This window comes from Schistocerca cancellata, chromosome 3 (assembly GCF_023864275.1).
Source record: "Schistocerca cancellata isolate TAMUIC-IGC-003103 chromosome 3, iqSchCanc2.1, whole genome shotgun sequence".
In the NCBI taxonomy this organism is placed as follows: Eukaryota; Metazoa; Arthropoda; class Insecta; order Orthoptera; family Acrididae; genus Schistocerca; species Schistocerca cancellata.
Genome location: NC_064628.1, coordinates 816218896 through 816290984, shown reverse-complemented (window position 1 = coordinate 816290984; position 72089 = coordinate 816218896). Strand labels below are relative to the sequence as shown.

Sequence of the window (72089 nt, the reverse complement as noted above, 5' to 3'; positions counted from 1 at the left end):
TGGACTCGACTAACGTCTGAAGTAGTGCCGGAAGGAACTGACACCATGAATACTGCAGAGTTGTCCATAAATCCGTAAGGGTACGAAGGGGTGGAGATCTCTTCGGAACAGCGCGTTGGAAGGCATCTCAAATGGTTCTGAGCAATGTGGGACTTAACTGCTGAGGTCATCAGTCCCCTAGAACTTAGAACTACTTAAACCTAACTAACCTAATGACATCACACACATCCATGCCCGAGGCAGGATGCGAACCTGCGACCGTAGCGGTCGCACGGTTACAGACTGTAGCGCCTAGAACCGCTCGGCCACTCCGGCCGGCGGAAGGCATCTCAGATTTGCTCAATAATGTTCATATGTTTTTTATTCCAGTCTTTGATCACAATATCAATTTTTTAGACGATGACCGGTTTCAGGGAAATGTACAGATAAAATAGGCAAAACGTACCTTTTTTACACCATGTCCTAAAGTTATAAGGCCATAATGGCATCATAAAAACATATAAATATAATCAGCACAGCATCGTCACATGATCTAAAATAAGGTGTAGAATTATTGACTGTTAATATGTTATTTATACGTTTTCTGTGGGAGATATATCACGATGTATGTAAAGCCCTCTAGTGTTTAAGTTCTTACGATCGGTGCGCGCCTACATAACATCCTGGCGGCCGACCCAACAGAGGGCGCTGATCATTGATCCGACTTTTTTCAGCTGTCATATAGACATTTTATCTTTCATAGGCAATTTATAGGTTGCTACAGGCAACGTATTACGTATATTAATTGTTGACCGTAAATTCACCATATAAAGGGTCGAACCTATTCTCTTCACATATTTTCATTTAATAATTTAATATGGGTAGCTGTATTCGTCTTTTAATGTATCACAATTGGTTTCTATGATAGTTATCAATTTTAAAAGTCTGCTATATGTATTTTACCTAATGTGTTTTTATCAGATTATGTTTTTTGCGTAAATGATGATTACATCTAAGCCCACAGTAGTGACATCTAGGCTTAGTAGCCAGCGGAAGTGTTTAAAATCAGAAGAGTGTTCCTGGAACCACTCTCTAGCAATTCTGGACGTGTGGGGTGTCGTATTGTCCTACTGCAATTGCCCAACTCCGTCGGAATGCACAATGGATACGAATGGATGCAGGTGACCAGCCAGGATGCTAACGTACGTGTCACCTGTCAGAGTCGTATCTAGAAGTATCACTCCAACTGCACACGCCCCACACCATCAGAGAGCCTCTACCAGCTTGAACAGTCCCCTGATGACATACGGGGTCCATGGAGTCATGAGATTGTCTCCATACCAGTACGCGTCCATCTGCTCGATGGAATTTGAAACGAGACTCGTCCGACCAGGCAACATGTCTCTCGCCATCGACAGTCCAATGCCGGTGTTGTCGGGCCCAGGCCAGGCGTAAAGCTTTGTGTCGAGCGGTCACATACTAGTACGGTTCCCGAGTGGGCCTTCGGCTACGAAATCGAATGTCGATGACATTTCGTTGATTGGTTCGCAACCCGACACTTTTTGATGGCCCAGCATTGAAATCTGCAGCGCTGTTCGAAAGAGTTGCACTTCTATCGCGTTGAACGATTCTCTTCAGTCATCGTCGGTCCTGTTCTTGCAGGATCTTTTTCCGGCCGCAGCGATGTCAGAGATTTGATGTTTTGCCGGATTCCTGATATTCACAGTACAATCGAGAAATGATCGTACGGTAACATCCCCACTTCATCGCTAACTCGGAGATGTTCTGTCCTATCGCTCGTGCACCGGATTCAACACCACGTTCAGACTCACTTAAATCTTGATAACTTGCCGTTGTAGCAGCAGTAACCGATCTAACAACTGTGCCAGACACTTCTTGTCTTATACAGGCGTTGCCGACCGCAGCGCCGTATTCCACCTGTTTACATATCTCTGTACTTGAATACGCATGCCTATACCAGTTTCTTTGGCGCTTCAGTGTAAATGGAATTGCTACGGTATAGTAGAGTACAGTACAATTACAGAAGGTACCTGAAAAAAATACGCAATGAGACAAACAGAAGTGTCGCTTCTTTTGGAAGACAATAATTACACTGAAATCACAGAGATTAATGATGATTACCATGGACGTCGATGCATACTGTTTGACGTGCTCCCGTTCTGGCCACAAGGTTGCTAAGGAATTCTTCTGGCAGGTCGTTCCATTTCTCCACCAGCATGGTTGACAGCTGCTGGTGATCGAGGATGCTGTAGTACACCTCACCAATGTATACCACAGGTGCCCCATAGGATTTAAGTCGGAGAAAAGAAAAGCCCACTCCATTGGCCTAATGACATCTCGTTCCGAGATCTCCTCCACTTGCATTGTTCCATGGGGTCCCACACTGTCGTCCATAAAAATGAAGTCAAGGACGAATGCACCCCAGAAAACGCGCATATGGGAAAGGAGTACTATGCCAAAATAACTTTGACTGGCGAGTACACCTCGTTCAATGATTTTGAGGTCAGTACATCCCTGCAATATTGTGCCTGCCCACATCATTACACCTGGATCATCATCTTATTCGTCAACGTTCGAAATTCACTCATAAGCTCCCAGGAAAATTGTTGTTGTTGTTGTTGTGGTCTTCAGTCCTGAGACTGGTTTGATACAGCTCTCCATGCTTCTCTATCCTGTGCAAGCTTCTTCATCTCCCTGTACATATTGCAACCTACATCCTTCTGAATCTCCTTAGTGATCTCTTGGTCTCCCTTAACGATTTTTACTCTCCACGCTTACCTCCAATACTAAATTGGTGACCCCTTGATGCCTCAGAATATGTCCTACTAAACGATCCCTTCTTCTAGTCAAGTTGTGCCACAAATTTCTCTTCTCCCCAATTCTATTCAAAACCTCCTCATTAGTTACGTGATATACCCATCTAATCTTCAGCATTCTTCTATAGCACCAAATTTCGAAAGCTTCTATTCTCTTCTTGTCTAAACTATTTATCGTCCACGTTCCACTTCCATACATGGCTACACTCCACATAAATACTTTCAGAAACGACTTCGTGACACTTAAATCTATACTTGATGTTAACAAATTTCTCTTCTGCAGAAACGCTTTCCTTGCCATTGCCAGTCTGCTTTTTATATCCTCTCTACTTCGACCATCATCAGTTATTTTGCTCCCCAAATAGCAAAACTCATTTACTGCTTTAAGCGTCTGATTTCCTAATCTAATTCCCTCAGCATCACCCGATCTAATTCGACTACATTCCATTATCCTTGTTTTCCTTTTTTTGATGTTCATCTTATATCCTCCTTTCAAGACACTGTCCATTCCGTTCAGCTGCTCTTCCAGGTTCTTTGCTGTCTCTGACAGAATTACAATGCCATCGGCGAACCTCAAAGTTTTTTATTTCTTCTCCATGGATTTTAATACCTACTCCGAATTTTTCTTTTGTTTCCTTTACTGCTTGCTCAATATACAGATTTAACAACATCGGGGAGATGCTACAACCCTGTCTCACTCCCTTCCCAACCACTGCTTCCCTTTCATGTCCCTCGACTCTTATAACTGCCATCTGGCTTCTGTACAAATTGTAAATAGCCTTTCGCTCCCTGTATTTTACCCCTGCCACCTTTAGAATGTGAAAGAGATTATTCCAGTCAACATTGTCAAAAGCTAAGTCTACAAATGCTATAAACGTAGGTTTGCATTTCCTTAATCTATTTTCTAAGATAAGTCGTAGGGTCAGTATTGCCTCGCGTGTTCCAACATTTCTACGGAATCCAAACTGATCTTCCCCGAGGTCGGCGTCCATCAGTTTTTCCATTCGTCTGTAAAGAATATATATCCTGATAACAACGTCCTCCTGAGTAGTCCCCGCCCGGAGATCCGAATGATGGACTACTTTACCTCCGGAATATTTTACCCAAGAGGACGCCATCATCATTTAACAGTACAGTAAAGCTGCAAGCGCTCGGGAAAAATTACGGCTGTAGTTTCCCCTTGCTTTCAGCCGTTTGCAGTACCAGCACAGCAAGGCCGTTTTGGTTAATGTTACAAGGCCAGATCAGTCAATCATCCAGACTGTTGCCCCCGCAACTATTGAAAAGGCCGCTGCCCATCTTCAGGAACCACACGTTTGTCTGGCCTCTCAACAGATACCCCTCCGTTTTGGTTGCACCTACCGTATGGCTATCTGTATCGCTGAGGCACACAAGCCTCCCCACCAACGGCAAGGTCCATGGTTCATGGGGGGAGGGGGGGGGCAGGAAAATTAGAACATAATCGTTTTGGTGGGGGCAGGCATAACGTTGCAGGCATAAGGTTGCATTGGCATACTGATTTCCAAATTTTTGAATGCGGTACACTCACTGTTCGACGTTATTATGACACTGTACTCCTTCTCTATATGCGCCTTTTCTGGAGTGAATTCAGCCTTGACTTCATTCTCACGGATGAGAATGCGCGATGCCATTCAACAGCACATTCCGATGAGCGCTTGGAAAGGGAGGCCATTCGGCGAATGGACTGGTCAGCTCGTTCACCCGTCTTAAATCCCATCGAGCACGTGTGGTGTGCATTGGAAAGACATATTGCGGCACGTCCACATGCACCATCGATCAGTTTCCAACAGCGCCGGTGGAGTAATGTGGCCAGCTTTGGAGCACGCTGCAGAACACGCATTTCCATCCGTTGTGATCAGACGTCCTATTAAGAACCCTATCGCGCGTTTTATAATATCCAAGGAACTATCATCATTCGCTGTGATTTCAGTGTAACTATTGTCTTTGAATAAAAATGAGATTTCTGTTCGACTGATGGCGTTTTTCTTTCAGTTACCTTTATACTCTACTGTAGCAATACTCTCTACGTAGAGTCAAAGTTTCATCGAGCCATGTTACTTGGCAGTAACACGTCATGCGAAAGTTTAGTACAGTTGTCTATTTTGAAACTTCTTGATAGATTAAAACTTTGTGCCAGAATAGTATTCAAACAAGAACGGTCTCTTTCTCTCATTTCTTGCAGTATTTCTTGCAGTATTTGCTTGAGTAGTTTCTGTATCGAAGTGGTTCATCTCGGCCTCATTGTTTCTGACGATATGTCGGGCGAGGTGGCGCACTGGTAGGGTACAGGTCCCGTATTCTAGCGGACGGAGGTCCAGATCCGTATCCGGCCATCCAGATATCACGTGATGTCCCTAAATCGCTTAAGGCAAATGTCGGGACACTTCTTATGAAAAGAGCTTCCCCTATTTCCCGTCCTTCCCTAACCTGGGATTGTACTCCGCCTGAAACGATCTCGTTATCGACGAACCTTAATTGTTAATTCTCCTCTTCCTTCCTTCCTTCCGGTAACATGTAGCGTCGTTTCTTGAGGGTTTCGGACATAGATTCCATTCCTCAATGTATTCCTCGACTTTTCGACTTTTCCTGTACCTGGAAGTTTTTCTGGGTCGTCTGTAAATAACTTCTAGTTTTGTGACCACCTGAGCAAAAAAAGAGTAACGTATCGGAGAAAACCCACTATTTTTCTGCCAATTCACAATTTTGACTAAATCCACGAAACATACTCCAGCTTTTTAAAATGCGATTACGGTTGCCTACCTTCTGTTCATCAGTAAAGATAAGATTCCACCTTTAGAGCAGAGTGGAATTTATAGAATTTTCTCTAATCTGTGTGGCAAATCATATGTAGGTCACTCAGGTGGCGCTATAACTTTTAGACTGAGCATGAAAGAAGTTGGAGACTGAAAAAGAAAGATTCCAACTTGCAGAACGTGCTGTGAACGAATGTCATTCATATGATCTGAAATGTGATGTTCTCCATAGAGGCAGAAAATTAACATCAGTCGAAATTCTGGCCATTAATAAACACCAATCAAAGGATACTGACATGGTCCTTTATGATCAAACGCAGTTTCATTGCTCATTCTTACGAAAGTAGCAGCAGCCAGTTATTATTTTTCTCACCATTAGATAATAAGCTTCTTATCACTGTTAAACACCCATCTTCCATAGACTTCTTTTTCCCCCACCTTCTTTTTCGGTCTGTTCATCACATTCCCCAATTTGTCCATATGACATAGTAGCCTGTGCCATTACTCACTTGTACAACATATTTGGCCTATACATTCGTATGGTTTCAGTATTTCAAATGCTGTAACATAACATTTATTTGTTGAGAATCTCCTTAGATATTAAATGCTTGTGTTTTGTATCTATATGGTCGTAAAATGTCACATATCTTTGTACAACAATGGCTATGAATTGTCGCTGAGGTTGTGTGAACTATCTGTTTAGTATTATCTGACGATGGCCCAAGACGCCGAAAGCCGGTTCATAAGGAACTGTTAAATAAATATTATTGTGGAACATTAGCACTGCGTATTCAAGTCATTAATACATCTATGTTCCTCCAAGAACCGACGGAATATCCCATAACTAGTCTCATAATATTTACGAATGCTGCCGAATTCCAATTTCCTCTTGAGCCAATACTAGACCATGGCTTCTTTTCAGTGATAAGATCTTCCACCTCTCCCGGTAATAAGGCAGCAGAATAATAGTTTTATCTTTCAAAGCTCTTGACACTCTAATTTGACATTGGACGAAGGTATTTTGCGGCGCGCACTGACGGATATATTCCACTTCGATTCCTTCTGCATTCATTGAACTGGTTTATGTTTCACATAAACAAATGAAAAAAAGTTTTGCGTCACCTCAATTCCGAGAGTTCCGGAACCTGTACAGAAAATGGGAATGGAGATCAATATAAACATCAAATGGTTCAAATGGCTCTGAGCACTATGGGACTTAACTTCGGAGGTCATCAGTCCCCTAGAATTTAGAACTACTAAAACCTAACTAACTTAAGGGCATCACACAAATCCATGCCCGAGGCAGGATTCAAACCTGCGACCATAGCGATCGCGCGGTTCCAGACTGTAGCGCCTAGAACCGCTCGGCCACACTGGCCGGCAATATAAACACCATTTCCGCCCTTTTTGTTGCTCACGAAAACCAGACGTTGCATGCTGTACCACCATACAGCGAGTCCTACAGAGGTGGTTGTCTAGACTGCTGGACACACCGGTACCTCTAATACCCAGTAACACGTCCTCTTTCATTGATGCATGCCTGTATTCGTCCTGGCATGCTACCCACAAGTTCATCAAGGCACTGTTGATCCAGATTGTCCCACTCTTCAGCGTCAATTCGGCGTAGATCCCTCAAAGTGTTTGGCAGGTCACGTCGTCTAAAACAGCCCTTTTCAATCTATCCCAGGCATGTTCGACAGGGTTCATGTCTGGAGAGCATGCTGGCCAATCTAATCGAGGTCGTTATCCTGAAGGAAGTCATTCACAAGATGTGCACGATGGGGGGCGCGAATTGTCGTCCATGAAGATGAATGCCTCGCCAATATGCTGCCGATATGGTTGCTCTATCGGTCGGAGGATGGCATTCACGTATCGTGCAGCCGTTACGGCGCCTTCCATGACCACCAGCGGCGTACATTGGTCCCACATAATGCCACCCCAAAACTGCAGGGAACCTCCGAACCACCTTGCTGCGCTCGCTGGACAGGGTGTCTAAGACATTCAACCTGACCGGGCTGCCTCCAAACACGTCTCCGACGATTGTTTGGTCGAAGGCTTACGCGACACTCATCGGTGAAGAGAACGTGATGCCAATCCTGAGCGGCCAATTCGACATGTTTTTGGGCCTATCTGTACCGCGCTGCATGGTGTCGCGGTTGCAAAGATGGACCTCGTCGTGGACGTCGGGAGTGAAGTTGTGCATCATGCAGCCTATGGCGCACAATTTTAGTCGTAACACGACGTCCTGTGGCTGCACGAAAAGCATTATTTAACATGGTGGCGTTGCTGTCAGGGTTCCTCTGAACCACAGTCAGTAGGTAGAAGCCCTTGGGCGGCCTGAGCGAGGCATGTCATCGACAGTTCCTGTCTCTCTGTATCTCCTCCATATCCGAACAACATCGCTTTGGTTCACTCCGAGACGCCTGGACACTTCCCTTGTTGAGAGCCCTTCCTGGCACAAAGTAACAACGTGGACTCGATCGAACCGCGGTACTGACCGTCTAGGCATGGTTGACCTACAGACAGCACGAACCGTGTACCTCCTTCCTAGTCGAATGACTGGAACTCATCGGCTGTGCGATCCTCTCCGCCTAATAGGAGCTACTCATTCATAGTTGTTTACATCTTTGAGCGGGTTTAATGACATCTCTGCACAGTCAAAGGGACTGTGTGTGTGATACAATATCCACAGTCAACGTCTATCTTCAGGAGGTCTGGGAACTGGGGTGATGAAAAACATTTTTTGATGTGTGTATTTTGGCTCTACAGCTTCTATATACTCTTGGCATCTTTATGAGGTAATTCAAGACGGTAAAATCGTAAACAAGAATACCGGTTGTAACTATTTCTGATGATACTGCTGAAGGATCGTTAGTGCAAATGTATAATGGCATACCGTGTTTATCGTTGGAATTTTTTTAAATTTAGTTCGTGTATCTGAAGCAACATTTTTTTTTTTTTTTTTGAAGAAAACTGTCCACAATACATCGTTAAAGCCATTCATTGATAAGCCATTTATATCCCACATCTGTGATGAGTTGATGAGAGGGATTTTTTGCGAGAACATCCTCCAATGACACATCCACTATAGCTAAAATACCAGCCGTGCTTGTAACACTGTTTTATAGCTACGCTGTACTTATTCACTTGAGCATGTTGTATGAGACCATTGTCCTGGAAAACATGGTCCCGCCATTAGCGATTTCTGTCCTCAGCTTCGATAGGCGAGAAGTTAATGTCAGCGTGTTGTGCAAGAAGAATTTTTGTCGCGACAAAGGGAGTCGAAAGAAGCGCACTTGCAAACAAATTCGACAACTTTCAAGGTTACGTTAATTAGCTGTGTCGGCTTCCTCAGAGAATGCATTTTAGCGTGGGAGTATCACTCCTCTCTCTGTAGCATTAGTTCCGCAGGTGGCACGATCCTCAAATGATAGACAATGACCCTGCGATGTTTCGGTTCCGATACTAGTTTTCCAGTAACAAAATTTCGCAGGTATACTAGAAGTATGCGGAAAATAGAAAATTACAAATATGAGTCAAGAATAAGTGACGAACGTTATCTTAGACCTAATCGTATCATAGTTCTCATAAAATGGGCGAACAGGCAGTCATGTCGAACATCAAGTATTCATAGGACTGAAAATACATAGCAATTGCGACTAAAAACATCGCGCTCAAGATCTTTTAATGAAACTCAATTCTGCTATCTTCGCTGTGAGAATGAACTCCACGATCAACTGCAAAGAAAAGAGTAAAAACTGTTTTCTCATTTTCTGTCTATTCAAAAAGAGCCTGAAAAGAGTGATACAACCATCTGTACCGTGATTTTGCGAACCTCATATAGGCCTTTTTTTTTTTCAAAGCGTCTCCGAGTTCTGTCGTTTCTGTACACATATAGCAGGAGAAACCATGGCGGTAGTGACCACATTCAGTTATCTCGGTTCCCAGATCTCTGCTGATGGCGACTGCATCCATGAAATCCGGAGACGCCTGTTGCTCGGTAGATAGGCGATGTCAAACCTTGACAAGGTTATAAGGTCCAGAGATATAACACTAGCAACAAAGATCCGTATTGTGAGGGCTATGGTCTTTCCAGTTGTGATGTATGGATGTGAGACCTGGACCATTAGAAAGGCTGAACGGCGAAGAATTGACTCCTTCGAATTGTGGTGTTGGAGGAAACTTCTTAGAGTTCCATGGACTGCAAAGAGAACCAACAGATCAATATTGGAGCAAATTAAACCAGATTTTTCCCTGGAAGGTCTAATGTTAAAACAAAAGCTGACCTACTTTGGACACACAATGCGAAGGCATGCCTCGCTGGAAAAAAACATTAATGCTGGGGAAGATTGAAGGGACTAGAAGAAGAGGACGTCAGAGGATGAGATGAATCGATGGCATCACAGAAGCAATGTGTTCCAACCTGGAAGGTCTACGGGAGAAAGTGCAAGACAGGAAAAAGTGGCGTGATTTGGTTCATGGGGTCACGAAGAGTCGGAACCGACTAAACGAATAGAGAGAGAGAGAGTACGCATACTGCTGTGTCAAATAATAATATGGAATCATTCAAAATGAACTGCAGCTCTTACGCAATGAACGCTGTGCAAGGAGATAGATTACATTTCGGCTACGCTTCCGCAGTCACTGTACTCAAAGACGTACATTAACCTGGAGTTACCATTTTCAGAAGATTTCCAGTAATATTGGAAACTTTAAGCGATAAACATATTTCCAAACCAAAGTTGAGAGGCTTTCTTGCGACACATCCATTATTTTCCTTACAAGAGTATACCACAGTAGTGCAAAGAATTTCGTTGTTTTACGTCAGTTATGTGTTTATAGTATCACAAATTTGATGTTTCATGGGTTTTAAGATTAGAAATTTTCGAATTACATGTACGTTGACTTGCTCCATGATCAGACAATTTTGGCTCAGATGTTCCCACGGAACACAAAAATATATTAATTAAATATTGCCTGCATGTCCCGAAATGAATATAAAGGCATGACTGTCCATCTCCAAGATCGTTGCTATACAGAAAGGAGGAAGAATACAGCTTCATAAGCTCATGAAATCGACACCATGCATTAAGGCCTTCCTTGAGAAGCAGACGTTCCGCAATAACACATCGCGCGGTTATATCTATTGGAATTTTGCAATACGATCAGCATTTGGAGATATCCCATAAGCAGTAATCGATCCAGGGCGAAATATTTGCGTGGGTACAGTGAGGTTCAGTTTTTGTTTGTTTTTGTTTTTTCATTCCATAAATACCAAATAAAATAAATAGTTCAATCTCTGTATCTACACAACTGGTAGCAGAGTTAGTGTTTTGTGGTATAAGGACGCTTTGGCATCCTACAGATGATCATTCCTTTAGTAAATGAATTTTTCTGAGTAGCAACGATCCAGTACAGAAATGGGAGAATAAGAGCCAAATCACTCTTCGACTGCTTGTATGCTATCTTCATTCTCTTTTTCTTGACCTTATCGCATATCTTCATGGAGCCCTTCCTTCCTCTCTGGGAAGGAAACTGTGCACCCATCTGTTTGCGTCTAGTGTTATCCATGTAAGAGTGATGAGATGATGATGTTTGGTTTGTGGGGCGCTCAACTGCGTGGTTATCAGCGCCCGTACAGTTACCCAATCTTTGCTCAGTCCAATTTCGCCACTTTCCTGGATGATGATGAAATGATGGGGACAACACAAACACCCAGTCATCTCGAGGCAGGTGAAAATCCCTGACCCCGCCGGGAATCGAACCCGGGACCCCGTGCTCGGGAAGCGAGAAAGTGTAAGAGTGTGAGAAGTTTTCTAAATATTGACAGATCGTGTAACTGACGCGTGACGTGAATATCAGCCCGGTATTCACTTAGGCGGATGTGTGAAACCCCCTAAAAACTACATCTAGACTTGCCAGCACACCACCTGTTGTCATTAACCCGCCCGACGGATCTGATCGAGTGCCGGCACATTTCCCCGAGTCCCGGGATCGCTGTGCTAAAGCGCGTGAGTGAGAGCTCGTATGCTAAAAGTCTCGTTGATGCACGAAGATGTCCAGAAGTAACGAAAATAAGTCTAATTGTACAAATCTCTGGGGCAGTTAAAACAGATCACAAGAGGAAGGTACTGAAAAGAAGATGTATTGAATAAATATGATCTCTAAACATAATTGTCCCTGCCTTACATAAGCACACGCGAAATTGTCACGCGCACGTGTCGAGACTTGCTAGGTACCAACATACCATATTGATCACGTCAGGCACCAACGCAAAGTAAAACCTCTACGATAATGTACACTACTGGAAATTGAAATAAGAACACCGTGAATTCATTGCCCCAGGAAGGGGAAACTTAATTGACACATTCCTGGGGTCAGATACATCACATGATCACACTGACAGAACCACAGGCACATAGACACAGGCAACAGAGCATGCACAATGTCACCACTAGTACAGTGTATATCCACCTTTCGCAGCAATGCAGGCTGCTATTCTCCCATGGAGACGATCGTAGAGATGCTGGATGTAGTCCTGTGGAACGGCTTGCCATGCCATTTCCACCTGGCGCCTCAGTTGGACCAGCGTTCGTGCTGGACGTGCAGACCACGTGAGACGACGCTTCATCCAGTCCCAAACATGCTCAATGGGGGACAGATCCGGAGATCTTGCTGGCCAGGGTAGTTGACTTACACCTTCTAGAGCACGTTGGGTGTCACGGGATACATGCGGACGTGCATTGTCCTGTTGGAACAGCAAGTTCCCTTGCCGGTCTAGGAATGGTAGAACGATGGGTTCGATGACGATGTACCGTGCACTATTCAGTGTCCCCTCGACGATCACCAGTGGTGTACGGCCAGTGTAGGAGATCGCTCCCCACACCATGATGCCGGGTGTTGGCCCTGTGTGCCTCGGTCGTATGCAGTCCTGATTGTGGCGCTCACCTGCACGGCGCCAAACACGCATACGACCATCATTGGCACCAAGGCAGAAGCGACTCTCATCGCTGAAGACGACACGTCTCCATTCGTCCCTCCATTCACGCCTGTCGCGACACCACTGGAGGCGGGCTGCACGATGTTGGGGCGTGAGCGGAAGACGGCCTAACGGTGTGCGGGACCGTAGCCCAGCTTCATGGAGACGGTTGCGAATGGTCCTCGCCGATACCCCAGGAGCAACAGTGTCCCTAATTTGCTGGGAAGTGGCGGTGCGGTCCCCTACGGCACTGCGTAGGACCCTACGGTCTTGGCGTGCATCCGTGCGTCGCTGCGGTCCGGTCCCAGGTCGACGGGCACGTGCACCTTCCGCCGACCACTGGCGACAACATCGATGTACTGTGGAGACCTCACGCCCCACGTGTTGAGCAATTCGGCGGTACGTCCACCCGGCCTCCCGCATGCCCACTATACGCCCTCGCTCAAAGTCCGTCAACTGCACATACGGTTCACGTCCACGCTGCCGCGGCATGCTACCAGTGTTAAAGACTGCGATGGAGCTCCGTATGCCACGGCAAACTGGCTGACACTGACGGCGGCGGTGCACAAATGCTGCGTAGCTAGCGCCATTCGACGGCCAACACCGCGGTTCCTGGTGTGTCCGCTGTGCCGTGCGTGTGATCATTACTTGTACAGCCCTCTCGCAGTGTCCGGAGCAAGTATGGTGGGTCTGACACACCGGTGTCAATGTGTTCTTTTTTCCATTTCCAGGAGTGTACATAGCTCCCGCTAGAAAACAAGACAGGACGTCACACACGCAAAAGACTTACACATTAAAATGCATACCGAAGGACACTGCGGGACTCGAAGCCGCAACCCTTCTGTAGCTACAGACTCCACTCAGCGAACGCAGCCGCAGATAACGTCCAGTTCTTCAGGTTTCCTTGACAATAAATTGCAATACTTACGATCTGTCTGCGGGAGTTAACAAAACATGCACCAAATGGGACGCTAGGCTCGGCAACCTTTCTGTAGCACGAAAATGTCTCGAATAATTTGAACGTTCAATAAATTCTTGAGATTATCACAGAAAAAAATCATATTACCACGGATAAAAATTCTTGTTTTAAGCACTGTCTCGACCATATTCTACACGTCTAGATGAACACTCACGCATCCTATCGCGTCGAGAACTCACCTACAAATTTAATTCCATCCATCGTCATATATTCGTCACAGTGGTACATAAGAATACTTGCTCTTTTTTAAATATTGTCCTAAGCGTACGATCTTGAAGGGCTAGTCTTCTGGCAGAGTAAATTTTATTTCCAGGCATAGATTTTATCATGTTTATTTCTGCAAATGTAATTTGTATTGCAGGAGACATTAAAACAACACATAAATAAAATTAATTCAAATGAAACTCTTTTACAGTATTTTTCAACCTCGGGTCGCACAAATCATACCATGACTGCTTTCGAATGCTTAGCAAGTCAGGAACCATTAGATGATCTGCTTAAAACAAAGGGAAATGGAATAGCAAAACACTCTGAAACATAAATTATAAAATCGATATAACTTTTATATACAACTTCACGTTCTTGAATACGTCACGTAGTAACTTGTGAAAGTACAAATAAACTGAAGAGGCAAAGAGAGATTGCTGTGAACATACATGCGTTGTTATTGTTGGGACTATGACTGTCGGTTCATATTTACTATAGGATTGACGGCTTGACGACAAAGTGTGTGTGTGTGTGTGGGGGGGGGGGGGGGGGTAAGGCTCACGAAAGAAGCATAGCACGCACTCGGCCAATCACAGCCACCCACTGCTGACAGACTTTCACCCCCACCACTACGACACTTCCGACTTACTCTATGCTGTAGTTTCACGTTTCTTGTTAGCCTGTGGGATCGGTCAGACTTTGTTTGTTTTAATTTCCTACAGTTTCAAGGTTAATACACTGGTGTACGAATCTTGGGGCGAAAGCAACTTTCGTATGATGTGTCACTACCAACTAACATAGCTCCATGAAACTTGGACCACCCGTAGAAAGAACTGCTACAGTGAAGTACAGTGCAGAAGGTTGTTGGAATAAATTCGGAATGAGACCAAAATAAATGATACTTTTATTCACAGACAATAATTACCAGAATGAGATTTTCATTCTGCAGTGGAGTGTGCGCTGATACGAAACTTCCTACAGATTAAAACTGTGTGCCGGACTGAGACTCGAATTCGGAACCTTTGCCTTTCGCGGGCAAGCGCTGTTGATCCTTCCACTCATTTTTTTTTTTATTACAGAGGCCAATCAGCTCTCTGGCCGAACACGCCGGCGACCTTCGAAACTTCACAGAAGCTCTCCTGCGAACCTTGCAGAACTAGCACTCGTGGAAGAAAGGATATTGTAGAGACATGGCTTTGCCACAGCGTGGGGGATGTTTCCAGAATGAGATTTTCACTCTGCAGCGGAGTGTGCGCTGATATGAAACTTCCCGGCAGATTAAAACTGTGTGCCGAACCGAGACGCTGCCCTGGGGCACACCTGATGTTACGATTGGTTTTTTTTTAAGTCACCCCATTCAAGACGACGTACTGCACTCTGTGTGTTAGAAAATTTTCTATTCAACCGCATATGTCATCGGATAGACCGTAAGCGCCTACTTTTTGGAGCAAGCGACAGTGCTGAACTGAGTCGAACGCCTTTCGAAAGTAGATGGCATCAGCCTAGGAGCCGGTATCTAGTGCCTTGTGTGTATCATGCACAAAGAGGGCCAGCTGTGTCTCGCATGACCGCTGTTTCCTAAAACCGTGCTGCTTTCTAGAAAGGTCATTATGTCTGAACACAAAATATGTTCCATAATTCTACAACAAATCGGTCAGTGAAACTGGTCGGTAATTCTGTGCATCCGATTTTCTACCCTTTTCATAGATCGCTATGACCTAGCCTTCTTCCAGTCCCGTGGAACTCTCCGCTGTTCCAGTGATCTCTGATAGATGATGGATAAGAATAGTGCTATATTTGTAGCATAGTCAACATATAATCGTACGGGGATACCGTCTGGGCCAGATGCCTTCCTGGCGTCTAGGGATCATAACTGTTTTACAATGCCAGATACACTAAACACTATGTCAGCCATCCTTGCGTCTGATCGATATTTGAAAGGGGGAATGGTGCTGCAGTCCTCTACCGCAAACGAGTTTCTGAAATTTAGGTTTAGAATTTCGGCCTTCTGTTGTGGATGAGGTAGAACAGTCCAATGAAGTTTTGTGAGCTCCTCTCGAGTGCGCATACCTGTGTGAGGCCTTGCCTTGTCATGGAGATGGAAAAGTTCGTTTGCATTTTTGGGGCGATGAACACACTGAAGTCGTCTCTTCAGTTTCCTGAGCGTAGCGCAGTACGCTTGAGCTGATCGTTGTGCCATGAGGGAGGACATCAGAGTCCTAGAAGACCGTCGCCATGACTCTACCGACTGAGGTTGCGGCTTTGAACTTTTTTTCGGAGGACTACGCCGGCCACAGTGGCCGGGCGATTCTAGGCGCTTCACTCTGGAACCGCACGACCACTACTGTCGTAGGTTCGAAGCCTGCTTCGTGCATGGATGTGTGTAATGTGCTTAGGTTAGTTAGGTTTAAGTAGTACTAAGTTCTAGGGGACTGATGACCTCAGATGTTAAGTCCCATAGTGCTAAGAGCCATTTGAGTTGGGTGGGGTTGTTTGGGGAAGACCAGACAGCGAGGTCATCGGTCTCATCGGATTAGGGAAGGACGGGGAGGAACCATCTCGGCATTTGCCTGGAGCGATTTAGGAAAAACACGGAAAACCTAAATCAGGATTGCCGGACGCGGGATTGAACCGTCGTCCTCCCGAATGTCAGAGCCATTTGAACCATTTTAAATCTTCGGAGGAGAAGTGGTATGGCACCACCTCATGGACTGCCGTACTGTTTCCGGTTCGAAGTGAAGAACCCATATTTCATAGCCTGTGCCGATGTTTGAACAAAAATTTTCACGATCAGCCTCGTGTCGCACAATCAATTCCTACCTCGCTCTTTCTGATCTTGTGCTAGTCGGCGAGGAACTCAGCTGGCACACACCTTCGAGTACCCCCAACTGGTGGACGACTGTGTCAGCACTGCCAACAGTGACGTCCAGTTGAGCATCGAGGTGTCTGAATGTGATCCATCCATCACTTCGAATGAGAGTGTCCGCACATTCCAACATTGCAGGAGTCCCAGCTGTGTTAGGGCCGTCCGGCATTCGGCAGTTCGGGAAGGTTTGTGTGACCTTGTTGCGATGATGACAGACGCCTCGCCCGACGACTGGTTCAAAAAAATGGCTCTGAGCACTATGGGACTTAACTGCTGAGGTCGTCGGTCCCCTGCAACTTAGAACTACTTAAACCTAACCTAAGGACGTCACACACATCCATGCCCGAGGCAGGATTCGAACCTGCGACCGTAGCGGTCGCGTGGTTCCAGACTATAGCGCTTAGAAGCGCTCGGCCACCACGGCCGGCGCCCGATGACTCACCGCGCATTTGTTCACTGACAGGTCTCCGTAAACATTCTTCCATTACAGACGCCATTTTCAAGGCTACGTATACCGCCACCACCAATGGATCTTCATGAAACTGTGGAGGCTGTAGCGTGAATATTCCACGATGTACCTGTACAAATTCCGCATTTTTCAACGGAAACTGATCGAGAGAGAAATGTGTTGCATTGCTAACTGCAAAACGCTCGTACTTTATCTAGCATTTCATTCAGTTATGCAGAGCAGGTCGTAAGTACTCGACGGTGGGGTGATTCCTGGCTGCTGAGTGCAGTGCGGGGGCGTCGGCAGGCAGGCAGCACCTATTCCGGTCCGCAGAGCGGGCAGGGCGGCCGCTGGACAGGCGTCCCTTTGAACCGGCGCGCCGCAAGGAGCTGCTTTCCTGTTTACCCGCCGGATTCCGCCGGCAAAATATTTTGTCTGGCCCCACCTCAGCCCCGCCCGCCACTGTATCCCCGCTTCCTTTTGCAGCAGCAAAGCGCTGCCTCGTGCTTCTCCAGAGGACCTCCCGGGAGATGGGCAGACCTTTCGGTCCGGCCCGGCGGATACACGCGCCGTGGCGACGGGGAACTGGTGCAGTACTTCTATCTAACGTTGTCATCAAGGACGCCTGTAGGAGGCTACATTTCTCTCCGACATCGCTCGCACAATTTATTAGGCTCGTTTTACGGTCCAGAGCAACAGTGCACCGAACGTCAGATTATTTCCTTGGTAATTCTACAATTTGATGTTATATATTTATGTGGTGTGTGTACTGTAAGACCTTCGGTACACTTACCATCAGATTATTTGGCTTGTCGCTCTAACGAAGTAGGCGAGTGTCAGCAATATGTCTCGTGGTCTTATCGTGACTTGTTTATCTTCTGCCGTTAGGTCAGACGATAGAAATGCCACTTGCACGCTTAGAGTAGCAGCTTGACGGTGACCAACTTTAAACAGAACTTGATTAATTTTCACACACATTTATTAAAATAATAACAAGCCTAAAAATTTACTTAACTTGGTTCTGGATGCTATTTACAATTGACAGTCTGAAGTTGCTTTCGTATTGGTACGTTATTCTTATTCTCACATATATCTCTGATACTTGACAAAAGTGACTATACATTTATCTTCATGGATATGTACAGGAATATGGTAATCTTATTAGGCGCAGACTGAAACTTGACTATAGACTGGTACAGACAAATGTAGAACTCGTACAGACTGGTACAGACTAATGCAGACTGGTACAGACTGGTGCAGACAAATGCCGACTGACTAATCGGAGGTCTGTATACTCGTTATAATACCTCGCACGTTCATGTATCACTGCGCGAGTGTGATCCCCGAGGAGAAAAGGTTCTACGTAAGCAGCAATTTCATTGGCTGCGTTAAATATTAATACGCGGATCGGCGGAAGCAGAATTTGGTCCGTCTCTATGGCAGCGCCATCTCGTAGTGCAGAGACGGACGAGCACTGCGCCTGCGCTGTTGTGCTTAGTGGGGCGCGCTCTAGTGGGAAAGCTGTGTACGCACTGACTACGTGGAACTATGTACACAACAATTTATTTATTTATTTAACCTGATCAGATTAGGGCCATCAGGCCCTCTCTTACATCGGACCAGTGTTCCACACATGCAGCATTTCACACATCAGAGCTACATCATGACAGTAGTTTAAATAAGAAAATGAGACTAATCTAGTGACAATATGAATAAAGAGTAATGACTAAGACCTAGTAAAGTAAATGCTGGCAGTATTTTTACAACAGGTGCAATACATAAAATTATGATAAAAGCAATAATAATAACAGTAAAAAAAATCAAATAATAACGATAAACATGAGAAAAATTGGCAATAGTAATGAAGATTTGTGCAAATGTACATTAATATCTTGGTGTGTAAAGGAGATGTTTACTAGTATAGCGAGTTTTGGGGGAAGGGAAATTTAAGGAGGGGGAAAGAAGGAAGTAATGAGGTGAAGTGCATTCATGTACAAAGGAAGGCATTACTGTTGTTTAAGTAGATACGCCATTAACTGTTTTTTGAAGCCGAGCATGTTTTTAAGTTCTCTAACATAACGAGGGGCCGGCCGCGGTGGTCTAGCGGTTCTAGGCGCTCAGTGCGGAACCGCGCGACTGCTACGGTCGCAGGTTCGAATCCTGCCACGGGCATGGATGTGTGTGATGTCCTTAGGTTAGTTAGGTTTAAGTAGTTCTAAGTTCTAGGGGACTGATGACCACAGGTGTTAAGTCCCATAGTGCTCAGAGCCATTTGAACCATAACGAGGGAGGTTATTCCAGAGTCGGGTTCCCGCTACTGTAAAGGACTTGGAGAAGGTGACTGAGCGATGCAGTGGAACAGAGAGGATTTTATTATGATGGGAACGTGTGTTCCTGTCATGTTGTTCTGACGTAAGCGTTAAGGACGAGGAGAGATTGAAATGGTTCAAATGGCTCTAAGCACTATGGGACTTAACATTTGTGGTCATCAGTCCCCTAGAATGTAGAACTATTTAAACCTAACTAACCGAAGGACAACACACACATCCATGCCCGAGGCAGGATTCGAACCTGTGACCGTAGCGGTCACGCGGTTCCAGACTGAAGCGCCTAGAACCGCACGGCCACACCGGCCGGCACGAGGAGAGATATGAGGGACAGTGTACATTTATGAGGCAGTAGATGAGACAGAGTGTATGGAAATCTCTGCGTTTGTCTGCTCGCAGCCAGGATAGTTTTAGATATGCTGGTGAAATGTGATCAAAAAGTTGAACGTCACAGATGTATCGGACGCAGGCATTCCTGACCAGTTCCAGACGTCGCGAATTTTCCTGAGAGGCCTTGTAGGATAATATCGATGTAGTCAATGATTGGGAGTATAAGCGTTTGTACTAATTTCTTTTTCAGATCGAAAGGGAAGAGTTTTTTATATTTTTGTAGGACATGAAGGGATGCTGATGCTTTTTTGCACACTGCAGTTGTAAGTAGGCTGTTTAGGTTTTTATATTAGTAACGCCACGTAGCGCTCTGTATGAAAATCACTGCCCGTGCTGTGTGCAGTCTGTGGCTGGTTGGCATTGTTGTAATATTCACTATTGTAGTGTTGGGCAGATGGATGTGAACAGCCCGTAGCGCTGCGCAGTTGGAGGCGAGCCGCCAGCAGTGGCGGATGTGGGGAGAGAAATGGCGGAGTTCTGAGAGCGGATGATGTGGACGTGTGTCCATCAGAGACAGTAAATTTGTAAGACTGGATGTCATGAACTGATATATATATATTATGACTTTTGAACACTATTAAGGTAAATACATTGTTTGTTCCCTATCAAAATCTTTCATTTGCTAACTATGCCTATCAGTAGTTAGTGCCTTCAGTAGTTAGAATCTTTTATTTAGCTGGCAGTAGTGGCGCTCGCTGTATTGCAGTAGTTCGAGTAACGAAGATTTTTGTGAGGTAAGTGATTCGTGAAAGGTATAGGTTAATGTTAGTCAGGGCCATTCTTTTGTAGGGATTTTTGATAGTCAGATTGCGTTGCGCTAAAAATATTGTGTGTCAGTTTAGTGATGATCAGAATAAGTAAAGAGAGAAATGTCTGAGTACGTTCAGTTTTGCTCAGCTGTTTGAAAATCAAATAACGTAAGGAGTTAACCAGCACAATCATTCATAAATTTTTCTAAGGGGACGTTTCACAAAATTCAAATGGCTCTGAACACTATGGGACTTAGCATCTGTGGTCATCAGTCCCCTAGAACATAGAACTACTTAAACCTAATTAACCTAAGGACATCACACACAGCCATGCCCGAGGCAGGATTCGAACCTGCGACCGTGTCCGGACTGAGCGCCTAGAACCGCGAGACCACCGTGGCCGGCGGGACGTTTCACAGTTACGTGCTGTGTTCAATTTAGTTTTTCATCTATTATTACTCCCAGACTCTTTGCTGAGTGAGAGAATTTAACATTTGTCCCATTTAGGATAAGAGATGGTACGGATTCCCGATGTTTTGGGATAATGAGCTTAGAGTGACCAACAAGTACCGCTTGGGTTTAAGATGGGTATAGTTTTAGTCCTATGTCCTGTGCCCATTTTGATAGTGCATCGAGGACAGTATTGAAATTTTCAATGGCTTTCTTAAGATTGCTTGGTTTCGCACTTACAACTGAAGGTCATCAGCATACATATGATATTTGCAATAGGTCAGAACCGATGACACATCATTGACATATCTTGGAAGCGAAAGGGTTGTGTCAGCTACTTTGGGATGCAGCACCGACGTGGCCCTGGCCAGCAGCAGGAGTCTAAAATCATCTGTACAAACCACTTCATTAACTGAAGTCTTTATTTCTCAAAAGGAAATAGATATACTTGACTTGCGATGCTGCTTGTGTCTCCTGCAAGGAATTACTGCTCGCTATTACTACTCGCTGAAGACAGGAAAGTATCGTCTTGCTAATACTCATTGCTGATGCTCTCGAAGTCTGCGACTGAATTGGACCGACTATCGATGGGCGGCTGGTTAAAGCGGCACTGACAAGGGGCGCTGGGTTCTGTCCTGGAGGTGTGGCGCTGCCTGTTCTCTGCACTGGCGCGCGGGTCAGCGCCTTCTCGACGCCGTTTCGCGGCGTTGCGTTGGTGGGCGCTTTAGACTGCGCAGAAAGTTTTGTACCATGGCTCCTTACGTACAAGCCAGGGAAGAGGCAGGACTTTGTTACTTCCCAGACTGAAATTTCATTCTGCAGCGGAATGTGACCTGTCTTCAAAGGAGACGCCCGTTACTTACTTACTGCGCGGCATTAGTTTCATAAAACAAAATGTTATCAGTTATAATAATGGATATTCTCTGAACATTCTGTGCTATTTGGTACAATCAAGACAGCTTAATTAAACTCGTTATATTGCACCTTGAAGGTAGTTAATATTTCACCTCTAATTTCACAGAAAAATATATAGTAAATACACTCCTGGAAATGGAAAAAAGAACACATTGACACCGGTGTGTCAGACCCACCATACTTGCTCCGGACACTGCGAGAGGGCTGTACAAGCAATGATCACACGCACGGCACAGCGGACACACCAGGAACCGCGGTGTTGGCCGTCGAATGGCGCTAGCTGCGCAGCATTTGTGCACCGCCGCCGTCAGTGTCAGCCAGTTTGCCGTGGCATACGGAGCTCCATCGCAGTCTTTAACACTGGTAGCATGCCGCGACAGCGTGGACGTGAACCGTATGTGCAGTTGACGGACTTTGAGCGAGGACGTATAGTGGGCATGCGGGAGGCCGGGTGGACGTACCGCCGAATTGCTCAACACGTGGGGCGTGAGGTCTCCACAGTACATCGATGTTGTCGCCAGTGGTCGGCGGAAGGTGCACGTGCCCGTCGACCTGGGACCGGACCGCAGCGACGCACGGATGCACGCCAAGACCGTAGGATCCTACGCAGTGCCGTAGGGGACCGCACCGGCACTTCCCAGCAAATTAGGGACACTGTTGCTCCTGGGGTATCGGCGAGGACCATTCGCAACCGTCTCCATGAAGCTGGGCTACGGTCCCGCACACCGTTAGGCCGTCTTCCGCTCACGCCCCAACATCGTGCAGCCCGCCTCCAGTGGTGTCGCGACAGGCGTGAATGGAGGGACGAATGGAGACGTGTCGTCTTCAGCGATGAGAGTCGCTTCTGCCTTGGTGCCAATGATGGTCGTATGCGTGTTTGGCGCCGTGCAGGTGAGCGCCACAATCAGGACTGCATACGACCGAGGCACACAGGGCCAACACCCGGCATCATGGTGTGGGGAGCGATCTCCTACACTGGCCGTACACCACTGGTGATCGTCGAGGGGACACTGAATAGTGCACGGTACATCCAAACCGTCATGGAACCCATCGTTCTACCATTCCTAGACCGGCAAGGGAACTTGCTGTTCCAACAGGACAATGCACGTCCGCATGTATCCCGTGCCACCCAACGTGCTCTAGAAGGTGTAAGTCAACTACCCTGGCCAGCAAGATCTCCGGATCTGTCCCCCATTGAGCATGTTTGGGACTGGATGAAGCGTCGTCTCACGCGGTCTGCACGTCCAGCACGAACGCTGGTCCAACTGAGGCGCCAGGTGGAAATGGCATGGCAAGCCGTTCCACAGGACTACATCCAGCATCTCTACGATCGTCTCCATGGGAGAATAGCAGCCTGCATTGCTGCGAAAGGTGGATATACACTGTACTAGTGCCGACATTGTGCATGCTCTGTTGCCTGTGTCTATGTGCCTGTGGTTCTGTCAGTGTGATCATGTGATGTATCTGACCCCAGGAATGTGTCAATAAAGTTTCCCCTTCCTGGGACAATGAATTCACGGTGTTCTTATTTCAATTTCCAGGAGTGTACTTTTAGATAGTGTTTTAAATTGTGTCTTCAACATGTACATAAAATCGCTTGACTTTAAACATGAAATCTCTGAGTAGTATTTGGAAGTGCAGATTGACAGACAGACGGACAAAAAGGCTCCTTGAAAATAGAATTAACCATTTTGATGGATCCCTGAAAAGTTGACCTTTATTGTTGCATTACGTGCATTAAATATCATTGACTCGAATGAAAAACAGCTCACAGTTGCACTAAATTATGTTTATTTTAAATCTTGATCGTGGTTTCTGCTATAATAATATAGCCTTCTTCAGAAGTCATACACGCTATTAAATGACTTCTGAAGAAGGCTATATTATTATAGCAGAAACCATGTTCAAGGTTTAAAATAAACATAATTTAGGGCACCTGTGGGCTGTTTTCCATTCGAGACAATTTCGTAACGGTTGCTGTTGTCGCTGCCATGATGAAAATAATGAAATATCATTGAACGTTTACTCACTTAGCACACGAAAGAAAACATTTTTTGTGCAATTCTTTTGAACCGTATAATTACGTAGCTTTTCAAAACTCTTCATTCATATGATCACTAGGAGAATTCCTGTCAGTGAACTTCAGCTTAGCTTCCTTCCACAAACGAGTACATCCTTGGTGGTGCGTTTGTTTGGACTTGTTGCCATGCCGCTTAACGTACACATCGTAAATGTCTTGACACAAATTCATGTTAAACACAATAACATCAGCATTATATGCTTTGCAGAACATTAGGATTGACTCACTGACTGACACACACAGTGATTTTGACTAGCATGTTCAACGAAATCTGACGCTTGCACGGCATTTGTTTCAAATCGGGGAAACCCGGGCATGCTGACGTGTAAAGTGTCCTGTTCAGAGGGGCCATAAAGACTGATTGGCTCTTTAATATGGTCTACGCTCGGAACTAATTTCCTAAAACAAAATGTTATCCATTATAAATAATATATATTCTCTGAATTAAATATTTGACATAAGATATCCATTGACCCTCCCCTCTTTAAATGAATGTGGTGAGATTCTGCCGAAGTGATTGGAGCGATCTAAGTCTACCCCTAACCCCTCCTGCGGCATTCGGTATTCGTTCCCCCGCAGCGCCAGGTAGAGCGCTTGTAACGTGCAACAGACAGCCTTTACACCCCTAGGTTACCACACAACCTAGAGCCTGCACTCATATCGTACCAATACCGTACAAGTGGCTGAGTAACATTGCAGAATCAGAATTTAGTGGTGAACAGCCTTAGAACAAGATTATAGGACAAATCTCTTGATATGCGTACAGCTAATTCAAGTCAGAGAAGTCCATCACAATGAGTGGAGTCAATGATACTACGCAGCCAATCGATTCAAACAGATCTGTCATTCATTTGTTAAATTAGAAAGTATTGGCTCCCTTGATGTCAAAACTTACAAACCATTCAAAAGCCAAGATTGTGTTTTGTGTTTTTATTCAAAACAACTGGTTTCAGCAGTCTAAGCTGTCATCTTCAGTTCTTAAACATGACAGCTAAGACTGTTGAAACCGCTTGTCTTAAATACCGAAAAATATTTTGTGCGATCCTGCCTTTTGAATGGCTTTTAACAGTAAAAACTGATCGTCCTTCAATATTCTCATAATGAGAAAATTCAATAAAAACATACAGACATCTGCTTTGGAGAGAATGTTTACAAAAATTAATCACAACACCGTACACAACTTGTCACTCATTAATGACCCCACAGCCAGCATCTCTTATGATAAATTCCACACTACTAACAGTAAGGTTTATTTCAGTGAAAAGTTTAAATAAAGAAGTTTTTTTAGGCTACTTATAACGGCTAGTCAGTCGAAACCATTTTAGCTATTAAAAATTTAGGTGGGTATATGACTGAAACAATCTTCATTTAGAAAAGTGACATGCTCGCTGAGGCTCAGTACCAGGAACATGGCAAAGATGAACGAATCCAACACTTTCTAACCAAAGGCCTTCTTTAGAATCTGACATGAGCGTACCCAAGGAAATGCCGAAGCTGGTAATGTATCAATTCTACGAAAAGATAATGGAAAAACAAAAACTACCACAAAAAATAAAAAAAATAGCCTACAGAAGAACTTTCACAATCACGTCCCTCAATTTGAATACTACATTGTATGAAATCCGTACGTTACGTTCTGGGAGTATAACAATAAATTTCTATGTACCAATTAAATCTAAGTGAAATATCAATTACTATTAAGGATTCTGTTTTAATAAAGCCAAAAAATTTGCACCGCCCGTGAAACCCGGCGTCCAGACGTTTGCGCCAACTTTATCTCTGCAACGTCATCCATTACGTGGTAAGCGCTCAAGTTTGTTTCTCTTCGGAAAAACAATATACGATATTTCTCTGTATCTGGGTGTTACGGAGTGTACCCACTCGTTATGAATTCCACAGACCTAACGCTTTTCATTTATTCTGCCGGGGAACCAATTACTGCTGTTTACAATTCTTCTTTCAATATTTCATTGTATGCATGTTGCTGCTGGGTAAATGGTTCCCCTTGTTAAGCGTGTTTTTAATATGTTGCAAACAACGACGGTAGCGAATGTTTTCGAGTGTGTATAACGTGCTGCACTTTGCATGCTCCTGTTTCCCTTCCATCGCATTGCAATCGACAACCGTAACGGAACACATAATTTATTAAACCTTTGTGGTTTCAGAGTTATGAATGTCAGAAAGACAAATGATTGCACCTAAATTATGCAGTTTTGAACAAAGACTGCTAATAGATGTTTAATTATTTGTCATTGTTGATTTCCTTCAATTGGTTCACATTTGTATAGCACGAACTACCTGTTAGGAAATTCTTTTATTAATACGTAATTAACAAAACATATACAGTTTCAAGGTCACGAATCCGAGGAAGATAAACTATTACCCGGAAGTTATGCAAGTTGAGCAAATATTGCTGATTTCGATTTCTTTAAAATGTTTTTTATTCGTATAGCACGGGCTACCTCTTTTGGAAATTGCCTTCGTACTACATCTGCAGAAACATCAGACGTGCATTACAAATTCGCTATCCTGTCTTCTGCTTGACTTTTTCATTAATGATCAAAATTCTAATAATTCTAAATATACATGTCTTATGTCTCTCAGTAATCTGCTTAGTTTCCTGGCCCAGATATGAGTATAGGTGACGGTTACGTGAAACTGCCAGCTTTATTCGTGCTTCTTCGCACATCTAAAACAAACTGATGTTTAGCCACATTAGAAGTACAAAGGAGGGACAAAACGCCACAAACACAACACGTTATCATGCGTAATACGATGTAGGAAAACCGTTGGCATCCAAAACAGATTCCAGTCGTCTCGGAATGGATAAATACAGGTCTACTTCTACATCTACATGGTTACTCTGCAATTCACATTTAAGTTACTGGCAGAGGGTTCATCGAACCATTTTCATACTACTTCTCTACCATTCCACTCTCGAATGGCACGTGGGAAAAAGGAACACCTACATCTTTCCGTTCGAGTTCAGATTTCTCTTCTTTTATTATGATGGTCATTTCTCCTTATGTAGGTGAGTGTCAAAAAATATTTTCGCATTCGGAAGAGAAAGTTGGTGATTGAAAATTCGTAAATAGATCTCGCCGCAAAGAAAACCGCCTTTGTTTCAGTGACTGACACCCAACTCGCGTCTCATATCAGTGACACTCTCACCCCTATTGCGCTATAACACGAAACAAGCTGCCCTTCTTTGCACCTTTTCGATGTCCTCCGTCAATCCCACATAGTAAGGATCCCACACCGCCCCTCTAGGAGAGGACGGACAAGTGTAATGTAGGCTGTCTCTTTAGTGGGTTTGTGGAATCTTCTAAATGTTCTGCCAACAAAGCGCAGTCTTTGTTTCGCCTTCCCCACAATATTATCTATACGATCTTTGGAATTTAAGTTGCTCGTAATTGTAATTCCTAGGTATTTAGTCGAATTGACAGCCCATAAATTTGTGCGATTTATCGTATACCCAAAATTTATCGGATTTCTTTTAGTACCCATGTGGATGGCCTCGCACTTTTCTTTGTTTGGTGCTAATTACCACTTTTCGCTTGCCGGCCGGAGTGGCTGAGCGGTTCTAGGCGATACAGTCTGGAACCGCGCGACCGCTACGGTCGTAGGTTCGAATCCTGCCTCGGGCATGGATGTGTGTGATGTCCTTAGGTTAGTTAGGTTTAAGTAGTTCTAAGTTCTAGGGGACTGATGACCTCAGTAGTTAAGTCCCATAGTGCTCAGAGCCATTTGAACCATTTTTGAACCACTTTTCGCACAATACAGAAATTCTCTCTAGATCATTTTGTAATTGGAATTGATCGTCTGATGATTTTACTAGACGGTAAATTACAGCGTCATCTGCAAACAATCTAAGGGGGCTGCTGAGATTATCACCGAGATCATTTATGTAAATCAGGAACAGCAGAGGACCTATGACACTACCTTGCGGAACGCCAGATATCACTTCTGTTCTACTCGATGATTTACCTTCTGTCATTACGAACTGTGATCTCTCTGAGAGGAAATCACGAATCCAGTCACACAACTGAGACGATACTCCATTTGCACGTAATTTAATTAATAGTCGTTTATGAAGAACAGTATCAAAAGCCTTCTGGAAATCTAGGAATATGGAATCGATCTGATCTATAAAATCCACCAGCCACTAGAAGCAATGTTTCGCCACTAAAAGGAGGGTAGACACCCACAGTTTTAGTGGAAAATCCACTAAGAGTTCAGCGCTTGGCAAATGTAATTTTGTTCAAAATGGCTCAAATGGCTCTAAGCACTATGGGACTTAACATCTGAGGTCATCAGTCCCCTAGACGTAGAACTACTTAAACCTAACTAACCTAAGGACATCACACACATCCATGCCAGAGACAGGATTCGAACCTGCGAACGTAGCAGTCACGCGGTTCCGGAATGAAGCGCCTAGAACCGCTCGGCCATCAAGGCCGGCCACATCATGGTCAGGCAGAGATTACGAAATGAGATACTGGGTTGTAAGGCGTACCCAGGGGCAGATGCAGACTCAGATCACAATACAGTAGTGATGAAGGGTAAGCTGAAGTTCAAGAGATTAGTCAGGAAGAATCAATATCCAGGGAGTGGCATACAGAAGTACTAAGGGATGACGAGACACGCTTGAAGTTCTCTAAGGCTATAAATGCAGCAGTAAGTAATAGCACCGTAGGCAGTTCAGTTGAAGAGGAATGGACATCTCTAAAAAGGGCCATCATAGAAGTTGGAAAGAAAAACAAAGGCATAAAGAAAGTAACTACGAAGAAATCGTGGGTAACAGAATAAAGTTGATCGATTAATGAAGGAATACAGGAATGTTCAGGGAAATTCAGGTGTATAGAAATATAAGTCGCTGATAAATGAAATAAATAAGAAGTGTAGGGCAGCTATGACGAAATGGCTGCATGAAAAACGCGAAGAAATCGAAATAGAAATTATTGACGGAAAGCCCGACTTAGCTTATAGAAAAGTCAAAATAACCTTTGGTGACATTAAAAGCAAGGGTGCTAACATTAAGAGTGCAACGGGAATTCCATAGTTAAATGTAGAGGAGAGAGCGGATAGGTGGAAAGAGTACATTCAAAACCTCCATGAGTGGCGAGATTTGTTTGATGTGATTGAAGAAATAGGAGTCGCTTTAAATGAGATAGGGGATCGAGTATTAGAATCAGAATTTGAGAGAGCTTCGGAGGACGTAAGATCAAATAAGGCAGAAGGGATAGATAACATTCCATCAGAATTTCTAAAATCATTGGGAGAAGTGGCAATAAAACGACCATTCACTTTGGTGTGCAGAATGTATGAGTCTGGGGACATACCAACTGACTTCCGGAAAAATATCATCCGCACAGTTCCGAAGACTGCAAGAGCCGACAAGTGAAAAAGCTCTCTTTCTAGTGACTTGACGCTGCCACGCAAGTATCGAAGTATGAGGACACGTTAGGCCCGCGCGCTCAGACAGCTGGAACTGGACATCCAGTTTATGAAGAGGTCACGGTGCCCGTCTCTGTAGCTGAGTGGTAAGCCTGGTCGACTTCCATGAGGAGAAACCTCAGTACTGCCACGGATTTTTCCTTGGTGACTGGACTCACCCAAGGTTCACCCAGTCTCGTGTGTGCAGCTGAGTATCTACGTCAATGTGAAGTAGCGGCTTCAAGGTCTGCAGATCGGACAACTGCCTTCCATACTGCATCCAAATGACACCATTGGATGAGGATAATAAGGCGGTTGATCGGTCCCGACTGGCCCGTCTGAGGTCGGAACGGCTGACAGATCGTTGAAGACGGACGGAAGAAGTTATTTGCTGGATTCCAAGTAATGAAAAAAAAACAACCGAAAAGGTGACATAACGGACAGTGCGTAGATGACACAAGAAAAAATGCTGAAGTAACACGAAGACCGTTAGTCTAGGTGAATATCGTAATGGATGCAAAAGTCTGGAGTGCGCCTTTATCCATCGACGGAGTTCGAATGGATGATGCCGATATAGTCGAGGCATTTTGTCCAGGCGTTGCTAACTTTGGTGTATTATACTGCTGGTAAGCACTTCAGCGCAACTGCAGACTGTATATAGAATTGTGACCAGTGTTACATTCTGTGCGTAAGGAAAAATTGCGCAGCGGAGTTCTCATATGAAAATTGAATTTTAAGCTTGGTTGTTAGTGGGAAGATCGTGTTGTATCTCGCGCAGGAAGGGAAACGTCTATGAGCACTTGATGGAATTCAGTAGGTGCAGGATCGTGAACTACCGAGACTGCGAATTGTAGTTCGCGACATTCATGTTTGCATTGGTCGGTATCATACAGCTGTCATGGAACCGATAAGTTCAAGGGGACCGTACTGGACGCCGTGCAGTATCTCAACGACTGCACGCGACTACCACACAATAGGACTGGCATACATTTTACTCTAACGGCGGCCACGTCACCTATTCTGAGTCATGAAACGAACTTATTTGCAGCAAGGCAAGTATTCACACAGCCAGTGCGACGACTTCTGGAGCACCAGAGACTGTCAGTATGGTGACCATTGTTGCAGATTCTCTTGAGTGGGCAGCAGAAGAAAGCTTCACAACCAATGAAATTCAGTTTAAGAGAAGCCTAAAGGATTTATTGGTGGCCAACTCCTACTCCATTGATGAATTTCTCAGTAGAACTATATATATATATATATATATATATATATATATATATATATATATATATATAATGTAACTTCTGCCCAATTTCAGTGCAGTAATGTGTTCATTGTAAATAAGTGTGTGTGTCTAAGTACAATCTAACTTCTGCACCAGTTCAGTGCAGTCATGTGTTCTATGTAAATAAGTATTTAGTATCTGTATTACGCGTTTATTGCCTTATGAATAAATAAAAAACTTTTTATTTTAAATTCAGTGCATTAGTATTTGTAAAATGATTCTTTCATATAGCGTTCATTAGCAAATGACGACCATGCCACTTGGGACCTGTGGAGTGGTACATTAGCTTATTTGTTTGAGTTGTAAGTATTTGTCATGTATTGTTTTTCTGACATGTTCTACACCCTGGAGGACCTCCTCACTACGGATCAATTGGAATGAAAGTAAATCTAATCTAATCTAATCTAAGGAAACACCCTGTCAGTGGTGTGCCTAACAACAACATTGCACATTAACACCGCTTCATCTTTTGTTAAGAGTCCCAGTTTCTAATGCAATGTCGAGACGGCGCATGTGTGATGGAGGTTTCAAAGAAAAGGACATTAGTCACATTGCAGTAGTCTTCGTCGTACGGGCGCAGCACCCGGAGTGATGTTGTGAGGTGCCACTGGACACACGTGATCACCACAGCTGGTAATTTTGACAGCAATCGGAACAGCTGTGCCAGCCGGGGTGGCCAAGCGGTTAAAGGCGCTACAGTCTGGAACCGCGTGACCGCTACGGTCGCAGGTTCGAATCCTGCCTCGGGCATGGATGTGTGTGATGTCCTTAGGTTAGTTAGGTTTAAGTAGTTCTAAGTTCTAGGGGACTGATGACCTTAGAAGTTAAGTCCCATAGTGCTCAGAGCCCCCCCCCCCTTTTTAAACAGCTGTAACATGTTGATCCCGGGTCCATCAAACTCTGTGCGACATTATCCTTCAATAAGTTAATAAGTTAAGGCATATTTAATAATTTTTTCTTAATGCGGGCCCATAGTCATAATATATTTCTTTAAAGCCAGTTGGGGAGAAGAGAAATTTGTGGCACAACTTGACTAGGGATCGGTTGGTAGGAGATATTCTGAGGCATCAAGGGATCACCAGTTTGGTACTGGAGGGCAGTGCGGTAGGGTAAAGATCGTAGAGGGAGACCAAGAGATGAATGCACTAAGCATATTCAGAAGGATGTAGTTTGCACTAGGTACTGGGAGATGAAGAAGCTTGCACAGGATAGAGTAGCATGGTGAGCTGCATCAAACCACTCTGGACTGAAGACCACAACAACAACGAAGTCACTACCACCATTAGACTGTTGTTTATTTGCAGTGTTACATTTACACTTACACAAACATGATTTCGGCTTCAAAGTACCATTATCAAGTGTTTTCTGAAAGGAGGTTAGACAATAACAGTGAAATACATAACAAGTGACATAACCGTATAAGAATCCATATTTGTAATGCTTACTTTCAAGTGTTATAAATTTCCTAAGATGGCATACTGTCGTATTAAAATACACTATTAGACACATTGTCTAAGAGTCGATATTTCTGGCAGAGCCTACTGCTTTGTTTCATTACTGAGTACACCATCTTGACTGAATGACAGTTGGCTAAGTGTCAAATTGTCTTGGTCAAAGAAATTCCTGTTACAAGCAGGTGACCTTTTTTCGTCTTTGGACTCAGTGCCCGGTTGGATAGGAAAGGTTAGGAGCAATTTAGTTTCTTTGGTAGTTGTGTCATCTTTGCAGTACCTGTGTATCTTAGTATACAATGAAGTTGCCTGCTCACAAACATAAACAGTAACAAACCTCTCGATAATATTCGCTGCATCCATAAATATAGCAGTCCAGCTAGTCACTGACGTTTAATACGACAGTATGTCATCTTAGGAAATTTATAACGTAAGTAAGCATTAAAAATATAGATTCTTATACGGTTACGTCACTTGTTATGTACTTCATTGTTATTGTCTAACCTGCTTTCAGAAAACACTTGATAATGGCACTTTGAAGCCGTATTCTCTAGAGGCCGTAGTTTTCAAATTGTTCAAGAAAAACGTACAAAAGTGTCCTTCAAACGTGTTTTTCTTGAATAATTTGACAACCGTGGTCTCCAGCGAAAACGTATCCCAGTACGAAATTAGACTACGTCAAATTTCTTACAAAAACGTCCTGTTAATTTTTTCTGTAGGACTAATAATTTGCGCATAGCGAGCGAGAGAATATGAAAATCCGTGCCTGGTTTCTGAAGGCGTTGCGGGTTGCATAAAACCTATCGGTAGGAGCAGCTGAATCACCCTGAGTACGGTGCTCAGCTGTTGCCCTGGCCAGTGTGTTCCCCAGATCTCTCACTCACTGAACACATCAGGTCACAGGGTGCCAAGACACTGACACATCTCAAACTGCCAGCCATTATGACTGGCACAGAGTCAAAGTAGCATGGAACGAGGCACCAGTTTCCGTCATCCGAGCCGAGTTCGACTCGATTCCCTGCCAGTTGCTGTCTAAGGTGTAAGAACTGTGCACCTGATACCACCAAAACAGTCCGTCCCCGGTATCTCAGTGGTCAGCACGACAGAATGTCAATCCGAATGGCCCGGGTTCGATTCCCCGTTGGGTCGGTGATTTTCTCCGCTCAGGGACTGGGTGTTGTGTTGTCCTAATCATTTCAGCCCCATCGACGCGCAAGTCGGCGAAGTGGCGTCAAATCGAAAGTCTTGCACCCGGCGAATGGTCTACCCGACGGGAGGCCCTAGTCACACGACATTTACATTTAGCACCAAAACACCTACAAATTACCATGTTTACATCGCACTCTCCTGTGTACGAGCAGTACGTACAACTTTCGCCATTTTCTATCTTCCGGTGATGCAGCAGTGCAGTGGCAGCGGGTGCGCTGCAGGGACGCCGTTACTGGCGACACCGGCGGGACGCGGGCGGCCCCGCAGCCACCGCCGCCGCCGCAGCAGACCCGGTAGCCCAGTGACCCGCGCGGAGGCAGACACCGGTAATCCTCGCTCGTTCGATACCCGCTGCGCGCCGCCTCGCCGCCCCACATGCAAATGCAGCCCCGTCGCCCAGCCCTTGTTTGTCGCTAACGGCGCCGCTTAAATCCGCTGCAGTGCCGGCGTGTAGGCAGGCGCGATAGGAGACGGGCAGAAAACGACGAAGAGAATTCGCACCGCCGCGTGCCTTTCATTCCTTCCAATGGCCGCGCAAGACGCGGCTTTCTTTGCCGCTGAAACAAGCGAATCTCGCATCCGCATACAAGCGCTTCTCTCTGGGCCATGAAACTTGTCCCCTTTATACACTGAGGCGACAAAAGTCATGTCATAGCAATATGCATATACAGGGTGGTCCATTGATAGTGACAGGGCCAAATATCTCACGAAATAAGCATCAAACGAAAAAACTACAAAGAACGAAACTCGTCTAGCTTGAAGGGGGAAAAAAATAGGAACCCCCATTTTTATTACATATTCGTGTAGTACGTAAAGAAATATGAATGTTTTAATTGGACCACTTTTTTCGCTTTTTGATAGATGGCGCTGAAATAGTCACAAACGTATAAGTACGTGGTATCACGTGACATTCCGCCATTTTCTTCGTAATACATTAACCGTGTTAAAATGGACCTTATACCAATTGCGGAAAAGGTCGATATTGTGTTGATGTATGGCTATTGTGATCAAAATGCCCAACGGGCGTGTGCTATGTATGCTGCTCGGTATCCTCATCCAAGTGTCCGGACCGTTCGCCGAATAGTTACGTTATTTAAGGAAACACGAAGTGTTCAGCCACATGTGAAACGTCAACCACGACCTGCAACTAATGATGATGCCCAAGTAGGTGTTTTAGCTGTTGTCGCCGCTAATCCGCACATCAGTAGCTGACAAACTGCTCAAAAACGTCCGTGTTGAGAATGCTACATGAACATCGATTGCACCCGTACCATATTTCTATGCACCAGGAATTGCATGGCGACGACTTTGAACGTCGTGTACAGTTCTGCCACTGGGCACAAGAGAAATTACGGGACGATGACAAATTATTTGCACGCGTTCTATTTAGCGACGAAGCGTCATTCACCAACAGCGGTAACGTAAACCGGCATAATATGCACTATTGGGCAACGGAAAATCCACGATGGCTGCGACAAGTGGAACATTAGCGACCTTGGCGGTTTAATGTATGGTGTGGCATTATGGGAGGAAGGATAATTGGTCCTCATTTTATGATGGCAATCTAATCGTGCAGTGTATGCTGATTTCCTACGTAATGTTCTAAAAATATTACTACAAGATGTTTCACTGCATGACAGAATGGCGATGTACTTCCAACATGATGGATGTCCGGCACATTGAGATTCATTGGGAGAGTCCTTAGAAAATGTAGTCCATCAACAAAGGAGGTGGCTTACAAAACACTCGTTCGACCTATACTTGAGTATTGCTCATCAGTGTGGGATCCGTACCAGATCGGGTTGACGCAGGAAATAGAGAAGATCCAAAGAAGAGCGGCGCGTTTCGTCACAAGGTTATTTGGTAACCGTGATAGCGTTACGGAGATGTTTAACAAACTCAAGTGGCAGACTCTGCAAGAGAGGCGCTCTGTATCGCGGTGTAGCTTGCTCGCCAGGTTTCGAGAGGGTGCGTTTCTGGATGAGGTATCGAATATATTGCTTCCCCCTACTTATACCTCCCGAGGAGATCACGAATGTAAAATTAGAGAGAATAGAGCGCGCACAGAGGCTTTCCGGCAGTCGTTCTTCCCGCGAACCATACGCGACTGGAACAGGAGAGGGAGGTAATGACAGTGGCACGTAAAGTGCCCTCCGCCACACACCGTTGGGTGGCTTGCGGAGTATAAATGTAGATGTAGATGTAGATGTAGCTCGAGTGCGGTTGAAGCGGTATTGAATAGCATATTTCATGACAGGTGGATTGGTCGTCGAAGCACGTTCACCGGATTTGACGTCCCCGGATTTCTTTCTGTGGGGAAAATTGAAGGATATTTGCTATCGTGATCCATCGACAACGCCTGACAACATGCGTCAGCTCATTGTCAATGCATGTGCGAACATTACGAAAGGCGAACTACTCGCTGCTGAGAGGAATGTCGTTACACGTATTGCCAAGTTCATTGAGAATGACAGACATCATTTTGAGCATTTATTGCATTAATGTGGTATTTACAGGTAATCACGCTGTAACAGCATGCGTTCTCAGAAACTATAAGATCACAAAGGTACATGTATCACATTGGAACAACCGAAATAAAATCTTCAAACGTACCTACGTTCTGTATTTTAATTTAAAAAGCCTACCTGTTACCAACTGTTCGTCTAAAAGTGAGCCATATTTTTGTGACTATTGCAGCGCCATCTATCACAAAGCGAAGAAAGTGGTCCAACTAAAACATTCATATTTCTTTATGTACTACACGAATATGTAATAAAAAATGGGGGTTCCTATTTTTAAAAAAACGCAGTTAATATCCGTTTGACCTATGGCAGCGCTGTCTAGCGGGCCAACCATAGCGCTATCTGGTTTCCCCTTCAAGCTGGACAAGCTTCGTTATTTGTAGTTTTTTCGTTTGACGCTTATTTCGTGATATATTTGGCCCGGTGACGATCAACGGACCACCCTGTATACAGATGGAAGCAGTATCGCGTACACAAGGTGTAAAAGGGCAGTGCATTGGCGGTGCTGTCATTTGTACTCAGGTGATTCGTGTAGAAAGGTGTCCGAGGTAATTATGGCCGCACGATGGGAACGAACAGACTCTGAACGCGGAATGGAAATTGCAGCTAGACGCGTGGGACATTTCATTTCGAAAATCGTTAAGGAATTCAGTATTCTGATCTTCACACTGTCAAGAGTGTGCCGAGAATACAGGATTTCAGTAATTACCTCTCACCCTGAGCAATGCAGGTAACGACCAAGAGCAGTGGCGTTTGCATAGAGTTGTCAGTGATAAAAAACAAGCAACACTGCGTGAAATAACTGTAGAAATTAACGTGAGACGTACGAGGAACGTATCCGTTGGGACAACACGGTAAAATTTGAATTGAATGGGCTATGGCAGCAGACGATTGAAGCTAGTGCCGTTGCTAACAGCACGTCATGAACTGCAGCGCCCCTTTTGGGCTCGTGACCATATCCGTTGGACGACTGGGCCGGCCGGGGTGGCCGAGCGGTTCTAGTCGCAACAGTCTGGAACCGCGTGACTGCAACGGTCGCAGGTTCGAATCCTGCCTTGGGTATGGATGTGCGTGATGTCCTTAGGTTAGTTAGGTTTAAGCAGTTCTAAGTTCTAGGGGACTGATGACCTCAGAAATTAAGTCCCATAGCCATTTGAACCTAGACGACTTGTAAACCGTGGTCTGGTCAGATGTGTCCCGATTTCAGTTGATAAGAGCTGATGGTAGGCTTCGAGTGTGCTCAGACGCCACGGAGCTATGGACCCAAGTTGTCAACAAGGCACTGCGTAATGGTGTGGGGCCACGCGGGGTAGCCGAGCGGTCTCGGGCGTCTGCTCACGGTTCGCTCGGCTGCCCCCGTCGGAGGTTCCAGTCCTCCCTCGGGCATGGGTGTATGTGTTGTCCTTAGCGTAAGTTAGTTTAAGTTAGAGTAAATAAGGTGTTAGCTTAGTGACCGATGACCTCAGCAGTTTGGTCCCATAAGGTCGTACCAAAAATTTCCAATATGATGGTGTGGGTAATGGCGTGGGCAGTGTTTACTGGACCCTCTGGATGTTCGGCTGCTTGGAGACCATTTGGAACCATTCTTGGACGTCACATTCCCAAACAACAGCCGGCCGGTTCTAGGCGCTACAGTCTGGAACCGAGCGACCGCTACGGTCGCAGGTTCGAATCCTGCCTCGGGCATGGATGTGTGTGATGTCCTTAGGTTAGTTAGGTTTAACTAGTTCTAAGTTCTAGGGGACTAATGACCTCAGAAGTTGAGTCCCATAGTGCTCACAGCCAACCCAAACAACGATGGAATTTTTATGGATGACAATGCACCATGTCACCGGGCCACAGTCGTTCGCGTTCGATTTGAGGAACACTATGCACACTTCAACGAATGCTCTGGCCAGCCAGGTCGCCCGACGTGAATCACATCGAACATTTCTGAGACACAATCAGGTCGTCAGTTCGTCCATAAAATCCTGCACCGACAGCACTTTCGCAATTATGAACGGATATAGAGGCAGCGTGACTCTGTACTTCTGCTGGGGACTTCCACGACTTGCTGATTGCATGTCACGTCGAGTTGCTGCACTACGCCTGGACGAAGGAGGTCCGCCACGATATTATAAAGTGTCCCAAGTCGCCTCAGTGTTGTTGCCACAGTAATTCTGAAACTACGGGAAGACCTACCATTGGAGAACCGAGTTTTTGGGCAGACGTTAGGGGGTGGTGGCGGGGGTGGGAGGAAGGGATTGGATGTGTCAGTACAATTAAGTACATGAAATTCAGATGAGAAAATAGAAATGATCTTGAATTCTGTAAATCTGAGGACTTGTGTATACAGAAGGCCTGGCGTGGGAAAGCATCTCTTCGATCACTATTAGAAATTGCTTCAATAAGCGTTCCATCTTAGAAAGGTCAACAGATCAAAAATTAGTGACACCAGTTTCAACAGCAGTGACATCCACTACGCACGTGACGTTCAGCAGTGAAACGCACTGTCAGATCAAATGTATCCTGAGATCCCCGCGTAATGCTACTCGTAAATTGACCACCAGATGCCACGATACGCGGATCCGCCAATATAAAAGGAGGCGAGGAGTACTGCGGTGTCAGCAGAGAAGCAGCAAGAGCAGAAGGGCTCCGTCAGGAGAGCTCGATGACTCCAAACGTGGTCTCGTCACTGGATGTAATCTAAGTAACAGATCCATCAGCGACGTTTTGTCCTTTTAAAGTTGCCGAAGTCGACGGTGATGTAATTACGAACTGGAAATGCGAAGTAACCACCACAGCTCAACAAAGATCGGCAGACCTCATGTACTGACGGACGCGTACGATCGAGCATTGTGGAAAAAAAAAAACTCAAATTCAGCGCAGGGAATTCCTCGTGGGTTCCGAAGTCCAAAGTGCTATTACATGTCCACCTAGCAAAATGGCTAAGCTTAGAAAGTTAAAAAGAACGTGATGCAACGGTCGAGCAGCTCATTATAAGCAACACATTTTTGTAATCAGTGTTAAACGACACATGAGTTGGATGAGTTGGTGTTAAAAAATCGTTCAGATGGCTCTAACGACTAGGGACTTAACATCTGGGGTCATCAGTCCCCTAGACTTAGAACTGCTTAAACCTAACTAACATAAGGACATCACATACATCCATGCCCGAGGCAGGATTCGAACCTGCGACTGTAGCAGCAGCGCGGCTCGGTACTGAAGCTCCTACAACCGCTCGGCCACAGCGGTTGGCTGAGGTGCTGTAAAGGGAGACGCCACTGGGTGCTGGATGACTAAACGAGTGATCTGGAGCGATGGATCACGCTATACCCTGAGGTGCAAGATTTTGGGTTTGGTGAACGTCTAAAGGACGTTACGACTACCACTTATAATGTCATCAGTGAGGTGCAAGGAAGCCGTTGTTACTGTATCGGGTTTGTTTTCGTGGCTCGGTTGCGGCCTCATTATAGCGCTTGATAAATGTGAAACGATGTTAATAAATTTTACTGCATTTTGTGTTCCGTGCAATAGAGTAACAGTTCGAAGACTACGACTGTATCAGCATGAAAATGCACCCTGTGATTAAGCAGCATCTGTGGGGCAATGATTTGTGGACAATGACATTCCTAAAATGGACTGTCCTACCCAGAGTGCCGACCTGAACTCAACGGAAAGCCTTTGTGATGAGTTGGAGCGTCGACTTCGCTCCAGGGCTCAACATCTTAGTACCTTCACTGGTTTTGGCTCTTGATGAAGGATGGGCTGCCATTCCACCACACATATTCAAAAACCCCGTTGAAAGTGTTCTCAGCAGAGTTCAAGACAAATGCGGAGGATGGACATGCGTCATATCAATAAACACTAATAGGTGTTCGGATACATTTGATCATTTAGTTTATGTGCATTCGGTGTGAGATAATATGACTGTTTACTGTAGCTCACAACAATCTTGGTAGTCTCACACTTTCTTTGAGGGTTTGACAACCACCCCTGGTTACACCTTCTCTGCACAATAGTGTGCCGTTCGCTGTGCAGTGTTTCAGTGTATCTGCAGGTATTAAAAATATCAATTTTCTATTATGTTGGTAAATGTTGCGCGACAACGGAACTCAAGTGCAAACTTTATCCGTAGAATAACTTTGCTTGTAGGGCATGTTAAAGTAGGAGTATTATGTGAATCTGGTAAAAATGGATAAATTGGAGAAGCCTACCATTATAAAATTCTTTGTTTAGGATGTTTTATCCACAAAGGAGCGTCATCCAAAATTGGTGAATGTTTGTGAAGAAACTCCTCCTTTATTTGCAACTATTAAGGTATGGATATCCGTATTCAAACTAGCCGTACTTCTCTCGAAGACGACTCACGTGAAGGACGACCAGAAAGTGCAACCACAGTTGAAAACCTAGGTAGAAAGCACAGTTGGATTAAAGCTGACTCTGTGGGTTTACCAGTAGAAACATTACGATAAATTTATATGAAAATTTACTAAGAGGAATGTTTTTAAGTGAAAAGCATAAAAAGTTGCCTTTCTCCAGTACTGGTGAATTTAGTTAGCTGGTAAACTAATCGAACTAATACTGTAGAACATCCACATTTTTGTGCTTTTTACTTATGAAGATGACGTTGTTCTTCCAATCAGCAGTAAAAGAACCAGTTAACATTCGTGTTGGAAAGCTTGAGCTATGGCTAACGAGTAAATGAGCGAACTAGTTTTTGGTAATGTCTGGACCGTCTCAAAAAGGCAACACCTCATTTTGTTGCTGTTAAGGGGACAACTTCGATCCAGAAACGAAACAAAAATTAAGGTGGTATTTAAAGCCCTTGAGTATGCACTAAAAATGTGAAGTCTATTCCCTCTGCGAGAAAGATTTTCTTAAATGCAAAATGAATTTTTGTTACTGATGCCCTTGCAGAGGGAATTACAACTCCAGTCTACTGAATGGGGTGGATGAAAAACATACGTAAGAAGGAGTTTGACATCCAAAGACAAAAAAAATGATCTCTAATCAGGGAGATGGACCTACTCACTATAGTTCTTTTATAGAGATTAAACATACATATTTTGAGAACGAATTCTTGAAACAATCACTTTATTTGTCAGATCTGATACGCCATGATTTCTGCATATCCACGTCTACAGTAATTTCAGACCAATCTAAGTACTTTGGCACATATAGATGGGTATCTCATAGGAAAGAATCACTCTTCATGGCGTAAATCTACTACCAGGGAAAACAATGGACAAAATATATTAACCTCAAAAAGTGTACATTTTTGTTGTAATATTGCATTTACACCTCATCCTTCTATTGAAGAACTGTTGTGCTCGTTTTACAGGAACTATGCGCACATGAAATATGACTGGGCACATGAAGAAACTTTTTGAAACGTTTTATTAAAACCAAATCACGTATCTATAGTTTCCTAATAGGCTATCTGAGTCCATGAATACTGGCGAAATATTGGGGTTTTGTGTTGCGACCAGACGAAACTAACTTCATCTGCCCATAACTGGGAGTTCTTTGATTGCTCATAAAATTAGAGCATATCAAATACACTCCTGCAAATGGAAAAAACAACACATTGACACCGGTGTGTCAGACCCACCATACTTGCTCCGGACACTGCGAGAGGGCTGTACAAGCAATGATCACACGCACGGCACAGCGGACACACCAGGAACCGCAGTGTTGGCCGTCGAATGGCGCTAGCTGCGCAGCATTTGTGCACCGCCGCCGTCAGTGTCAGCCAGTTTGCCGTGGCATACGGAGCTCCATCGCAGTCTTTAACACTGGTAGCATGCCGCGACAGCGTGGACGTGAACCGTATGTGCAGTTGACGGACTTTGAGCGAGGGCGTATAGTGGGCATGCGGGAGGCCGGGTGGACGTACCGCCGAATTGCTCAACACGTGGGGCGTGAGGTCTCCACAGTACATCGATGTTGTCGCCAGTGGTCGGCGGAAGGTGCACGTGCCCGTCGACCTGGGACCGGACCGCAGCGACGCACGGATGCACGCCAAGACCGTAGGATCCTACGCAGTGCCGTAGGGGACCGCACCGCCACTTCCCAGCAAATTAGGGACACTGTTGCTCCTGGGGTATCGGCGAGGACCATTCGCAACCGTCTCCATGAAGCTGGGCTACGGTCCCGCACACCGTTAGGCCGTCTTCCGCTCACGCCCCAACATCGTGCAGCCCGCCTCCAGTGGTGTCGCGACAGGCGTGAATGGAGGGACGAATGGAGACGTGTCGTCTTCAGCGATGAGAGTCGCTTCTGCCTTGGTGCCAATGATGGTCGTATGCGGGTTTGGCGCCGTGCAGGTGAGCGCCACAATCAGGACTGCATACGACCGAGGCACACAGGGCCAACACCCGGCATCATGGTGTGGGGAGCGATCTCCTACACTGGCCGTACACCACTGGTGATCGTCGAGGGGACACTGAATAGTGCAAGGTACATCCAAACCGTCATCGAACCCATCGTTCTACCATTCCTAGACCGGCAAGGGAACTTGCTGTTCCAACAGGACAATGCACGTCCGCATGTATCCCGTGCCACCCAACGTGCTCTAGAAGGTGTAAGTCAACTACCCTGGCCAGCAAGATCTCCGGATCTGTCCCCCATTGAGCATGTTTGGGACTGGATGAAGCGTCGTCTCACGCGGTCTGCACGTCCAGCACGAACGCTGGTCCAACTGAGGCGCCAGGTGGAAATGGCATGGCAAGCCGTTCCACAGGACTACATCCAGCATCTCTACGATCGTCTCCATGGGAGAATAGCAGCCTGCATTGCTGCGAAAGGTGGATATACACTGTACTAGTGCCGACATTGTGCATGCTCTGTTGCCTGTGTCTATGTGCCTGTGGTTCTGTCAGTGTGATCATGTGATGTATCTGACCCCAGGAATGTGTCAATAAAGTTTCCCCTTCCTGGGACAATGAATTCACGGTGTTCTTATTTCAATTTCCAGGAGTGTACTAGTTCATTTTATTACATAAATGAATAAATGATTTACTCAACTCTTGACACACTTCTTTGCTGAAGGAGTACTGGATAATGTACAACTTGACTATGAAAGCATTTATTGATGCACAGAGTAACAAACTATTCTCTGTAGGTACAATGTTCTACATCTACAACAATACGAGCTCATCTGAAACTTTAAAACTCATTGGTCCGCCACTATGATGTCGAATCCCTCAGACGAGGTCACAAACTGTGTTGAGTTCTTGCATGTTCATCACTATACTGGCATCAGTGGGAGGTCGCTGCTGTGGTGAGAGGGGAGGTGTTGTCCTTAGGTGCGCCTCCCATAGGTCGCTGAGAACTGCAGCGAGACATCGCTAGCATTTGTGGTATCCGTACATGTTGCCGGCTTTGGTGTGGTACAGCGAGTTCTGGATGGTAGCACATTTTGATTAGTACATGCTTCACTCTACACAAGCAAGCTTCAATGAGCGCTCAGTACTACGCGTTATTTTCCCCAGAAGATTGACAGTGCTGATCAAAATGCTTCAAATGGCTCTGAGCACTATGGGACTTAACTTCTGAGGTCATCAGTCCCCTAGAACTTAGAACTACTTAAACCTAACTAACCTAAGGACATCACACACATCCATGCCCGAGGCAGGATTCGAACCTGCGACCGTAGCGGTCACGCGGTTCCAGACTGTAGCGCCTAGAACCGCTCTGCCACCCCGGCCGGAATTTCTGCTGAGAATTATTCTGAGAATAGATGGCCCTTGCTCCTACCCTACTAAAACTGAATTAAAATTATTTTAAAATACAGATGTGTGTCTCTTCTACCACCCATAAAGGTAATTTATCTACAAAAATTTCCAATTTTGTACTATCTGTAGACTACAGAGTCACATGTCACTGAACAAACAATATCTTGTAATAGCCGATTATGGCCAACAGACTCACAAGAGTTATAAACGAGGTATCACTTCACATAAATCTAAACATTTGCTTCAAGTAATATTTGTTAATATTTGCTATGCTTTCAGAGTTACATTACTCGTATGTTAGATAACCCACGCATTGTCACCCATTGTGAGTGAAATGAGACGTCAGAATGACAGTAGATTTAGAATGAACTTCTCACTCTACAGCGGAGTGTGCGCTGATATGAAACTTCCTGGCAGATTAAAACTGTGTCCCGGACCGAGACTCGAACTCGGGACCTTTGCCTTTCGCGGGCAAGTGCTCTCTTGAAAGAAAGGATATTGTGGAGACATGGCTTAGTCACAGCCTGGGGGATGTTTCTAGAATGAACTTTTCACTCTACAGCGGAGTGTGCGCTGATATGAAACTTCCTGGCAGATTTTTCAGGAGTGCTAGTTCTGCAAGGTTCGCAGGAGAGCTTCTCTAAAGTTTGGAAGGTAGGAGACGAGGTAGTGGCAGACGTAAAGCTGTGAGGACGAGGCGTGAGTCGTGCTTGGGTAGCTCAGTTGGTAGAGCACTTGCCCTCGAAAGGCAAAGATCCCGAGTTCGAGTCTCGGTCCGGCACACAGTTTTAATCTGCCAGGAAGTTTGGCAGTAGAATTGTTTAATTAATTTCTTTGTTCTGGCACTCAGCCGTAGCTCATCAGGAACAGCTTGATGGAGGTGTCCAGCTGACTCTCATGCGAAACAATAGGTATCCCGTATTGCTGACAGCACAAAGAGTGGAGCCAAGTGTGGCGTCACTCGAATGCCGCTGTTAGCGACATCTCCAGCTGATACTGTGATGACAGTGTGCCAGTGCAGCTGACGATACCGCAGAGGCAGCCCTGATCTCCCTCCAGCGAGCGAGCGTCTTTTTGCTTTGGCAGCGGCTGCTCTCATGACTCAGGGTAAGTTGCCCCTTCCTGTTGTCGAACAGCAGTCCCTATATTACATTCCACGATGTCACTCTCGGCGTCACGGGCTTGTGGTGTAGACTCTGGTACTGAGACGAGAATGTGTGTGAGGACTTAATATGTTTATGGTTTTTTTTTTTTTGGGTGGGGGGGCTTAAGACACATACTCTAAACACCTCCTTGGTGACAAGTGAGGAAAGGCTTCCATTTCTCCAGTAGAGTATTGCAGCATCGGCTGTTGCTACACTGTGCTCAGCTGGCTCTGCTTTGCAATGCTTGTCGGCCATGTTTTGCTTCACAGTGCATAATGCTTTTGCCTGCCTGGCTGTTGCAATTCACTTCCGCTCTGGCATACGTTTTGACCCAATATGGTTGATAAGCTACATTGCCCTCCTGGTACCTCGGGTCAACCTGACCAGATTATCCCTTACACTAAAGTTCCTGGAGACTGGTCCTTTTGGCCCTGTTTAATCTCTTAAGAATTATTTTAACAACTGTTTTTCTTAACCCTACCACTAAATCTTACACATTTCTACTGAGCTTCTTGTCCTGTTCCTTAACTGAAGCACTATGGAACTTTCCAGAATGAGATTCTCACTCTGCTGCGGAGAGTGCGCTGATATCAAACTTCCTGGCAGATTAAAACTGTGTGCCGGACCGAGACTCGAACTCGCGACCTTTGCCTTTCACTTGGAAGGTAGGAGACGAGGTACTGGCGGAATTGAAACTGTGAGGACGGGTCGCCAGTCGTGCTTGGGTAGCTCAGTTGGTAGAGCACTTGCCTGCGAAAGGCTTAGGTCCCGAGTTCGAATCTCGGTCCGGCACACAGTTTTAATCTGCCAGGAAGTTTCACTATGGAACTTGTTTCATTACTAGGCTTCTCGCACAATAGCTTCTAACTCTATATTCCAAACTTACAACCTAAAATTATACTTAACACTAAACCCTAGTGTAGTGTAGCGTAATCTTCCTTCTGCTACCTTTATACTCATTGTATCCAATCCACTGGAATCTGGACGATGGCTGCATCTAAACTCAGTCTTGTGCTCCATCTTCTGTGTACTAAAACGAGGACTATGCTCTGAGCACTATGGGAATTAACATCTCAGGTCATGTCCCCTAGAGCTCAGAACTACTTAAACCTAACTAACCTAACACACAACCAGCGTAGCGCTCGCGTGGTTCCAGACTGATGCTCCTAGAACCGCTCGGCCACACCGGCAGGCTATGCTCAACAGAACAAGCGGCACTGCGGCAGTTGGTGTGACGGTAGTCAATGATGTTCCTTTCTGGTACTGATTTTCCTGATATAAATTTACGTGCTGCACTGAAACTTCCAGGAAGACTTGCCCGTCCTGCTGGTTCAGAAGCTAACCTAAGGACATCACACGCATCCATGCCCGAGGCAGGATTCGAACCTGCGACCGTAGCGGTCGCTTGTTTATAGACTGCAATAATTCCCGCCCTAGAGTTTAAGCTGGTTAGATTTTTGGCTGGTAGCAATTTCATCGGCTCCTCTGGCCAATACAAACGAGACTGCAAAATATTCAGCTGAGTTATCACTGAAAGTGCGGCAGGTATATAAAAAGTAGGCCACATTATCTCTCACGCTCTTCTGTTTAATAACAAACCACTCCCGTTGAATTCTAGCCTCTTTGCTGACGTAGGCTTTCCCTGCACGAAACAACTAGCCATTGATACCATCTTCTCAAAGACAGAGTACAACCAATGCGCCTAGACCTGCTGAAAGCACAATTCCTACTCGATCACTTCTTTATTGCATTTTCTTACTCCATTTCGTCCCATTACCAATTTCAGTGTGCATGAATATTGCCCCTCGTTTATTATTATATTTGGGCAGACTGTTATTTTCCCTTTCTCCAATACCACATATCTTCCTTTGCCTTTTGAAATTAATAATAGTCACTGCATTTTTACTCTTACGAATTTCCTTAATATCCCCACTTGACAGAATGCACGTAAGCTATGTAACATTTGTAACGAGTTTGTTTCCTTGCTACTGGTACAGAAACGAAAATTCAATCTTTCACTCCATCAGTTCTTACCGAACTGTGGCTATCCTGAAATAAAAAGGTACGTTTTTGCGCTCGGGTTCCAAAAACTAACCCCAACTCCGGCGGTAGATCCTTCTGTACTTGCCTTAGACCCTAAATACTGCTACTGCGATAGCAAGTTTACACCTAGCTGACCTCGCTTGCTGCATAGCTTCCCGTAGTTCTCTTACTTTCCCTCATTCTTCCCAATCACTGTCTTCTCTGGGCTGCAACGATTTTGTCGTTACTACTTCCCTACCTAAGACTTCTACTTCGGTCTGCAGTTCGCTAATATTCTGATTAACTGCCTCTTCTGTAGCTCAGGCATACTGCATTACTTCTCCAGTCAGCTGCCATAGTACTCTTGTGTTATTCAATACATCCTTCTCTAAACTTGCAATCAGCATAGTGTGCCAATAACTCACAGCTTTGTTCCCTTTTCCCATTGCCTAACCTCTTCTCCAGTGTTGTTCACCCTTCGAATGTCTTCCTCACCAGCAGAGCCAGATACTGTTTTCACAAACCGACCTCCAGCGTCGATCCAACCACTCTTCTTTCACGTGTGTGGAATAACCACCGGTACCAGAGTCATCTCACTCCTTAATTTCTCGTACGTTCCATGTACTCTCTCACATATCCTGGCATTTCCTTGAGTATCCTGTTCCTTTCTGTTCGCTGACTAAATTTGTCGAATGCTACTCCTAATCTTCTCACCTCGTTACGTAACTCCCATGCGTTGAATACCACCTGTGTCACCCAGCGATGACTGGTGATCACTATGTCTTCCTGCTTGGCGAATAGCACTACCCCTTGCAGGTGCTGGTTCCGTAACGCCTCCACCCTGACGAATATCAGTAGTCCAGCTGTGAACCGTATCATCTCGTCTTCTCTGCACCTCATCTACGGGGAGGAATACCTATCGCTTTCCTCCCCCTTAAAGCCACTGCTGTTCCACAGCTCCCTCTTCGAATTACACTAAGTCTCTACCTAACCTAAAAAAAAAGTAATTCGTACGGGTTCCTCGTTACCGTTTCATTCACGGCCTCTTATCTTCTGACACCTTTTCCTCACTCTCCCTTTCCGGTCCCCATCTTCTGTCCCTGGAATAACTTCCGGACTCTCATGAAAAGGTTTCAACCACTCTACGTGCGCAATTGTCGTTCTCTTCAGCCACTTAATCTTGACATTTTGTGGCGACGTCGTCTACATAGCCTTTACCACTGGATATGGCCCCTAGTACTTCGCAAAAAACTGCTTTTTCTTTCCCTTTTGGCGTACGTGAAGCTGATAGCATCACCCACTGACCGACCTTATACTGTGGCATTCCTGCAGTACATCCCACTGCTTCCTCCTGTTTCTCCAGTGCATGCAAATTTGCCCACCATACTCTATTCGAAACTTCCCTAATCACTCCGATAAATTCCTTAACAAACTTTCGAGTCTTCCTTTTCTTCGTTTTCAATACGTCGAATGATCATGGCATTTTACGATCATATTCTGTACATATGGTGATAATCCTGAATTTGTATGCTGTTTTGGGTCGTAGGTAGAGACGACATAGTTCAAATAGATATCCCAGTTGGTGTGATGTAAGTCAATGTAGTATCTAAGCATCTTCCCGATTGTCCTATGCACTCTTTCAGTTCTTCCATTGGCTTGTGGTTGAAGAGGATTCGTCCTTAACTTCCTCACACTCTAATAACTTAAACAGTTCCTTGAACAGGTGTGACATGAAGTTCGTTCCATGGTCTGTCACCATTGTTTTACGCACTCCGAACTTCAGAGTCCAATTATTCACAAGTTCTTGTGCCACTATTGCTGCCCGCTGGTTTGGCATGACGAATATTTCTACATACCTTGAAAAATGATATTTGATTTTGAGAATGTACTTGTTCCCTGCAGGTGTTTTATTGGATGGACATAAAACATCAACTTGTAGAAGCTGGCGTTCCTCCATTGAGGCTCCGGCGGCAACTATTGCTTGCGAATTATACCGCACATATTCCTAGTTCGCCTCTCCATCCAAATTACTGTCTCCTTTTCCTTAACACGGCGATCCATCTCCCGCAACGGCGGCCCAGAACTGGGAATCCCTTCGGCGTCCGTGTACGGCTGCTCGACGCTTTCCCCTTACCACGTTTCCTGCTGGTCCACTTCCGTACTCTCCATGGTCCGTACGTTGGCCACAGCTTCGGCTGGACCTATTGCAAGGCCCAAAGGCTCAGTTCCACCTGAGGCCCCCCTCCGGCAATTTTTCTCTCTTCTCGGCGAGTTTGAGGACTGATCAATGGTCGACGGTCTTGCTGGCTTTGCTTATGCTCATATTGGCCATACTGAACAGCGCTCCTTGCCGTATGGCTGCAGCGTTTTCACTGCAGAGTTGGTTGCCATCTATCGCGCTCATGAGCATATCCGCTCCTGCTCCGGTGAGTGCTTCGTCGTCTGTAGTGACTCCTTAAGCAGCCTAAAAGCTCTCGACCAGTGCTTCCCTAGACATTCTTTGGTAATGACTATCTAGGAGTCTCTTTATGCCTTCTAACAGTGGACATTCCGTGTCCTTCATTTGGACCCCAGGACATGTCGGGATACTGGGCAATGAACAGGCTACCAGTAAACCGTCGGTGGAGATTGGCCTGCCGGAGACCGTTTTTCGATCGATCTTACGCCGCAAAGTTTTCGCGATCTGGGATACTGAATGGCGCACCCTCAGTACACCAAATAAACTCCGTGTTATCAAGGAGACAACAAATGTATGGCGGTCGTCCATGCGAGCCACTCGCAGCGAATCTGTTTGCCAGCTCCACATTGACCATACGTGGTCATCTCCTCCGTCGTGAGGACCCACCTCGGTGTCGCTGTGGCTCCCCTATGACTGTTGTCCACATGTTGTTGGACTGCCCCCTTTTAGCCGCTCTGCGGCGGACTTCTGTTGCCCTTCCCAGCACCCTATTTACGGTGTTTGGCGACAATGCCTCAACAGCAGATTCAGTTTTACGTTTTATTCGTGAGGGGAGTTTTTGTCATACCATCTAAGGGTGGCCGTCTGATCTTCTTTTCAAGGCCTCCACATTCCCTCGTCCGCAGCTCGTCTCGCTGTCGCGTTCTCGCTTCCCGTGCACGGGGTCTCGGGTTCGATTCCCGACGGGGTCAGGGATTTTCACCTGCCTCGAGATGACTGGGTGTTTGTGTTGTCCTCGTGAAAGTGGCGAGTTTGGACCGAGCAAAGGTTGGGAATTTGTAATGGTGCTGATAACCACGCAGTTGAGCGGCTCACAAACGAAACATCATCAGTGTCACTCTTTCTTCGCATTTGTTTGTCTTGGTGTTCGTCTTTTCCCTACACTAACAATCGCTGTGGATTTCAGCCTTTGAGTACTCTGTTCGACAATCTGTGAAACGTTGTAGGTGCACTTTTTAATCCCAATGGCATTCTTCTGAATTGGTAGTGACGCCAGGGTGCCGAAAACGCTGTTTTGTGTCGATCCTGCAGTGCAACTTCTAACTGGTTGAAAAATATTTACAGTGACCTAAACTGTCCAAGGTTTCTGTGCTGTTTGACGGAGGGTAGGCATCCGTTAGGGTTTTCGCATTTAGATGTCTATAATCACAACAAAAACCATATTTTCATGTTCCATCCATTGATTTTTTTCCCATGACAGCTATCCCTGCACCCCATGCACTATTACTTTGTTCAATTATTCCATCTTTCAGCTGTTGATCGATAAATTCATCAAAAATTGGCTGTAAGTACCTAGGTATTGTGTATAGTTGTCAGTTGACAGGTGAGCAATTTCCCTTTGGTATCTGGCGCTGTGGCCCTTTTGGAAAAAATAAATCCTTAAATTCCAAAAGCAATTTTTCCATTCGTTCCCTATTGCTTCCCTCTAGATGCTTCACGTTTCCTCGTAATGCAGTTTCAATGGTGTGCGGTGATGGCCATGGCTGACACCCCTCGTGTCCCATTCTTCTGCCTCCAGGATATCTACACTAGCGATCAACAACCCCTTTGTTAATCCTATGTCCCCTGCACTAAAATTATCTATAAAAACAGGTACCTTCTTTTCACCCGTTATTTCTTGTACGTGTTCAATACCTCTTTTAACTAAGCAATCCTCCTGATCTAATATTTCATTCTGTCCTGACGGTTCCACCACACACAAAATTCCTACCAGCGAACTAGACTTAGCACTGATCCAAAGTGATTTCCCAGTACCCTTAGGTACACAATCGTGCGAACCAAGTCCTAGTGTGATCGTTCGTGGTTTAATCTGTCTTTCAAGACAGACTCCCCTCGTGACATCGCTACACTGGCAATGGCTTCACCTAACGGAAACATTATTCCATCAGTTCCACCTTATGTTACCAAAGATCGACTCTGGTGCAATGCTAATAATTAGAAATCTACTCCTAGAATCATATCATAGTCCTCACTCACATGGGGCACTATACCTACACATCGTTTGGTTTGGACCATATCCAGGCAAAAGTCTATGTACACTGATCATAATGGTGTGAAAGCTTCATCCCCACTTCCACAGAGTCTGTAGCATGGTGGGCCCCATTGGTTACATTTCATTGGATCACTACTGGCGAACAACATATGCGGCCCTGTGTCCAGTAATATGCGGAAACCCTTTTTTCCTACTATTCCTCTTATCGCACAGTCCACTTCTGCATACGATTTCGCAGCATGCAGTCTTTCTGGGAATGACCGTAGGTGGACCAGGAGTTCTCGTTGCGTTTAACATCTTATTCTTCCCCGGTCCTCTACTTCTAAACTTATTGCGTCCTCTTACTTTATCGACATCAACTTCAGGCTGGTGACACTGCCTCCTTACGCGCCCCATTCGTCCAAGCCTGAAAAATTTATGTTAGCTGCAAACACTGTCCGTTTATTTTGCATTACAGTCGGCAAACCGATGTCCTCACACTCTATAGCTAACCGCATTGCTGTGGGCAAAACCGTCGGACCTCCTGTCCATACACATATTGACATTTCCGCGTGCAATCATCTTAAAAAAGCATCGAGCGCCCTCTGCTCCGCTTCTTGCACAACAATTTCATTGAACGCAGCATCCTGTCTTAATTCATAGGCACTTTCACTAATTTTCATGATCCTGTCCGCAAAGCGTTCCACAGTTGCTGTAACAAAATCCCGAAGAACTACCACCACCTCGTATGTGAATACATAACCTAACTCAAGCTTTAAGCTTAGTCGTTAGTTATTACCCGTAATTGTTCTCTATAGTGTCTGGCACTATTTTGTTTCGTATATCTCTGAATTGTTCCTTCTCTAATTTCTTTGAATGTTGTGACTCCCTTAAGAGCATCTGTCTACCCTAAATAAGTTTTAGCTTCCCCTGTTTATCTCAGTTTTGCAACACTCAATAATTCCTTATCAGACCAGCCTTCCATTTCAGACAGATTTCCAAAGTCTCCCGCAAGGTCCTGCACATCCTCAGTTGCCTTACCAGGAAAAGGAGCAGTTAAACTAACGACTGACAAATCTACACCGCACTGTGGCGATGGCAATACTACCAACCCACACAGTTCTGTATTATCCGCTGTCAATTGTGCAACCTTTTCTAACAATAAGCGTACAGTTTCCAACTCTGACACACCTTGCGTCTCTCATTCTATCGAAGCCTCGTCCTTGACAACAGTCTTGAGGTCAAACATTAACAAAACAAGAAAACATAATACATTAGCTTAATTCTTACGTCTAAGCATAAACCCTTTCGACTCCCGGCATTGCCTAGCAATATGCCTCTAACGATTACATGTATAATAATTTGCTGGAACTGATTCCATACATTGCGCCGAGTAGCCCTCAAGGTTAGACTGTGCTTATCTAATACGCACTAATCAATCGTGACTTCCATTACCTCTAAAACTAGGCAAATGCACTGGTTCTCCACTCGGAATAAAATCTATTTTCCAAAATGCACGACTTTCAAACCTTTCCTCCATGACCAAAATCCAATCAAACTTTTTTGGACTCACCGTACCGTAGTCTGCAGTTTCCGACGTTGCACTAAGAAGGCTACGTCAGTGATCTGACACCAGTGTTAGATGACCCGTGGACTATCACCAATGAAGAGTAAAATGATACATCAGGGTCACAACAGATTTGTTTATTCTGGCCCTCGGCCACAGCACATCAGGAACAGCTTGGTGGAGGCGTCTAGTTGCCTCTAACGAGAAAAAATAGACCCCTGGCATTGTTGACAGCGCAAACAGTGGGGCCGAGCGCGGTGTCAATCGAATGCCACTGTCAGCAACATCTCCATCTGTGGCTGTGATGATAGCGTGGCAGCAGTGCCGACAGTGCCGTGGAGGCGGCCATGACCTCCCTCCAGTGAGCAAATGGGGCTCTCCGGTCTCGCAGCGACAGCTCTCGTGAGCAAGGGACGCTGCTCCGTCCCTTGGCTGAACAGCGATCCGCGAACTGCATTCTGTAATTTCGCCTCAGGTGTCAGAGGGCAGTGGTGTAGGCTGTGATACTGAGATGAGAATATTACAGTAGGCGAATGGCTAAGTACTTATGCACTACACACTATGTTCCTTTACGGCTTACGGCATGTACTCTAAACAAGTGAGGAAAGGCTTCCGTCCTTCTGCTAGCGTATTGCAGCGTCGGCTGTTGCTTTACCATGCCTAGATCGGTCTCCTTTGCAATACCTGTCAGCCATGTTTTGCTTCGCAATGTATAACACTCTTTCCTCTCTGCGGCTGGATCTTTTGCAGCTCACTTCTGCTCTGGCATACTTTTTGAGTGAATATGTTCGATAAGCAACACAAAACAGAAATTGCTGTATTGTCGTAAATTCCTCCCATATGGGAATGTGGAATGTGGAATTCAAATGAAATTATTAAAGCAGTTAAAAAGAGCCGTAGGTACACCTAACAAGTGAATTGTGCGCGCTTCCTGCGTCATTTTCGGTATATGAACGCTGCAGCAATCTAATATCAAAATTCACTGTGAGAACATTATGAAATAACCAAAAATTATTGTCAGCTTCCTAACTGGATCTTTGTCACGCATATTTTAAACTCTTGACAATGTTGACTGAAATACTCTCTTTCAAATTCTGAAGGTGGCAGGGGTAAAATTCAGGGAGCGAAAGGCTATTTACAATTTGTACAGAAACCAGATGGCAGTTATAAGAGGGGCATGAAAGGGAAGCAGTGGTTGGGAAGGGATTGGGACAGGCTGGTTTAAATGGCTCTGAGCACTATGGGACTTAACATCTGTGGTCATCAGTCCCCCAGAACTTAGAACTACTTAAACCTAACTAACCTAAGGACATCACACACATCCATGCCCGAGGCAGGATTCGAACCTGCGACCGTAGCAGGGGCACTGGGAGATGAAGAAGCGTGCACAGGATAGAGTAGCATGGAGAGCTGCATCAAATCAGTCTGTGGACTGAAGACCACAACAACAACATTTTAATCTGTGTATCTCAGTGCAAAACGTTATTCCTAGATAACAGGGTGAAGACACACATCGATCCTTTAAGGTCACTTCAGATTTGTCAGTCTTCAGTTGTACAAAACCACCAGGACGTTTGGCATAGAGCTTGCATAGTATCTAAAGGTATGTCATTCTCTGTCAGGCGATATTGTTTCTTCAGCAAGTTGAGCCACAGTAATTTTTAGATACTTTAACCTTCGAACATGAATTGTACGCAATCGCAGCGTTTTACAGACACCCTAAATGACCTTTTGAAGAGTGGTAGGACAGACACGTTCTCTGTATTTTAAAACCATTTTTATCCCTTTTTAGCCCTTGGAACTGAGTACTTCCCTTACAAGTAAGGTGACAGAAATGACTGTGACAGTCTGCAACGGATCTGGGCAAACTATATCGTGCATCAGAAACTGACATGTATAGATGCAGTATCTTGACAGAAACCTAACCTGCAGCCTATTTTCCTGCGCTTTCCAGCCAACAGCGAAGCTGTTTCCACAACATACCCTCACTCCTTTATATTTACTCAACTCCTATCCACGCTTTCTGTGCAAATACTCCGCACAATATATCATCTTTTTTTTCATTTAGTGCATGTATACATTTCCTGGAGTCATGTGTAGCGCCGTCGGTAGTGCGACTTTCTGTTTCACTCAGCAGCTGGCCTCGTTTCCACTGCCAAGAACGAGAAGCCTATTTATTTCCTTTGTCCACGGTTAAGTAAAAAAATAATAATTTATGGATGCATACAGCAGCTGTAAGAAACATTGCTACTGTGTTCACAAGTCATTTGCCGTGTTTCCAACCTTCGCCCGGTGGAATCCAGTCTTTCTTATTACACGCATACGTACATGTTATACGTTTCCCCGTTGTACTCTGCATTCTTTTTGCCTTCCTTTCTTCGGGTGTGTGGAACATGGCAACAGACCTCAACCGCGTTACTTCACTATTATCGCTTCAGACAGTCTCCAGCACAGAACTGTCACCAAGAATAAATTAAGTTGGTAACCAGCTTTATTGTTGTTGTAAATGTAAAACATAATTCACAGAAAACGCAGCGGGAGTGAAACGAATGGCCTGTGAAACAGAGAGACCAGCAACATGCATCACCGCGGAACAATAAGGGGTGTCACGACTTTCCTTTGGGACAATGAACTATCCCTCCCGCTACGTAATTTCAAAGTACTTAGGTAGACTTATTACCCCTTCTACGTACAATGACAGGCACAATAAAGCACTGGTTTAATGAATAACATGTTTGTCTGTATTTCCTCGTTTTTTAGAAAATGTCAATATTTTCTTTATATGACAGAGCGAGACCGCGCGGAGTTTAGCACACCGGACTCGCATTCCGGAGGACGACGGTTGAAAGTCGCGTCCGGCCATCCAGCGTTAGGTTTTCCTTGATTTCCCTAAATCGCTCCAGGCAAGACTTTGTCAGTTAAATTGTACTGACATATTTTTAACTAGTGATACCGAGATCCCAGCAAAACCGAGGTATCAGCTTCGTTCTCTATCCTAGCCACAATCCAAGCTTGTCCTCCGTCTCTAGAACCTCTACGTCGACGGGACTTAAACCCAATCTTCCTTCCTTCCTTCTTTATATGAGGTTAAAACAAAACAATACTTTCTTTTGAAAAAGCAACAGTCTACTTCCATTACTCAGCAGAAAATGTAGATTTCAGAATTATGCAGTTATATGTTATGTGCTTGCCTAAAAATTATTATCGGGGGTCCTGACACAAAGGGAATTCCGTAACGTCTGTTAGTATTGCCTCAGACCAAACAATCGTCTCCAGAAATTTTCCCAGTGATGTAAGACTATAAAATTACTATTTTTATGTAACTGAGATGGTGATGTTGGACATGTTTTTTGTCACGATATAGAATTTTATAGGAGACTCAGAAAACATATCCTAGCCCATAGAAATGACGGTTGCCTCCAAGGCTTAGGTCTAGCTGCTCCAAGGTATCCAGAAGTCAAGACTTTATTAGTTTTTTTAAAAAAGTGTGAACGCAAAAAAGGCGATTTTAATTAATGGGAATTACAGTGTAAGCTAAATCATACTATGGGCTATACTGTAGGCTCTATAGGGTGGGCGGGGGCAAAAAGTACGCACGTGCGAGGATCCGGATCTAGTGTTTCTCCTGCTGGTGAGTGTAATGTGGCAGTCCTGCATCTTCATTCGAGAGCTGTTATGGTGTATGAAACGTCCCCTTAGAACAATTGTATATGACTGTGCTTAAACTGACACACAATATTTTTAGCGCAACGCAATCTGACTATCAAAGATCCCTGCAAAAGAATGGCCCTGAGTAACATTAAACTATACCTTTCAGAAATCACTTACCTCACAAAAATCTTCATTACTCGAACTACTGCAATACAGCGAGCGCCACTACTGCCAGCTAAATAAAAGATTCAAACTACTGAACGCACTAACTACTGATAGGGATAGTTAGCAAATGAAAGATATTAATAGAGAACAAACAATGTATTTACCTTAATAGTCATAATATATATAGCAGTTCATGACAAATTACAAAACTCCGCCATCTCTCTCCCCACATCCACCACTGCTGGCGGCTCACCTCCAACTGCGCAACGCTACGCGCTGTTCACATCCAGCTGCCGCTGCCCAACACTACAATGGCAGACAACAATGCAAACTAGCCACAGACTGCATACAGTACAGCCAGTGATTTTCATACAGAGCGCTACGTAACGTTGCCAATAAGAAAACATAAACAGCCTACTTACATAAAGAAAACATAAACAGCCTACTTACAGGTGGAACAGTCAGGCGTGTTGTGTTGGTGGTTTGCACTTTGAAGCTTTCGACATATGACCTGCGTTAATTTTTTGGAACTTTCGATTTAAGTATTTACCACGTAACTGATGGCTACCTGTCTGCTATAACAAAAACCCGAAGAAATACCACTACCTCATACGTGAATACATAACCTAACTGACGCTTTAAGCTTAGTTGTTAGTTTAAAAAGTTGCAACAGATGGAAACTGATAATAGAAGTTCAGAAATCAGTGCGACAAGACAAAGATTCTGCGAACTAGCTGGTGCAGATGTCCAAAGCGTGCCTTTCTTCTTCGGTTCCAATATTGAATGGGTAGGTTTATTTAACATATTGAACGTTCCTTAGTTTACAGTTCACTGTTTCACATCGACTGATTCAGTACTGATAAAACCAGTTGAACTTCATGCTTCAGAAACTACAAGAAAAAAAAAAAACGTCCTCCATACCGTTGTCTTCTAAAGCGTTAGAGGAGGTGGATAACAAGCTAATAGGAAATGTATCTCCATTATAAATGCAGCTAAAAGGCTTGGATGTAATGAATACACATTACGTAAAAGATTTTAAGCAAGAAATGGAATGGCATCACTGCGGCGTTTCAAGAGAGTATTTTGTGCGACAGAGGAAACTGGATCCTATGTTCTATGGCTTTACGTTTGAAAAGTTCCGACATTTAGCAGCACATCAGTTTGCCGAAAAAATTAATGGCGTAAACTAACGGTTTAGCAAAGAAACCTAAATGCAGGGCAACAATGTCCTCGATCATTCATCTCTCGCCACAACTTAAGTTTGAAACAACCGGAGAAAATCTGTATGGGAAGGATAATGATGTTCAATAAGGCACAAATGAAATTTTTTTCAGCGACTTGAAAACTTTGCAATCTACATATAATTTTCCGCCCCATCGGGTCTATAATTAAGACGAAACAGGAATGCACACTGTACCGGGAAAACTGCAGAAAAGTGTGGCAAGAAAAGGCCAAATAATAATAATGTCTTACAATATTTTGTACTTAAATTAGTGATATATTAGTGACATGTTCTGATATTTAATGCGCGCGATATGACAGAGACAATGATGATGGTGATTGTGTTGATGGTGATGATTTTCATATAGTAAAACATTATACAAAGTAATAATTGCAGTAGTTGACATATACTGTAATTATCCTTCAGTCTGCTATAATTATATTAACTTCTTTTTGTGTGGAATTTTGCCCATAACATGAGCATGTTTACCCCAGGGCTGGGGCAAAAGATCCAGTACCCTTATTTGCAACATTTTGTTAAATATAACTTTAATACGTCATACAAGCAATCTTAAACTGATGGCTTCGTGTAAAGTATGATGATCTTATATATTGACATGTGATAAGTCTGAGCCATTAGACAAACTGCTCTCTGGCGTCTACAGTTCGTAGCGTTCGGAAAGGCGTCAGAACCGATTACCAGCAATTGATATTAATTCATACAACAACTACCATTAGTCACCTCTCCGAGAGTCTTCTTAGAACGCACGTATACAATCTAAGAAAGAAAAAGAAAAAAACGACGCATCACGAAGGAACTGTCCGAATAGGACTGAAATTAGTATGTTCATCTACATATAAACAAATGTTTACAATTTCAGAAAAACTGGATGATTTATTCACGAGGAAGAACTTCACGAATTGAGCTATTCCGCCGGCCGAAGTGGCCGTGCGGTTAAAGGCGCTGCAGTCTGGAACCGCAAGACCGCTACGGTCGCAGGTTCGAATCCTGTCTCGGGCATGGATGTTTGTGATGTCCTTAGGTTAGTTAGGTTTAACTAGTTCTAAGTTCTAGGGGACTAATGACCTCAGCAGTTGAGTCCCATAGTGCTCAGAGCCATTTTTTTGATTTATTCAATAACGCGCTGGTCCACCTCGGACCCTTATGCAAGCAGTTATTCGGCTTGGCATTTGTTGATAGAGTTGTTGGATGTCCTCCTGAGGGATATCTTTCCAAATTATGTCCCACTGGCGCTTTAGATCGTCAAATCTCGCTTCGGTTGGAGGGTCCTGTCCATCATGCTCCAAACGTTTTCTGTTGGGGAAAGATACGGCGACTTTGCTGACCAAGGTAGGGTTTAGCAAGCACGAAGACATGAAACAGAAACTGTGTGCGGGCGGACACTACCTTGTGAAATACACTCCTGGAAATGGAAAAAAGAACACATTGACACCGGTGTGTCAGACCCACCATACTTGCTCCGGACACTGCGAGAGGGCTGTACAAGCAATGATCACACGCACGGCACAGCGGACACACCAGGAACCGCGGTGTTGGCCGTCGAATGGCGCTAGCTGCGCAGCATTTGTGCACCGCCGCCGTCAGTGTCAGCCAGTTTGCCGTGGCATACGGAGCTCCATCACAGTCTTTAACACTGGTAGCATGCCGCGACAGCGTGGACGTGAACCGTATGTGCAGTTGACGGACTTTGAGCGAGGGCGTATAGTGGGCATGCGGGATGCCGGGTGGACGTACCGCCGAATTGCTCAACACGTGGGGCGTGAGGTCTCCACAGTACATCGATGTTGTCGCCAGTGGTCGGCGGAAGGTGCACGTGCCCGTCGACCTGGGACCGGACCGCAGCGACGCACGGATGCACGCCAAGACCGTAGGATCCTACGCAGTGCCGTAGGGGACCGCACCGCCACTTCCCAGCAAATTAGGGACACTGTTGCTCCTGGGGTATCGGCGAGGACCATTCGCAACCGTCTCCATGAAGCTGGGCTACGGTCCCGCACACCGTTAGGCCGTCTTCCGCTCACGCCCCAACATCGTGCAGCCCGCCTCCAGTGGTGTCGCGACAGGCGTGAATGGAGGGACGAATGGACACGTGTCGTCTTCAGCGATGAGAGTCGCTTCTGCCTTGGTGCCAATGATGGTCGTATGCGTGTTTGGCGCCGTGCAGGTGAGCGCCACAATCAGGACTGCATACGACCGAGGCACACAGGGCCAACACCCGGCATCATGGTGTGGGGAGCGATCTCCTACACTGGCCGTACACCACTGGTGATCGTCGAGGGGACACTGAATAGTGCACGGTACATCCAAACCGTCATCGAACCCATCGTTCTACCATTCCTAGACCGGCAAGGGAACTTGCTGTTCCAACAGGACAATGCACGTCCGCATGTATCCCGTGCCACCCAACGTGCTCTAGAAGGTGTAAGTCAACTACCCTGGCCAGCAAGATCTCCGGATCTGTCCCCCATTGAGCATGTTTGGGACTGGATGAAGCGTCGTCTCACGCGGCCTGCACGTCCAGCACGAACGCTGGTCCAACTGAGGCGCCAGGTGGAAATGGCATGGCAAGCCGTTCCACAGGACTACATCCAGCATCTCTACGATCGTCTCCATGGGAGAATAGCAGCCTGCATTGCTGCGAAAGGTGGATATACACTGTACTAGTGCCGACATTGTGCATGCTCTGTTGCCTGTGTCTATGTGCCCGTGGTTCTGTCAGTGTGATCATGTGATGTATCTGACCCCAGGAATGTGTCAATAAAGTTTCCCCTTCCTGGGACAATGAATTCACGGTGTTCTTATTTCAATTTCCAGGAGTGTATAAGCAAAGGATGACTTGCCACGGATGGCAATAAAACGGGGTGTAGAATATCGCCGACGTGTCATTGTGATGTAAGTGTGCTGCGGGTGACAGCCAAGGCGTTCCTGCCATGAGAAGAAATTGTATCTCAGGCCATCACTCCTGACTGTAGAGTCCCATGGCGCAAGGACACTCGGGTTGGAATCCCACCGCTGTCCAGGGATCTCACGTCTTCAGCTTGGATTCTCGTTGACTGGAGCAGAAATATCTTCAGTGATGAGTGCCACTTCGAACTGAGCCCCAATGTCCAGCAAGCACTTTTCTGGAGACACCCCAGCCGACAGTGGGACACAAACCTGTCTCTCGAGTTATTTCAGTTCTTCCTCTCCGGGTTCCCAATCATCCGTTTCACTTTCGTACAATGTTGTACCCTACACGTCCTCTTTCAGGAGCTTCTCACGCATTTCTAAATCAATGTTAAACCATATCACCTATCTGCACCGACTTCCTTCATAGGCATGCAAGCATGTCAGTAGCCAGTCAGCTGTTTTCTTTCCAACAGTTGAGTCGGCGTAAAAAGTTCGCGCGCCCACCTCAACCAATAACATAATTTTGTAAATATCGTATATGATAACGCCTCATTGTTGTCTCAACTCTACAATAGGCAGCTATTGTTTATGCCTGCAGGCGTTAGCCCTTTGCAGTTGAACAGTGGCAAGAGCGCTGCGAGCTGACATTGGCCTTTTTTTACGTGTCTCGACTATAGCTGGTTGCTACCATTATCTATGAATAGTCGCGCCTGGTATGTCTGCGTCGTGGACCGAGTCTTTGCCTAGAGAGAGCCAATCAGAGACCTTAGCGCGAATTTTAATTAGGAGGAACCTAGCCAACGCCGAAGCCACAGTTGGTCCCTGGATTCTGTTTAGTTCGGACTGTGGGCTTTAGTTTTTCATTACGCTGCTGCACATAGTTGGGTAAAATTGCTACATGCTCTCGGCTTGAACCACTTTTTCCACCTGTGATTCACTTACGGTTCTTGGAGGATGTATTGTTTTCATGTTCTATGCAGTGTAATTTCTTCTGTCATGTACGTATTTAAACTGTACTGGGACACAATATTCCTTTGTTGTAGGATCAGCTACACGGGCCCACATGGATAATGAAATCCTGATGGGCTTGTCACACTTCGTCGCAATAAGTCTCTCTCTTTCTCAACTATTAATAAGCAGATTACTCTGGTCGCGTTATTTTATGCTTGTGTAGTAAGATTAGGAATTTGGTCCCCTTTGCACAGCATTTGAGACGGTTTGCTATAGCTCATATTGGACTGTCTTTTCTGTAATCAAATCTTAGAATGTCGTATCGCCGTCAGAAAAGTATCAGCTATCGTCTATTGACCATATAAAAAAATTCCCCTTGTTGAAAAATAAAACTTCGTGACTTTTCTTGTTCTCGACCAGTACTGACTCTTTTTCCCATTTAACGGCTCCTTTGCTACAAAGTAATGCAAACGCTTTATACCACCACGCACTAGGCTTTATCCAATGTAGTATTTTCAGCCTCACGCTAAATATTAGTGTGGCAGTTTGCCGCTAATGCACTTCCACTGCCAGCAGCGGCTTCAGATCAGTCATTTAAGTAATTTCGTCTATCATTATTAGAGTTTAAAAGTACATTTTCTTGGACACCTTGATTCAGATTTTACAAATTACAGACATTTAAGTTGCATGTGTCTGTCTATAACACGGTACTCAGTGCAAACAGCGTGCGTTACCTTTGTGGAATTCCATACCAACATTAATTAATTAATTTGTTTCCTTTTTACAAAATTTTATGACTACATCTTCACCTAGAATGCTGTGTGTTGTCAACAGATGTAATAAGATGTTATTGCTGGAATGTACTATCTCTGATTAGTGCGCAGACAGTCCGACTTGTAAATGTACACTCCTGGAAATTGAAATAAGAACACCGTGAATTCATTGTCCCAGGAAGGGGAAACTTTATTGACACATTCCTAGGGTCAGATACATCACATGATCACACTGACAGAACCACAGGCACATAGACACAGGCAACAGAGCATGCACAATGTCGGCACTAGTACAGTGTATATCCACCTTTCGCAGCAATGCAGGCTGCTATTCTCCCATGGAGACGATCGTAGAGATGCTGGATGTAGTCCTGTGGAACGGCTTGCCATGCCATTTCCACCTGGCGCCTCAGTTGGACCAGCGTTCGTGCTGGACGTGCAGACCGCGTGAGACGACGCTTCATCCAGTCCCAAACATGCTCAATGGGGGACAGATCCGGAGATCTTGTTGGCCAGGGTAGTTGACGTACACCTTCTAGAGCACGTTGGGTGGCACGGGATACATGCGGACGTGCATTGTCCTGTTGGAGCAGCAAGTTCCCTTGCCGGTCTAGGAATGGTAGAACGATGGGTTCGATGACGGTTTGGATGTACCGTGCACTATTCAGTGTCCCCTCGACGATCACCAGTGGTGTACGGCCAGTGTAGGAAATCGCTCCCCACACCATGATGCCGGGTATTGGCCCTGTGTGCCTCGGTCGTATGCAGTCCTGATTGTGGCGCTCACCTGCACGGCGCCAAACACGCATACGACCATCATTGGCACCAAGGCAGAAGCGACTCTCATCGCTGAAGACGACACGTCTCCATTCGTCCCTCCATTCACGCCTGTCGCGACGCCACTGGAGGCGGGCTGCACGATGTTGGGGCGTGAGCGGAAGACGGCCTAACGGTGTGCGGGACCGTAGCCCAGCTTCATGGAGACGGTTGCGAATGGTCCTCGCCGATACCCCAGGAGCAACAGTGTCCCTAATTTGCTGGGAAGTGGCGGTGCGGTCCCCTACGGCACTGCGTAGGATCCTACGGTCTTGGCGTGCATCCGTGCGTCGCTGCGGTCCGGTCCCAGGTCGACGGGCACGTGAACCTTCCGCCGACCACTGGCGACAACATCGATGTACTGTGGGGACCTCACGCCCCACGTGTTGCGCAATTCGGCGATACGTCCACCCGGCCTCCCGCATGGCCACTATACGCCCTCTCTCAAAGTCCGTCAACTGCACATACGGTTCACGTCCACGCTGTCGCGGCATGCTACCAGTGTTAAAGACTGCGATGGAGCTCCGTATGCCACGGCAAACTGGCTGACACTGACGGCGGCGGTGCACAAATGCTGCGCAGCTAGCGCCATTCGACGGCCAACACCGCGGTTCCTGGTGTGTCCGCTGTGCCGTGCGTGTGATAATTGCTTGTACAGCCCTCTCGCAGTGTCCGGAGCAAGTATGGTGGGTCTGACACATCGGTGTCAATGTGTTCTTTTTTCCATTTCCAGGAGTGTATTTTCGGGCTAATGGTCTTATTTGACATGCAAACAGTCTGTTAGAACATTTATTTGTAGCGATTTATGAGAAGGATGCTAACATTGGTAACATTTAATTTAATTTACATCGTTTCACGATGTGCGGAGCTTCGCACTCGTTTTATGACACTGTATTTCTGCAGTGAAAATGCTTATTTTTGACGATGACATGTTTACAGGTCGGAGGATTTTTAAGTCAGCATGTACTGAAGCAAAATGTAAGTGATGTATCATTTTCACCATTTATTTACTACTGTCCCCAGGACATGTCGGTGCAGCTCTGTGTATACACTCAGTGCTCCAGTTTTGTACTCTTTTAGCTTTTGCAGTAGCACTTGAAAATGGCATAAAGGACGAAATTGCAATTGTGAAATAAATAATTTCTACAGTCAATGGGGAATGTAATGTCCTTTAGAAATTCTATATGACTATGAGTCCCGACCTTCAGAAGTTAATCAGTACATACATAGCCTAAAACTGGCTGCCAGCAATTCTTGCCGATAATCCCCTCAACAACAATAACAGGAATACAGCTCAAAGTTAATAGGGAAAGAGTCACACAAAAAAGTCACTATCAAACTTTCAGTGAAACAAAGGAAATTTATATGCTTGGAGTAACCCTAACCAAGTCCGTCACCTTCAAGCTAGCTAACAGCTCCACATTTTCTCTGAGATCTCTTCATACCACTCACTAATCCGCGACATTCGCCAAGAAAAACAAGAAAGTACCTAAGCAGAAAATGGAAGCCCGCATCCTGAAACGCACTACGGATTCTGCATCTTCCGTACTGCACTAACAAGGGAAACTCCCCATCGGACCCTCCCCCCCCCCCCCCATCAGATTGTGGTAAAATGGGCCAGTGGATTGCCATTCAAATACTGAACACTCATCAAGCACGAAAACAGGAAGAAGCTGTGCTGAACTGTGAAAAAAGAAGCAAAATACACTGAATCGCCAAAGAAACTGGTATAGACACTCGTATTCAAATACGGAGATACGTAAACAGGCAGAATTACGGCACTGCGGTCGGCAACGCCTATATAAGACCAGAAGTGTCTGACATAGCTTTTACATCGGTTAATGCTGCTACAGTGGCAGGTTATCGAGATATAAGTGAGTTTGCAGGCAGTGCTATAGCCGGTACACCAGTGATGGGACACAGCATCTCTGAGGCAGCGATGAAGTGGGGGTTTTCCCGTGCGACCATTTCACGAGTGTAGCGTGAATATCAGGAGTCAGGTCAAACATCAAATCTCCAACATCACTGAGACCAGAAACAGACCCAGCAAGAACGGGACCAACGATGACTGAAGAGAATGGTTCAGCGTGACAGAATTGCAAACCTTTCGCAAATTGCTACAGATTTCAATGCTGGGCCATCAACAAGTGTCAGCATCCGAACCATTCAACGAAACATGATCGATATGGATTTTCGGAGCAGAAGGCCCACTCATGTACCCTTGATGACTGCACGACACAAGGGTTTACGTCTCTCCTGGGCACGTCAACACGGGCATTGGACTGTTGATGACTGGCAACATGTTGCCTGGTCGGACGAGTCTCGTTTCAAATTATATCTAGGGGATGGGCGTGTACGGCTATGCAGAAAACCTCATGAATCCATGGACCCTGCACGTTAGCAGCTGATGGAGGCTCCGTAATGGTGTGGGGCATGTGCAATTGGAGTGATACGGGACTCCTGATACGTCTAGATACGACTGTGACAGGTGACACGTGCGTACGCACCCTGGCTGGTCACCATCATCCATTCATGTCCACTGTGGATTCGGACGGACTTGGGAAATTCCGCCAGGACGATGCGACACCCACCCGTCCAAAATTGTTACATAGTGGCTGCAGGATCACTCACCTAGGTTTAAACACTTCCGCTGGCCACCACCAATCTCCCCAGACATGAGCGTTATTGAGTATATCTGGGATGCCTTGCAACGTGCTGTTCAGAAGAAATCTCCACCCCCACATACTCTTACTGATTAATGATAGCCGTGTAGGATTAATGGTATCGATTCACTCTAGCACTACTTCAGACATTAGTCGAGTCCATGCCATGTCCTGTTGCGGCACTTCTGCGTGCTCGCGGTGGCCCTACATGATATTAGGGACGTGTATCAGTTGCCTTGGCTCTGCAGTGGAAAACAGCAACGAAGGACCACGTGTACAGAATTGATTGCGCATTACGAGACTGAACTTGACAATTTTTTGTCGAACATAATCACAAGCGATGAAACATGGGTTCATTGCTTCGGAACGGAGATAAACGGCAATCCATGGAGTGGCGCCGCGCTACCTCCCCACCGTAGAAAAAGTTCAAAGCCTCACCCTGGGCCAGAAAAGTCATGGCGACGGTGTTCTGGAACACTCATGGCGGTATTCTGTTTGATTGCCTCCCTCATGGTGCCACGATCCACTCTGACGCGTATTGTGCTGACCTAAAGAAATTGAAGAAACGACTTAAGCCTGTTCGTCGCCACAAAATGCAAACGAACTTCTCCTTCTCCAGACAATGCAAGGCCAACACAAGTCGGCGCATCCAAGAGGGGATCACAAGACTCCGATGGACTGCTCTTCCTCATCCACCCTACATTCTAGATCTCGCACCTTTCGACTTCAGTCTCTTCGGCTCTATAAAGGGTGCACTCTGCTGAAAGCATTACGTGAATAGTTTGGAGTTTATTGACGTTGGTTCCGATGTCCACCAGTAGAGTAGTACCATGCGGTAGAGTAGTACCATGGGGTAAAGCCGTCGCTTTGAACAGAGTATGGTGGGAAAGAGTTTTGTAGGCAAAAGAGTGGGGAATAATATGATATATTGAAATACTGAATAAAACCATCCCGCTTTCAGAAAAAAAGTTCTGTATTACTTAGTGAACACCCCTCGTACTATTTGCAATGCTATAACCCTTTGTTTACCAACATGAAATTTGATATCGTTACTAAAACTAAACTAAACTTCGTCTGTACAGGCCTCGGATGGTCCAACTGGATGCAGATATGAAGGGACATGTGATCTGCACACTACTCTTCTGGCCACTGCCAGCTTTTATGACTGGAGCCGCTATTTCTCAATCTAGGAGCTCCGCAATTGGCCTTACAAGGGCTGAGTGCACGCGTCGCGCGCCGAGCGGTCTATGGCGCTGCAGTCATGGACTGTGCGGCTGGTCCCGGCGGAGGTTAGAGTCCTCCCTCGGGCATGGGTATGTGTGTTTGTCCTTAGCAAAATTTACATTAAGTAGTATGTAAATTTAGGGACTGATGCCTTAGCAGTTAAGTCTCCTAAGATTTCACACACATTTAAACATTTTTTTGAGTGCACGTGCCGGCCGCGGTGGCCAAACGGTTCTCGGCGCTTCAGTCCGGAACCGCGCGACTGCTACGGTCGCAGGTTCGAATCCTGCCTCGGGCATGGATGTGTGTGATGTTCTTAGTTAGGTTTAAGTAGTTCTAAGTTCTAGGGGACTGATGACCACAGCAGATTAGTCCCATAGTGCTCAGAGCCATTTTTTGAGTGCACGCCGCTAGCCAACAAGCGCACGGCAGACCGTGTCGCCCACACATCCATGTGTTAGCCAAGTCCGACAGTGCTTAACTTTGGTCATCTGACGGAAACTGCTGTTAGCAGATAAGTGCCCCCACGAAAAATATGTTATGCTAATACTGTGTAGCATCGCCTTTAGTCTTGATAATGGCCACAATTTGGTGAGGAAGAGAACCCACAAATTCCTTCAGGAGTACTAGCTGATCAAAAGTACCCAGACACCTATCAGTAGACATTAATATTGAGCGCGCCCAAGCTTCGCTTTCATGACTACTTGACCTCTGCTGGAGACACGTCCAATGAGATCTCTGAATGTGTGTGCAGGAATGGCAGCCCACGCTTCGTCAACAGCTGAAACCAGAGAAGGTAGTGATGGTGAATGCTGCGGTCTGTAGCGAAGTCTACGTTCTAACTCAAACCAAAGGTATTCCATTGGGTTCAGTTTGGGACTCTGGGCAGGCCAGTCCATTTCAGGAATGCTATTGTCCCCAAACCATCGCCTCACAGAAGCAGTTTTATGACAGAGTGGATTCTCATGGTGATACAATCATCGTCTCTGAGCTGCTACTGGACGCAGTACACGATGCTGCAAAACGTGTTCATATCGTTCCACATTTAACGTCTTCTTAAGCACAACAAGGGGACCACATTCTAACGACTAAAAACACCCACATACCGCAACACCACCTCCTGCCTACTTCACTGTTGGTACTATAAATGATGGTAGGTAGCACTCTCCAAACGATCGTCAAACCCAAACCCTTCCATCGCATCGTCAGATGGTACAGCGTGATTCATCAATCGCTTCCAGTCATCCAGTGTCCAGTGGCGTCGCTCTTTCTTTACACCGCCTCAAGCGTCGCTTAGCACCGACTATAGAAATGTGTGACGTATGTGGAGCTGTTCGTCCACTGCACCCTATTCTTTCTGACCCCCGAAGAACAGTCACCGTGCTAGCTGGACTTCTAGCAGTACTTTGGAACTCACGAGTGGTCCCTACCGCACATTTCATGCCTTTTCTGACATGCACCGTCCGCAAAGCCAGACAGTCCCTGTCCGTAGCACATGAGGTCTGCCTGGTCGTGGTTCAACTGTGATTCTTCTTTCATATTTCCATTTCACAGTCACATCATCAGCGGTAGACTTGGGTAGTTTTTTGTATTACTCAAGTCACATTTAGTGATTAGTGAACATTCGAAGTAGCGTGCCGGCTATCATTCCATAAACTGGTTTCAGTTGTATCAGTTTTTTCAAGGCCAGTTTAATCGGACTGTTAAAACCGCTCAGAATGATCATTTACTGAAATAAGCGATCTTAGGTTCTGTATTCATATTATTTCCTTTAATAAACATTGAAATCGAACAAATACAGAAAAGTTTTAATCCCATCAGTTTCAAGACACAGAGAATCAAAATATTGAATTAAATAGTCAAATAAAAGAGAACTTACCCTTGGTCTGCCGGCTTTTCTCGAAAACTGATAAGTGGTGACTACTATAAAAAAAATCAACAGTGTTCTCCTACTGGCACTAATTTTTTGCACCTCTGCTCAAAAATCATGTTGTAATTAGGTATAATACCACTATTTGAACATTACAAATAGTCAGTACTAAGGGATGAAAATGAGGTTGAAAAACTATTTTTCGCATTAAGTTCTCAGTTTTTAACGTCTACAGGCAGATAAAGGCATGTTACGTGAGCACAGGAAGCACATCAGCAGATACCTATTGTTATTGTAAGCTATACATGAACTGTTAAGTTTAAAGTTTTCTCCTTACAGTATGCCGCAAGTTAGTTGCAGTTGCTCCCATTTTCAATCTTTTACAGCAAATGGAACATTGTACTTCACTAATACTGCACTTCATAAAATACTTCCAGATTAGAGATAGTGCCACTGACGACGGAGTGAGTGCATTCTGTAAGCAACTGATGTCCGACGACGACAGTGACAAACCAGATGTGGTAAGTCTTACACACTGTGTGTACACGCGTACCACCTGACAGGCTACGCCACATGGTAATACCTACATTATTGTCAGCAATTTTTGCCTCACCAGTTCTTATGCCATGTGTTTGTTGCTCAGTTTTGACCTCATTGTCATTAAAACTGCACAGATTTCTTTTCCCATTTCCTACACACATCAAAAAAAGCTCTGCATCACCCCAGTTCCCAGAACTCCTGAAGACAAACTCTGACTGTGGATATTGTATCTGTTCAGAGATGTCACTAAACCGCCCAAAGATGTCAACAACCATGCATGAGCAGCGCGTATAGACGGAGGGGTCCGACAGCCGATCAGTTCCAGTCATTCCACCAGGAAGGTGGTACACGGCTCGTGTTGTCTGTAGTTCAACCTAGACGGTCCATACCGCGGTTCGATCGCGTCCGCATTGTTACTTTATGCCAAGAAGGCCTCACAACAACGAAAGTATCCAGGCGTCTCTGAGTGAACCAAAGCGATGTTGTTCGGACATGGAGGAGATACAGCGAGACAGGAACTGTCGACGACATGCCTCGCTCAGGCCGCCCATTCCTTGTAGACAGGTTGCACACTTCGCAGTGATACCCCAATAAATCACAACCCGTTACAGTGTGGCCAAGGGCAGTTCCAAATACGATCGCTCCTTAACGTGATTTCGCCACGTTTCCATGCGGTCCCAACTTCCAACGCTGATTCCACGCAACCGACACCCCATTTTACGCCGCAAGTCAAGTAAGCCGTATAAGGTGACGTGACCGCTCGTTTCCAGTCTTACACTACATGCAGCGCCCCAAAGTAACCAGCGAGTTGTTTTAAGTTGGCGACTGGTAATTTTTTTTGTGAGCTTATTGTAGCAGAGTGTAAACGCATCGGTAGAAATTATGTTAGCTTGCTTACTACTGGAACAAAAAAATTCTCCCTCGTGATCACGCATGCATCGATAGTTGGCTATAAGCCACTTGTTACGTTGTGCGGCATGTAAAAACGTGAGACGAGCGCCGGACGATACGCCACCGTAGGCGCTGGCACGTACATTAGTGATAATGCGCCGGTCGCCGCCGGCCCGTACATTACGGTGCGTCTGGCGGCGATAAAAAAGCGAGTACGGACACAAACTGCCTCCAAACACGCTAACCGCGCCGCCCACAAGGTCACAGGCCGCTCAGAGGGCGTACGCGCCCGCCTGTGCAGGCGCCCGCCCCACGCACGTCCACTGACGACACCAACTCATGCGATGGATATCTATTGTTGTGTGAACCGCGTCTAGTTCTACGAAATACAACAACTCGTTAAGGAAACGACTGAACAACTAAATGGAAGCAATCTGTACAAGGAAGGAAAGTAATGTCGACTGGGATAAAAAAAAACCGCAAGGACAGGCCATGCAGGCACAACAGTGCCGACCGACCGCCGTCTCATCCGCAACCCACAGGCATAACTGGATCCGGATATGGAGGGGCATGTGGTCAGCAGACCGCTCTCCCGGCCGTGTGTCAGTTTACGAGAGCAGAGCCGCTACTTCTCAGTCAAGTAGCTCCTCAGTTTGCCTCACAAGGGCCGGTTCAAAATAGTTCAAATGGCTCTGAGCAGTATGGGACTCAACAGCTGAGGTCATAAGTCCCCTAGAACTAAAAACTACTTAAACCTAACTAACCTAAGGACATCACACACATGCATGCCCGAGGCAGGATTCGAACCTGCGACCGTAGCAGTTGCGCGGTTCCAGACTGAAGCGCCCAGAACCGCTCGGCCACCGTGGCCGGCTACGAGAGCTGAGTGCACCCCGCCTGCCAACAGCGCTCGGTAACCTTGAAGTGTCGGCAGACGTGCCAACACTGTTTTGTTGGAGGAGACCGAAATGCACGCTATAAGCTCACGCAGGCTGGCGTGAGGTCTGAAACAGGATACGTAATGAATGCTATAAAGAAAAGTACGTAGCTCCTGGAATACTTAACTTTAATCCACATTTGTAAAACATTGCTCTTGATGATACAGAAGTATTATAGCAATTGAATACGGCGCCTTGCTGGGTCGTAGCAAATGTAGCTGAAGGCTATGCTAACTATCGTCTCGGCAAATGAGAGCGTAATTCTCAGTGAACCATGGCTAGCAACGTCGGCTGTACAACTGGGGCGAGTGCTAGTACGTCTCTCTGGACCTGCCATGTGGTGGCGCTCGGTCTGCAATTACTGACAGTGGCGACACGCGGGTCCGACGTATACTAACGGACCGCGGCCGATTTAAAGGCTACCACCTAGCAAATGTGGTGTCTGGCGGTGACACCACAAACCTGATGGTCACCCGTCCAAGTGTTAGACCAGCCCGACAGCGCTTAACTTCGGTGATCTGACGGGAAGCGGTGTTACCACATGGAAGAGAAATTGTTGAGCCTTATTATGGGAAAGGGTTTCTTCCTTCACCAAAACAGGCATTTTTCCTTTGCGATATGCTAGTTTTTTATCATAATATTCGTTTTATAATGTATACATGATCTCTGAAACGACGAATGAAACTTTGCAAGAAGGTCAGGATTCGAAC

General features: G+C 45.5%; 1 non-coding gene across 1 annotated transcript; it reads left to right on the top strand.

The window, feature by feature from the left end:
- The first annotated feature begins 44308 nt into the window (after positions 1-44308).
- Trnas-cga (transfer RNA serine (anticodon CGA)) lies at positions 44309-44383 on the top strand. The gene has a single exon. It is a non-coding gene; the product is annotated as a tRNA-Ser (tRNA).
- The last annotated feature ends 27706 nt before the right edge of the window (positions 44384-72089 follow it).